This window comes from Zingiber officinale, chromosome 8A (assembly GCF_018446385.1).
Source record: "Zingiber officinale cultivar Zhangliang chromosome 8A, Zo_v1.1, whole genome shotgun sequence".
NCBI lineage: Eukaryota > Viridiplantae > Streptophyta > Magnoliopsida > Zingiberales > Zingiberaceae > Zingiber > Zingiber officinale.
Window position 1 is genome coordinate 20,966,635 of NC_056000.1, and position 71,808 is coordinate 21,038,442.

General features: G+C 40.0%; 4 protein-coding genes and 1 pseudogene across 8 annotated transcripts; 3 read left to right on the plus strand and 2 right to left on the minus strand.

Moving 5' to 3' along the window:
• Positions 1-16,685: 16,685 nt before the first annotated feature.
• LOC122007885 (WEB family protein At1g75720-like) lies at positions 16,686-17,591 on the plus strand. The gene is made up of 2 exons (XM_042563417.1): positions 16,686-16,962; positions 17,040-17,591. Exons 1-2 carry the CDS (start codon positions 16,822-16,824, stop codon positions 17,484-17,486), a joined length of 588 nt encoding a protein of 195 aa, XP_042419351.1. The 5' UTR covers positions 16,686-16,821; the 3' UTR covers positions 17,487-17,591.
• Positions 17,592-17,767: 176 nt separating this feature from the next.
• On the minus strand, positions 17,768-21,680 carry LOC122007884 (annotated as a pseudogene).
• A 2,136-nt stretch (positions 21,681-23,816) lies between these two features.
• Positions 23,817-50,925, minus strand: LOC122007888 (pentatricopeptide repeat-containing protein MRL1, chloroplastic-like). 4 transcript variants are annotated; one of them, XM_042563420.1, is made up of 20 exons: positions 50,423-50,925; positions 44,073-44,541; positions 43,721-43,952; positions 43,490-43,553; positions 43,258-43,402; positions 42,390-42,505; positions 40,174-40,302; positions 39,854-40,027; positions 39,600-39,764; positions 38,318-38,458; positions 37,752-37,851; positions 35,421-35,529; positions 35,261-35,352; positions 31,636-31,726; positions 29,322-29,360; positions 28,563-28,794; positions 28,384-28,476; positions 25,819-25,867; positions 24,983-25,076; positions 23,817-24,611 (listed from the first exon to the last, which is right to left on the minus strand). In XM_042563420.1, exons 1-20 carry the CDS (start codon positions 50,900-50,902, stop codon positions 24,371-24,373), a joined length of 3,255 nt encoding a protein of 1,084 aa, XP_042419354.1. In that variant the 5' UTR covers positions 50,903-50,925; the 3' UTR covers positions 23,817-24,370. The 4 variants fall into 4 exon arrangements, with proteins under 4 accessions (XP_042419354.1, XP_042419355.1, XP_042419353.1 ...); XM_042563423.1 differs by having other exon boundaries at positions 24,469-24,611; positions 24,941-25,076; XM_042563421.1 differs by lacking the exon at positions 29,322-29,360.
• Positions 50,926-51,450: 525 nt separating this feature from the next.
• LOC122007890 lies at positions 51,451-54,965 on the plus strand. Of its 2 annotated transcripts, none has more exons than XM_042563425.1 (2): positions 51,451-52,278; positions 52,361-52,667. In XM_042563425.1, exon 1 carries the CDS (start codon positions 51,697-51,699, stop codon positions 52,237-52,239), a length of 543 nt encoding a protein of 180 aa, XP_042419359.1. In that variant the 5' UTR covers positions 51,451-51,696; the 3' UTR covers positions 52,240-52,278; positions 52,361-52,667. The 2 variants fall into 2 exon arrangements, with proteins under 2 accessions (XP_042419359.1, XP_042419360.1); XM_042563426.1 differs by lacking the exon at positions 52,361-52,667 and adding an exon at positions 54,833-54,965 and having other exon boundaries at positions 51,507-52,278.
• Positions 54,871-57,491, plus strand: LOC122007889. Its single transcript, XM_042563424.1, has 5 exons — positions 54,871-55,008; positions 55,220-55,590; positions 55,661-55,728; positions 55,800-56,585; positions 56,662-57,491. Exons 2-5 carry the CDS (start codon positions 55,431-55,433, stop codon positions 57,199-57,201), a joined length of 1,554 nt encoding a protein of 517 aa, XP_042419358.1. The 5' UTR covers positions 54,871-55,008; positions 55,220-55,430; the 3' UTR covers positions 57,202-57,491.
• The last annotated feature ends 14,317 nt before the right edge of the window (positions 57,492-71,808 follow it).

The following is a 71,808-nucleotide window of genomic DNA, read 5'->3' on the forward strand; positions in this document are numbered from 1 at the left end:
GTTACCACCCCCTAGGACCTAGGGTTACCGCCCCCTAGGGTTTTTCTCCACCTAGGGTTACCGCCCCCTAGGACCTAAGGTTGCCGCCCCTTAGGGTTTTCCTCCACCTAGGGTTACCGCCCCCTAGGACCTAAGGTTGCCGCCCCTTAGGGTTTTCCTTCACCTAGGGTTACCACCCCCTAGGACCTAAGGTTGTCGCCCCTTAGGGTTTTCCTTCACCTAGGGTTACCACCCCCTAGGACCTAAGGTTGCCCCCCCTTAGGATTTTCCCTTACCTAACCGCAGTTAGGACTTATGCCTAAGTTCCACTTAGGACTTTCCTACAAACTTGTTCAACATATTAGAAACAAAACACCTTAACTTTGAACCCTTTGACATAATCAAAACATAGGTTCGATCGTCGGATGCTTCCCGCACCAACAATCTCCCCCTTTTTGATTATGACAATGTTCAAAGTTAAGTAACAAATAAGACAGTAAGTACTGAAACTTAAACAAAAACTTTATTATGCTTTCCCATTGATTATGTTTAAGTTTACTCTTTACTTAAATTTTCTCTCTCCCCCTTTGACATAGATCAAAAAGAAACCTAGGAAAAGAGAAAAATAGTCTATGTAACTTCCTCTCTCCCCCTTTGCTCTATGAATCGCCTTTTGCAAATATTGAATTATGAAGATATAGCTTAAGTGAAAAGGGACTTAGCTTAATTTTGAATAAAATAATACTTATTTTTGAAAGAGAACTTGTTAGTTTTTGCCTCCACCAAAAATAATCTAAAATTTTAATTTAGATTATTTATTCAGTTGGTCTTTAAGTCCAAGTATGAGTCAAGTTTAAATAGTAATCAAATTATCTAATTGGTGTTGATCAGGTATCAGAGCCCTAAAGTACAGGTAATCTTAATCTTAATATTTCCATTTCCTTTAGTTTGAGAGATACTTTTAGCTAAGATAAGGTTATTTTTGTCTTTAACAAGTGACTCAGCAAATTTTTGTGATATCACAAAAAATGATTAAGTACTTAGCTAAATTTGAAAATACTTAGCTATATATTGAGCTTAAAAATGATTGTCTTGAGAAAACTTCTTGCCAAATAGCTAAGTTTAGAGTATAATCTAACTAAGCTTAGTTAAAGAAGACTTGATTAAGTACTTAGCTTAAAGAGGTTTTACGTAAAGGCTTAGCTTTGAAAACATTCTAGAAGAGTTGTAATTTAACAGCCAGGTCATAAATAATTTTAATTTTAAAGTTAAGTTAAAAATAACCTGAATTTTTGAAGATAAGTAAAAATAGTTTTTAATTTTGAGGTCAAGTTAAAAATTTTAAAGAAAAACTAATTTTAAAACCGACTCAAAATCACTCCCCCTTAATTAATGCCTTAATAAATTTTTGAGTTCAGGAGTCCAAGCATGAGAGGTAAAAGAAATATTTTCCTATCTTTCCATCTCACTCATTCTAGATTAACAAGCATGTTTAGCATATGAGTGAGCGTGAGATGGAGTTGTCTTTGCAATTGATATAAAACATAAGTTTTGAATTTCAAATAATTTTGAAATGAAGTTTTAACAGATTTTAGGATGATTTTTGAAATTTAGTTTTGAAAAGATTTTTAAAGTAATTTTTGAAATTTAGTTTTGAAATTTTAAAATGATTTTGAAAAGATTTTGAAATTAAGTTTTGAAAAGATTTTAAAATGATTTTTGAAATTTAGTTTTGAAAAGATTTTAAAATGATTTTTGAAATTAAGTTTTGAAAGGATTTTAAAATAATTTTGAAATTAATTTTGAAGGATTTTTAAAATAATTTTTGAAATTTAGTTTTGAAAAGATTTTAAAATGATTTTTGAAACTAAGTTTTGAAAGGGTTTTAAAATAATTTTGAAATTAAGTTTTGAAAGGGTTTTAAAATAATTTTGAAATTAATTTTGAAAGATTTTTAAAATAATTTTGAAATGAATTTAAAAGATTTTTGAAATTAATTTTGAAAGATTTTTAAAATAATTTTTGAAATTTAGTTTTGAAAAGAATTTAAAATGATTTTGAAATTAATTTTGAAAGATTTTTCAAATAATGAAATTAAGTGTTATTTGAAAAAGTAATATTAATTATGAATCTATTTTTGAATTAATTATAGATACGAGTTTAATTCTGAATTTGAATTTTAAATTCCTTAGTCATCTCACCCGATCTAAATCTTCAATCAGGTAATCCTACGATTGTTGTGAGATGAATTGAGGTTCAATTTACAGGTTTAGTTTAACTTTGTGTTAGATTCAGGTTTAGCTTTGGGTTCAACAAGTAAGCATTCTTTGGATAAAAACTTCTGGGCTATGGTGAGTCACAAGGAACTCATTAAAGTAACCATGCCTTCGAGGTTTTCCAAATAGTCCTACCCATTGAACTTAATACTAAACCTTGGTCTAACTAGTTAGGATCCATTTAAGGGTAGCTTCGGTCAGTTCCACTTGGCCAAATGCACCAGGTCGAAGTCATATCTTCCTAGACATGCGATCCTTCCACTTGGTCAGACCGACTGGACTTTCCGCCTAGGGTTACCACCCCCTAGGACCTAGGGTTACCACCCCCTAGGGTTTTTCTCCACCTAGGGTTACCGCCCCCTAGGACCTAAGGTTGCCGCCCCTTAGGGTTTTCCTCCACCTAGGGTTACCGCCCCCTAGGACCTAAGGTTGCCGCCCCTTAGGGTTTTCCTTCACCTAGGGTTACCACCCCCTAGGACCTAAGGTTGCCGCCCCTTAGGGTTTTCCTTCACCTAGGGTTACCACCCCCTAGGACCTAAGGTTGCCCCCCCCCCCCCTTAGGATTTTCCCTTACCTAACCGCAGTTAGGACTTATGCCTAAGTTCCACTTAGGACTTTCCTGCAAACTTGTTCAACATATTAGAAACAAAACACCTTAACTTTGAACCCTTTGACATAATCAAAACATAGGTTCGATCGTCGGATGCTTCCCGCACCAACAAATAGGTTATTTAAGAAAAGGTTCGACACTTGTACAAAAAAAATTTTGTACAGTGGAACTGGTACGTTTTCCTAGAACTAACCAACAAGATCGTCGTTTTCGGCTTGTAGGGCAATGTTGAGGTTCGACTTCTCTATTGGTTTCTCTGCAAGTTGATACTCGTGAAGTTCGAAGGTAGAAAATAAGTTTTCTAAACTACTTACCTCAAAGTCCTTAGAGATGTAGTATGCATCTACTAAGGACGCCCACTCTGGAGTTCTTGGGAAGACGTTGAGCGCATACCAGATGGAATCTCGGTTTGTTACCATTTCGCCGAGATTTGTTAGTTGCGTTATTAACTCCTTGATCCTCGCTTGGAGTTGTGCAACCTTCTCGCCGTTGTTCATCCGAAGATTTGTTAGTTGTGTCCGGAGGATGTCGCGCCTTGCTAGCTTCGCTTCTGAGGTGCCCTCGTGGAGCTCCAGGAATTTATCCCAGAGGTCTTTGGCGAAGTCGTAGCTTCCGATCCGACTTACCTCCTGGGGCGACAGAACATTGAGCAGGTGAAATTCGGCCTTTCCGTTGGCCACGCAATCAGCCTGCTCCTTCTTCGTCCAGTTGCACTCTTCTTTATCTTTTGGCACTGCATATCCATACTTCATTATTAAAAGTATATCAAATTCAGTTTTAAAGAATACCTCCATTTTTCGCTTCCATGTAGCGAAATTTCCGTCGAACTTTGGGGGATAAATGTTCGCGCTGGTCATTGTCTTGATCTTTATGCTTCAAACAGCGGTTAGTCCTTCTGAGGTTGTTGGGCTCTGATACCACTTGTTGGTGCAGCGGGACCAGCAAGAGAGGGTGAATTGCCGGTAACTCAAAAAGTATACCCTCCTCAAAGAACTTTAACTCAAAATGAAAGTAACAAAAGTATTATAAATTAAATGACAGAAACAAAAAGAGAGACGACTCAGCTATTTGACTTGGTTTCAACCAAGACGGTTGTTAATACAAGGCGGTTGGAAAGTGCACTAGAAACGTCTCCTTCTTTGAAGGTGGAGAAGCCTTTTACACTTTGAGAGCACAGAAGTTGCTAAGAATAAAAGTACAGAGTTGTTGTTTCATTGCTTGCTCGAGGCCCCTTTATATAGGGGTTCCAGAGCTTATCAGATCACTTGATCTTCGGGATCAGGTTTTGACTCGAGAGGGATCGGTCAACCGATCCCCAGGTTCGGTCGACCGAACCTGATGAACTCTCCCAGCTTTTCGTCTGGATGTAGGCTCTGTGGATCGAGCTTAGGTTCGATTGACCGATCCTTGCGTTCGGTCGACCAATCAGCCAACGGTCTCCCTGAGCTGGCCCGATCAGCATGCTCGACTAGGTCTTCTGGTTTATCTTCGGTTCGATCGACCAATCAGAGGGTCCGGTCGATCGATCAGCCAACGGCTGGTTGCTGACGTGGCTGCAACGGCTGGCTACTGAAGATAGGGGTTCGGTCGACTGATCATGGCGTTCGGTCGACCGAACACTTGTCAAGTCAACTCCCGGTTGACTTGCTCTGGTTTGATTTGCTTGGGTCATTTCGGCCAACCGGAATAGGGTTCACCCGAACCCAATTCCCGGCCTTCTCCTCGAGCAGTCTTCCGTCCCGACTTTACGTCCCTCGAACGTCGTGCACGTTCTTCTCGCCCACCGATGTACTCTTCCGCAGCTCTCTCGTCCTTCGGGCGCACCGAGCCCATCGGCTCCCTTCCTGTGCCGTCCTTCTCGCTAGTTGCGTCTTTCACTCGACTTCTTGCGCTCCTAACCTCCTGCACACTTAGACACAGGGATCAGACAAACATGACATAATCTAAACTTGGTTGATCATATCAAAACAACCACAGGTTCAACAATGTCATCTCAAAATTTACCCAATATACACATTGTAGCAGCTAAGAAATCATAGCTGCTATAACTATAAGTTTAACTTTAAGAGATCATAACTTTTGATTCATATTAAACCATAGGACGTACAATATATCAAATTGATGATCTTTGAACAATGTTATGACCTCTCAAATTTATAAATTGTAGTTGTAGTAGCTATAATTTCGTAGCTGCTACAACGTGTTACTAATATTCCGAAGACCAGCAGTAATGTGTTACTCGTCTTCTAAAGATCAACAACAAAGTCTTCTATAAACTAGCAACCATTAACTAATTTCATCTCAATAGTGGCTGATAGACCTAGAAATGTCTGATTCACTCTAAATAAAGTCTTATGCACTTGGCTCATTCTCTTATTACAATCATGTCATCAAACACCATCACGATATACTTTATTAAGAGCAATGATTTTTTTTTTAACTCAATTCAAGTATGATAATTTTTTTCAACATGAAGACCAGCAATTATTGCTGATATAAATTTTGGGATACCATAACTTTTGATTGATACTGAATCACGAGATACACAATATATGAAATCGAAGCTTATTTAAAGATCTCCGATTTGATATATTGTGCATCTCATGGTTTAATCTATGTTAAAAGTTATGATCTCTTAAAATTTATCCAGTATACACGTTATAGCAGCTACAAAATCATAGTTGGTACAACTACAAGTTTAACTATAAGAGGTCATAACTTTTGATTCAGATTAAACCATGGAATGCATGATATATCAAATCGATGATCCTTGGGTGAGCTTCGAATTGATATATTGTGTGTTTCGTAGTTCAACTCGAATCAAAAGTTATGACCTCATAAATTTATAACTTGTAGTTATTGTAACTATGATTTTATAGTTGCTAAAACGTATTGCTGATCTTCAAAAGACTAACAACAATGCGTTTCTGATCTTCTAAAGATCAATAACACAGTCTTCTACATACTAGCAATAATCAACCAGTTTTATCCCAAAAATGGTTGATGGACCTAGAAATGTATGATTCACTCTAAATAAAGTGATATATGCTTGGCTCGTTCTCCTTATTACACTCATACTGCCAAACACCATCGTGATACACTATATTGAGAGTAATATTTTTTTAAAACTCGATTCAAGTATGATAAATTTTTTCAACACAAAGATTAGCAACAATATTGTTGCTAACTTAAATTTTGAGAGATTATAACTTTAGACTGAGATTGAATAACAAGACACACAATATATCAAATCAAAGCTTATTCAGAGATCTTCAATTTGATACATTATGTGTCAAGTGGTTCAATCTGTATCAAAAGTTATGATCTTTCAAATTTTAAGATCAACAACACGTTGTTGCTGGTTTCTTAATATCCACAACAAGAATAGTTGCTAGTCTTATGAAGACCAACAACATATTGTTGCTGACTTAAATTTTAAAAGATCATAACTATTTAACCATGAGATGCACAATATATCAAATCAAAGCTTATTCTAGTATCTTCAATTTAATATATTGTGTGCCCCTTATTTAATCCAAGTCAAAAGTTATGATCTTTAAAATTTTAAGTCAACAACACATTATTGTTGATTTTCTAAAGACTAGCAACACATTGTTTCTAGTTTCTTAAGATCAGCAACATATTATTACTGGTTTCTTAAGTTTAGAAACACGAAAACCAAGAGCAATGTTGTTACTAACTTAAAATTTAAGAGATTATAACTTTTGATTGGGATTGAACTATAAGATGCATAATATACTAAATCGAAGCTCATTTAGAGTACTTTGATTCGATATATTGTGCATCTCGTTGTAACGCCCCAAATTTTCTCAATTAGAGTCCTAAAAGTAATTTTAAAATATTTAAAAATGCTATAGAAATATTCTAGGGATTTTTAGAAATTTTTAGAGTATTTTTATGTAATTTTTGGAGGTCGTTTGGTATTTTTATTAAACGAAGGAAGTTTCGACAAAAAAATATCCAAGCCGAGAATAGAACCCGCGACCTTTGACTCGGTCAAAACACGACTGACCAGGTGGGCAAACAGATTTTTCTGTTTAGAAAAGGTAGCGAATTTATTTAAGATAGTTAACAGAATATTGGATTATAAAAGGGATAAGTTGATCTTGGATTTGTTTGTTTAGAAAAGGTAACGAATTTATTTAAGATAGTTAACAGAATATTATAAAAGGGATAAGTTGATGTTGGATTTGTTTGTTTAGAAAAAGTAGCAAATTTATTTAAGATAATTAACAGAACATTAGATTATAAAAGGGATAAGTTGATGTTGGATTTGTTTGTTTAGAAAAAGTAGCAAATTTATCTAAGATAATTAACAGAATATTAGATTATAAAAGGGGATAAGTTGATGCTCTGTTTTCCCGTGACTTAAACCATTCTCTCCTTCTCTTCTGCGTACGATGGCGGAGCTCGGGCAGAAAATGAAAGGGAGTTAGGGTATCATCTCCGGCGGCCGGCCAAGGTCCTAGATGCCCTTTTTGTTCGGTTGTGAGTCCAAGAATCAAGGTAAGTGCTTCTCACCTGCAATAGGAGTAGTTTCGGACCTTTGTTCTTCTTGAATTCGAAGCATAAGAAGTGCTTATAGTGCATATTTTTAATTAAGCCTATAGTGCAGATTTTAATTAACCTTATAATGCAGATTTTTATGTAGAGCTTATATTGCAGATTTTAATTATGCGCTTATAGTGCAGATTTTTAATTAAGCCTATAGTGCAAATTTTAATTAAGCTTATAATGCTGATTTTTATGTAGAGCTTATATTGCAGATTTTAATTAAGCGCTTATAGTGTAGATTTTTAATTAAGCCTATAGTACAAATTTTAATTAAGCTTATAGTGCAGATTTTTATGTAGGCTTATAGTGCAGATTTTAATTAAGCTTATAGTGCAGATTTTTTTTGTTTGCATAGTATGCAGAAATAGTGTAGCATAGACTGTAGAATCTTGATTAGAATAGTATGCAGAATTTTGATTAGCATAGTATGCAGATTTTTGTTTATGCATTTCAAAGTTAGAATTTGTTTAAACATTTCAGTTTTTAAAGAAGCATTCTTTTATTAGAGGTATTAACAAATATAAGAAAGATAAAGAAAAGAAAGAAAAAGGCCAAGGCCTTAAGTAGATCTCAAAGTCAAGACTTTAGGGATTTTGGCACACAAGGTGCTCGTTAAAATGCCGAGGCATTATATATTAGAAGTATTAAAAGATAACAAGTATTTTACTTTTATCAGTGGCACTGTACTGGACTCTCAGTAGTCCTTGGGCTGGGCTCCCATAGTCGGTCCCTAGGTTTAGATAACCTAGTATGCAGGACTCTCAGTAGTCCTTGGGCTGGGCTCCCATAGTCGGTCCCTAGGTTTAGATAACCTAGTATGCAGGACTCTCAGTAGTCCTTGGGCTGGGCTCCCATAGTCGGTCCCTAGGTTTAGATAACCTAGTAACCCTACTAGATTCGAGACCAGCTATCTCGTATCTAGTTAGGGATGCGCGCATAGCAAGTACAGTTGCCGGGCCCAAGAAGAAGTTGATTATTATTTTGAAGTATTATAAGTATAAGTTTTTGAACAAAAGAAATAAGTTTCACATAAGTATAAAAGTATAAAAGAATGAGCTTAGAACAAATGAATTAAGTTTCACTTTGTTTCAGAATCAGCAAGTTTAGTTCCCTTTTATGCTAGCATATTATTTAGATTAGCTTACTGTTCCTTGCTATTAGAAGAGCATGAGTAGCTTTACATGTTTCGCACTTCAGTATGTTTGTTTATTCACTAGTAGATGAGCATGAGTAGATTTCCTTTTGAGCATTCAGTTTTAGATTTCTGTATACATGCATATTTTGTGAGTTAGATAGCGCTTACTAAGCAAATTTTGCTTATAGTTGCATTTCCTCTTACTGCAGATAAAGGAAAGGAAAAGTTATAGCAAAGGAAGGCGACAAGGAGGTGCGGATGGATGTGTGATGCCTGGACTATAGAAGCCTTGGGACCTAGCATAAGGATTTATTAAGATTGCCATTTATTAAGAATGTATTAGATGAGTCATTTAGTTTTCCGCTGCTAGTTAATTGCATTTTTAGAGAGTTTATGTATTGATCTCATGTGAACAACTCTAATTAAGTAAAGTTAGTAGTCCAGTAGCGCTCCACCCTCATAGACTAGTAGCGAGGAGGGTGGGGTGTTACAGTTGGTATCAGAGCAGTTCCTATTCTCCAGCATCACACATCAGCACCATCTTTGCCGTCTTCAAGTAAGAAAGTATTTAAGTTTTTTTCTTCTATACTTTTCTTATTATTTGTAGTATAGAGTATTTGCTTAGAAATGTTTAAGTAAGATAGAAGTTCTTGATTTCTTTTGTTTACATATGTATATATGTCTAGAAAGCATAGGGACGATTTTAAGTTTCTCTACATAACTAGATGTCAAGAAGAGGACGTCCCCGTACCATTAGGACCGAGCACAGTAGAATGAAGAGTCCAGAATAGTTTCCAGGACCCGATATGGACACTACGAAGTTATAGTCATGCCATTTGGTGTAACCAATGCACCTGTGGTCTCCAGGGACCTTATTACAAGCCTTCCAAGGACCCCGAATGGGTACGATGCGATATGAATAATAGAGGACCGAGAAGTTAAGAGACTAAGGAACAAAGAGTACCATTAGTAAAGTCATTTAGAACCAGAAGCACGAGGAAGTTACTTAGGAGCGTGAGGACTGTATGAGACAGAGATATTCAGAATTATTCTAAGTTCGAGGACGAACTTTTTATAAGATGGGGAGAATTGTAACGCCCCAAATTTCCTCAATTAGAGTCCTAAAAGTAATTTTTAAAATATTTAAAAATGCTATAGAAATATTCTAGGGATTTTTAGAAATTTTTAGAGTATTTTTATGTAATTTTTGGAGGTCGTTTGGTATTTTTATTAAACGAAGGAAGTTTCGACAAAAAATGTCCAAGCCGAGAATAGAACCCGCGACCTTTGACTCGGTCAAAACACGACTGACCAGGTGGGCAAACAGATTTTTCTGTTTAGAAAAGGTAGCGAATTTATTTAAGATAGTTAACAGAATATTGGATTATAAAAGGGATAAGTTGATCTTGGATTTGTTTGTTTAGAAAAGGTAGCGAATTTATTTAAGATAGTTAACAGAATATTATAAAAGGGATAAGTTGATGTTGGATTTGTTTGTTTAGAAAAAGTAGCAAATTTATTTAAGATAATTAACAGAACATTAGATTATAAAAGGGATAAGTTGATGTTGGATTTGTTTGTTTAGAAAAAGTAGCAAATTTATCTAAGATAATTAACAGAATATTAGATTATAAAAGGGGATAAGTTGATGCTCTGTTTTCCCGTGACTTAAACCATTCTCTCCTTCTCTTCTGCGTACGATGGCGGAGCTCGGGCAGAAAATGAAAGGGAGTTAGGGTATCATCTCCGGCGGCCGGCCAAGGTCCTAGATGCCCTTTTTGTTCGGTTGTGAGTCCAAGAATCAAGGTAAGTGCTTCTCACCTGCAATAGGAGTAGTTTCGAACCTTTGTTCTTCTTGAATTCGAAGCATAAGAAGTGCTTATAGTGCATATTTTTAATTAAGCCTATAGTGCAGATTTTAATTAACCTTATAATGCAGATTTTTATGTAGAGCTTATATTGCAGATTTTAATTATGCGCTTATAGTGCAGATTTTTAATTAAGCCTATAGTGCAAATTTTAATTAAGCTTATAATGCTGATTTTTATGTAGAGCTTATATTGCAGATTTTAATTAAGCGCTTATAGTGTAGATTTTTAATTAAGCCTATAGTACAAATTTTAATTAAACTTATAGTGCAGATTTTTATGTAGGCTTATAGTGCAGATTTTAATTAAGCTTATAGTGCAGATTTTTTTTGTTTGCATAGTATGCAGAAATAGTGTAGCATAGACTGTAGAATCTTGATTAGAATAGTATGCAGAATTTTGATTAGCATAGTACGCAGATTTTTGTTTATGCATTTCAAAGTTAGAATTTGTTTAAACATTTCAGTTTTTAAAGAAGCATTCTTTTATTAGAGGTATTAACAAATATAAGAAAGATAAAGAAAAGAAAGAAAAAGGCCAAGGCCTTAAGTAGATCTCAAAGTCAAGACTTTAGGGATTTTGGCACACAAGATGCTCGTTAAAATGCCGAGGCATTATATATTAGAAGTATTAAAAGATAACAAGTATTTTACTTTTATCAGTGGCACTGTACTGGACTGTCCTTGGGCTGGGCTCCCATAGTCGGTCCCTAGGTTTAGATAACCTAGTATGCAGGACTCTCAGTAGTCCTTGGGCTGGGCTCCCATAGTCGGTCCCTAGGTTTAGATAACCTAGTATGCAGGACTCTCAGTAGTCCTTGGGCTGAGCTCCCATAGTCGGTCCCTAGGTTTAGATAACCTAGTAACCCTACTAGATTCGAGACCAGCTATCTCGTATCTAGTTAGGGATGCGCGCATAGCAAGTACAGTTGCCGGGCCCAAGAAGAAGTTGATTATTATTTTGAAGTATTATAAGTATAAGTTTTTGAACAAAAGAAATAAGTTTCACATAAGTATAAAAGTATAAAAGAATAAGCTTAGAACAAATGAATTAAGTTTCACTTTGTTTCAGAATCAGCAAGTTTAGTTCCCTTTTATGCTAGCATGTTATTTAGATTAGCTTACTGTTCCTTGCTATTAGAAGAGCATGAGTAGCTTTACATGTTTCGCACTTCAGTATGTTTGTTTATTCACTAGTAGATGAGCATGAGTAGATTTCCTTTTGAGCATTCAGTTTTAGATTTCTGTATACATGCATATTCATGTTTTTGTGAGTTAGATAACGCTTACTAAGCAAATTTTGCTTATAGTTGCATTTCCTCTTACTGCAGATAAAGGAAAGGAAAAGTTATAGCAAAGGAAGGCGACAAGGAGGTGCGGATGGATGTGTGATGCCTGGACTATAGAAGCCTTGGGACCTAGCATAAGGATTTATTAAGATTGTCATTTATTAAGAATGTATTAGATGAGTCATTTAGTTTTCCGCTGCTAGTTAATTGCATTTTTAGAGAGTTTATGTATTGATCTCATGTGAACAACTCTAATTAAGTAAAGTTAGTAGTCCAGTAGCGCTCCACCCTCATAGACTAGTAGCGAGGAGGGTGGGGTGTTACACTCGTGATTTAATCCGAGCCAAAAGTTAGTCTCTTAAAGTTTAAGTCAGCAATATGTTGTTGCTTGGCTTTTTAAGATCAACAATACGTTGTTGCTAATTTCATAAGATCAACAACACGAAGACAAGCAACAACGTTGTTGCTGACTTAAATTTTAAGAGACCATAATTTTTTACTGGGATAGAGTTACGGGACGCACAATACATCAAATCGAAGCACATTCAAAGACCTTTTATTTGATATATTATGCATCTCATGGTTCAATCTGATTTAAAATTGATAGTTTCTCAAAATTTAAGTTAGCAATGTGTTATTACTCACTAGAATTGAAGTTGGAAGCTCACTATAAATGGTATGACAATGATACTCACTATTTGACAAGACTCGCCTATGTTCGTCAAAATTAAAATTTTTATTTTTAGAATGTCTTAAGTCAATCAGTCACTTTTTGGAGCTGATGGACTTAGAGATATCCAAATGACTCCAAACAAACTTAATAAAAAATAATTGTCATACTATAAAAAACATCAATTTACAATTGTCATACCAAAAAATTACAACAATAATAGTAACAACAATTTTATTGAGTTTTACAATAACAATACACATTACAATAACACACAAGAAGAGTATAATAATTTAGACAAAACTACAATTAGCAGTATACATCAATAACAATTATGTAGACTATAATAATAATAATAAAATATTATGAATATTTCCTTTCAAGATCCATAACAAACCAGCATGCATGAGATTATATTGGCTAGGAAGAGCAAAGTTCTCTATATATATCATTCAATGAAAAATCAAGTTCTCTAATTTTTTTCAAGTATCCTAGATGATTCTCTGTAGTATGATACCTCAAGTGCTCCTCTTGGTATGCCTTTGCAGATTTAGTAGCCAAAGATTAATCTAAAAATATAGAAAGGCGATAAAAACATAAAGAAGTTAGAAATAGGTTGCTAGAAAAAATCATAATTAATATAAATAAAACTCAAAAAATAAAAAATAGAATGCTAATTCACATATAGAAAATTGATTATTTTCCTTGTTATGAATATTATAATAGATAAACTTTTTAAAAAAATATATAAATTTAATATAACACAAGTAGAATTTATTATTTACATGTTAAATTACTGATACTTCATTACTCATGAAGAACTAGTGACATGAGTTCATAGTGTAAATTTAGTATACATATGATTAAGTAAGCTTGATCAAATATATACATAGTCTTATTTTTTTTTCCTATAAAATAATCTAATTTCCCATGCATCCTCCATCTCCGTCTCAACGAGCTTCCTTCATTGTCGTCCACCTTGGCATTTCATTAAACAACTATCAGTGAAAAAAATCAAACCACTTTAAAACACACAAAGTTCACATCTTTAATTCGAAATCAAAGACTTACTTCATCTCCAGGGACACACCAACACTCTTGCGACCGGAATCATCCTCAGTGAATAATCGACGAAGTCAGTCTCATCCTCCAAAAGCACTCATTTAGGGGTGTTAAAAATGAACCCGACCCAACGACCCAACCCGAGTCGACCTGAAAAAAAAAATCAGGTTTGGGTTGGGCATTTTCGGGTTCGGCGCATTTTCGAGTTCGGGTTGGAGGGTTTTTGGGTCGGGTTCAGATTGACCCGGGTTTATCCAAATATAGGGTTTATTTAATTTTTTTTTTAGGGGGGGGGGGGTTTAAATCGAATTTTATTTTAAAAATTAAGATATTTTTATGTATATTAATATCAATGTTAGTGTGATAATGATGGAGTATTGGGATAAAAGTAAAAAATTATAGGAAAAATAGCTAAAAAAAAATCATTTTGAATTGGGTTTTCGGGTTATCTGAGTCACGTTTGGGTTCGGATTGGTCGGGTTCGGGTTCGGATTTAGGGGTTTCGAGTTGAATTCGAGTTCAGATTGGGTTAAAAAAAATCAACCCGACCTAACCCGACCCGACCCACCCGAATTGACACCCTTATGCTCATTTTCCTCCTCTTGTGACCGACTTCTCCATCTCATCAGTCTTTACCTCTAGCAATAACAAAAAACTCAAAAAAGATATCATATATGGAAAAAAATTTTAAAAAAAATCCAATGCAACAACATGAGGATCATGAAAAGAGAGTGAATGGAGTTGGGATGAAATGATGAGGAAAGATTACCCTCGGTGCCCCTTTTAAAATCGACAGAGTTGGCCACCATGAATCGGTCCAAAGCTCAGCCTTGATCTCAAACTGTCGCCAACTTATCATGTCTCTTTGTATTGTTGGGAGGAGGTGAAGGGACGATAACGGACAATTATCATCAATACTCCGACGATGAAGGGATATGTGATTTGATCAATTCTAAAATGGGTATGTTTTTTTGGATAATATGCAAAACCAGATACATGATTTGTTAAATAGTCGAATTTCATTTATCAGATCTAAATAAAAGGATTAAACTTTAATAAGTTTTTTAATAAATATGAAGTTGTCATCTTAGTGATCTCTCTAGGATGATCCTCACTCTTTGGAATGAGGTAAATCACAGAGGATATTTTCCCTAATACAACGACCCTTTGTATGGAGGAGGTTAGGCACCTAGCAAAGCATTTTGCACTCGCTGGAAATTAACCTCAAGACCTATCAACCCATACAGATATCAATTGTGCCAACCATTAGGGGCCACATTGGCAAACTAGGATTTTCAATTAGGAGAGACAAATTCAATAAATTAAAAAAATTAATACAATACAAAATCGAATTATCCAACTCTAAAAACTAGAAAATACTATAAAAAATAAATTGAAATTTTTAAAAATTCTACCCGCTGATTTTTCACAATCTAAAAACCTAAATTTCAAATTTCAGAGCAGAAAATAATTTTAAATTCAAAAATTAGACTATAGTCTTTGGTTTTAGTTGAAACAATGATTCGTCAATCCTTGAAGTTTATTTATGACTTAAAGTCAAAGGATTATTTGTAATCTCACTTTTCTATAACATTTAGACATATGAGATCTCCATTCTGATCTAAATAATCATCCTTACTAGCAATCTAATAAAATAAAATTTATACTTTACAACTCTCCTTCAATTAATAAAATAAGAAAGAAGAAAAGAACAACTTACTCCTTTTGTATTGTTGTGGTTGGATAAAAGGGAAAAAGAGCTACTTGTATAGGGTTACTTATTGGAAAAAATAAAAGGAAGACCTTTGCTTTTGAGAAAAACAAAGAAGAGAAGATGAAGAGGAAGCAGTAAAAGAGGAGAACTTTATCTTCTTTGTTAGCAACTTCGACTAGCTTCGATGAGTTCTACAATGACACAAAAAGAACAAGGCAAGACAAAACATGTTTATTCTTGCGGAGTCAACAAAATCCTAGAAAACATGAGAAAGAACGAAGATGAGAGGACTTCTCTTGTTGTTAGAAGACGACAGCAGTTGATGCTGTGTTTTTTGCTTGCTGTGGAAGAGAAAAAAGAACTCTTGTACTTGAGAAGAGGAAAAAATTATAGGTTTACTGTTGTTGACGAAAAAGAGAAGAAAGAAATGAGGAAAAGAGGAAGAAAAATAAAATTGAGAGATGGGTAAAGGCATAACAGGGACGTGACATGGCAAGGGCTATGCATGAGTAAGGGGAAAAGGAGAAAAAAAATTTAAAAAAAAAACAAAGAAAAGAGAAGGTTTCTTAAAAACACTTTAACTTATTTTAAATCGATTTGAACTCGTTTAAACATTAAACTTAGTTCAATCATAATTTAATCAAATTAACTTCAAATCAATCTCAGTGAACCAACGTAATTTTTATCTCTACATCTATCTATTATATTTAGTTCGAATTTGATCCGATTTTAATTGAATGTCAATCATTTCATATTCTACAATTGAATTTATGCATTTATTATTATATATTTTTTAAAAAAAATTATATTTATCCTTTCAAATCATGATATTTTATCATAAAAGTGGTAATAATAGATAGCTTGAGCTCAAAACTTTTTAAATATGATCAATTTTACTTTTTCAACGACAAGTGGTGAATTGGCCATCAAAGTGGCGATGAGGATGTGCTATTAATTTTTTAAAAAAAATCTAAGTGCGGTCTCCATGTGGCTACTCCACAGAGTCCATATAAAGAATTATAGATTTATAGTCAGTGAGTAAAATCACATTAAAAAAGCTTGTTTGTGTGTCTTTGATTTTCTTATTTCTTATATTTCTCTGCATAATAAGTTTTGTAGAAACAAAATCAAACTATTCATCCTCACCCCGTTATCCACCTCAAGAGTCTAGAGAGTAGAGAGGATTCATTCAAATTAATATTACTATTCAATTAATAATTCATTAATTCTAAATTTTAAATGTACAAACTTGATTGAGCAACAATTGAGAACAAACTAATATTTTGGATCTTTTCAGTTCTTTTATGGCCTTCATGCAGACTATCTATTCTCCCAATTCCCAGACTACAAAACCCCGCATAATTTCATGCTAGAAATTAAATCCTTGACCTTCAATTCTTCCACCACATTAATCTGCACAGCTGAGCTATCTCTTTCTCACCCCATTCCGTTCCATGCCATGTGATCGACGTATGATTGAATAACAGTGAAGTGGACGCGAAGTAACCAAGTTCATCCTTCCCTAACCAAATCTTCCACGACACCATTCCTCTCCCTCGCCATCCTCCTGCTCTGCTCATATAAATCAAACCTCCATTGCAGCCAACTCCACACGTCAATTGCGCCTCCTTAATTTGCAGCGCCATGGGCAGCAACAGTCAGGCCGGTGCCGCCGCCAGAGCGGAGGTCGATACCAGCGCCCCATTTAGGTCGGTGAAGGAAGCCATCCTGCTCTTCGGCGAAAAGGTTTTGGCCGGCGAGATCTACGCAAGCCGCCTTAATCAGGTACTTCGCGATTAATTTCTTTTGCACGCGACGTGCATCTGCAGTTGCAAATCAGTAACGCGACCATCCCCCAACAGTTTCGCGCCACGGCGAACAGAGGCGAGCACGAAGGCGCGCGTCTGAGCTGCGTAGTGACGGAATTAGAAGAGACCAGGCGTAAGTTAGCGAAGGCCAATGAAGAGCGTTCCACGTTGAAGTGTTGCCTCGCCTCGATTCAAGTGGAGCTGGAGATCACGAGGTTAGAGCTCGCGCAGCTCAAGGCGGAAGATGGGCACGAGAAGAGGATCAAGGACATTGGGGAAGTCGAGGTCGAGGCGGAGAGCACCAACAGCCGCGCGGTGGAGTTTCAGAAGAGGAGGCGGGTCGCGTTCGCGTATCCTCCGGCGGTTCGGGAGGAGCAAGCGCTGTTGCAGAGGCAAAGCTCGGTGATGCAGGAGGAGGAGAAGAAGAGCAAGAAGTGGCAGCAGCTGTTTCCTCTCATTGCTGGACTCTTTGCGAAGAAGAAGGAACAACAATGTGACTAGAGAGAGGGATTGTGTCCATTCTCTGCCGCTGCTGCTATTGCTGCTTCTGCTTCAAATATTGATTTATAAATCGGATGTGGATAAGGCAATAGTGTTCTCTGTTATCTGAACAACAAATTGGATTGATCAATCCATTCGTTTGAGTTGAGACTGATAAGTGCATTTCAATCGCAGTTGATCTTTTAAAAGTGAATCTGTATGACTATATCTATGCTTTTAGAAGTGAATCAGTTAAAGGATGACAATGAACAAGCACTCAAAATGATACCTTATATCAGCACTGACTCCAAACAGCCTAAATTTTGATTCCTTAAAAAGCATTCCTTTCTCACCACACGGATTACACATCCTTTTTGGGATTGACTGCAACCGAAGTTCCACCCCCCATATCTCCAGAGAATCTTACCATGAATGCTCGGGCATCCTCAGACCTACGAACAATCATTCCTCATAAAAAAAAATCAACAAAACACAACTCCATTCTCCACGCAGCAGTCTAAAAAAGATGTTACGAAAGTTATTTACAGAGATTATGAGATGGTCTGGAAATTGTCCCAGTGTAATGAATTCCCATTATCAATGAGAAATCAACCAATATCTCTAGCGTGCCGAATGGCCAGCAGTAGCAACTCGCTTTCTCAGCTTGGCACGAGTCACACGGATGGCTTCCTCAATTGGTGTTTCTTCAGGAGGAGCATTAGCATCTTCATTTGGTGTTTCCTTGTCACTGGCATTCATCGTTACAACTTCTGATGTTTCCTTCTCACCTTCTGTTGGTTGAAGGGCTGTAGTTTTCACATTAGGCTGACTCAATGAAGTTGATGCTTGGGCAGTAGCCTCTGTTGGAGGAACAGCTGCCTTTACTGATTCCTGACGCTGGTTCCTGCTGGGGCTGGAAGATACATCGTTAACTTGCTTAGCTTGGGCTGCTGGTTCATGGGCAGCTGTTGTTGATTTCACTCGACGGATCTGCGGCGTTGGTGCCTGTCGTTGTGGTAATTTCTCTGACTGTGACAGCTGCAAAACGGATAGCTAACTTTGGTTATGACTAGATGATTAATCGTTCAGGTGCAATTCAATCATTGCTTAATCCAACCAAACAGGAGGATAGTAAATTAATTTAAACTTGCATGTTAGTCAGATCCTTACATCATTCAAGCAACCACCTTTCACAAATTTTCAAAGCTCTGCCTTATTCCCCTCTCTTTTTTTGTTACCAAAATTGAAGGTATTTAGAATGACCAACAAAGTGCATTTTTAAAGTTTAGGATGTAACCAATTTAGTTAATCTTTAACAAGAACTTACTAATCCATTCAGAATCAAACATGTGAATCTTACATACCAATATTTTCCTGTGGAAGGAGACATACTAGAAACTGATAAAAATTAGTTTGCATCTTAAAGTGTCACAAGGCTCATCCTGGTCACCTAGTTGAGATGGGAAATTAATAGAGAATCCATTAACATTTTCACCTATGACTATATGAAGTCGAAGAAAAGTAACCTTGGTTCAATGTTAAAGTTGTTGTTGTGTGACCTTGTGGTGTTCAAATCGCGAAAACAACCTCTTATAATATAAGGCAAGGCTGCGTACAATTGATTCAATGTGGTCCGATCCTTCTCTAGGATCCCTTAGATTGGTGGGAGCTTCGTGTACCAGGCTGTTCTTTGATTCTATGCAGTCCAACATTATAGCAAAAAGTTCCAAGTGATCTGGAGTCATAGGAATAGTCACCAGAGGCTCAAGACAGCGGAATATTCAAAAAGAAGAATGAGATATTGGGGATCTCATCATAGTCTTTTATAGGTGTTCATATTATGTCCATGGAAAATTAAGACTCGTTGATCCTGGAGTCCAGAGGCAGTTAGGATTTATCAATCTGAATGTCTACCATTTTATTTGGACATTAGCATGTGTAGCTGATGTAACATAGTTTAGCTGTCAGTGTGTAATGCCCCTAAAGTGTTGAACTCTTGGTTGTTCTTAAATCCATCCAGATCCTCCCGCTGACCTGTCATTGGATGATATTATTTGTGCAAGTCAATAATTTCAACAGTTGAAGCTATGAGATGTGAAGCAGGCTTGTCCAATATTTTTGTGCTTATGCCAAGACTACCTTATCTATTAGTTACATGGTTGCCAAAGTGCCATGGAATCAATATCTTTATGGAAGATGTCTTGTAGCAGCATATTCTTTATAATTAGAGTTATTTTCAAATTTGAATTCCAGATTCTATGGGGCAAAAGACAATCTCCTTACTTTTTTCCATATTATTAAGTATGCCCTTATTTTAAAAAAAAAAGTGCCTAACACTTAGATCATAGCTATGGTTTTGTATCCAAGTTCAAGTAACATAGATTTATGCTTCTCACGTGCATTTAATTAGATGTACCTAGCCTTAATTAGCAACATGGCAAGATAGGAGGATACAAAGTTTGGATGAATGGATGGGTCCTTATTGAAAATAGAGGCCTACTACGTGCGATTTTTGCCCAACAATATTGTATATTTATATGAAGGAAGTCCCCATGCCATTCAAACAACTCTTTGGGTGGAACATGAATCTTACGGAGAACCCCTCCAAAAGATTTTGGATAGAGACCCTCTTTAGCCATATGATCCAATCAAATTTAATGCCAGCCATGGATGGTTAATTAACAAAGAGTGGCCATCGACATCAAGATTAGTCATTGCTCAGTCAACAATCACATTGAAGACCAACCATTTTATGGGCATCGTTGACACTACCAATAGAAGTTACCAACAATAAGTAAACTCTAGCAGAACGTTTCCAAAATAATTCATCAATGAGAAGTGAATAAGTAGAAGAAGAAAAAGATATCTAGCTTAGTACCTCAACAGGCCGAACTCTTGATGGTTGTGAGGCTGATTGCGAAGCTACATACTGTAGGATCTCAAAAATCCTAGTCTGACCATAGCTAGCAACCTTCTGCAAATGGATAATGACAAAATCTCCAGCCCTCGTTCTCAGCTCAAGCAAGTTGCGATCTATTTCATTTTCATGCTTTGACACATATGGTCGAAAGAAGGTTTCATAGATATATGTTGTTCCCTGCCCAGAAATGAATATTTACCTCAAGCAAGTTGTCCACCAAATATACATGTAAAATTGAATGTGTTAGGCTCTACCTTTGTTTTTGGACACCATAAGTAGATGAAAAAGGCCAACTTTGCTTCTCCATACATAGGTATCCTAAAAGAAAGGAGGAAAGACTGATCATGCAAAACCACAATACTGAGAAGCAAGTGTAGCAAAAGGATCAAAAAGAACAAATACCATGAAACGAAATTATCCATCAATCTTTCAAAGACCGTAAGAACAGCAACCAAAATCCTAAAAAAAATATCACAAATTTCACATTTAACTCATAAAAGATCCAAAAAATGCGGAGTTTATTATATACCCATGACAAGAACCGTGAACGCACCAGTACTGACACCAAAAAAGCAGCTGCTCTATGTCCGGCTTGTTTAACTCCACGGTCTTGAAGCATTCATAAGCCGGGTATGCATACCCGAGAACCAATCTGTACACAACAATTAGTCAAAACTCACCATTTTCCTCCCTCAAAGTAGATCATCACGAGAAAGGGGAAATCACAAACACCAAAACCTAATTACTCACGCGAGGCTTCTCGTGATGAGACTGCCGATCATGTTGAACTGGCGAAGAAGGAAGTAACGGGCACTCCCTCAGTCCTCTCGAGCAAACCCCTGCTGCAAGATCGAAGGGCAAGAATCATCTTTATCAAGCACAATGCCCAAAACAAGTCAATTCGAAGATCAAACATAAAGATTGGTGCTGAAACTAGCGAGAAAAAAGAAGTAGGTTTTAGAAAGAAAAAGATCAGCAAAAAACTGCGACGAGCAGAGATCTACAAAGCGGAAAGGATTAAAGGGAGAAGAAAAAAAAAAGTGAAATCAAAGAAAAAAGAAGGCACCGACGGATAAACGGCCCAATCCAGTCGAAAGAAGAGTCTCCAACCGATGCAGATGAAAGCGAGAGGGAGGAAGGGAGGGATGGACAGCGGAAGATGGCCAGAGGGGAAGGTGGACGGAAGCGGCCCAAGCTGCAACGCTCTATTACTCGGTCGCCTTCTCCCGACCTTGCGACGCTCCCAGCTTCGAGATTTTAACCACTCGATGACGGTGGTAACGACAATGATGGCTAGGCTAGGAATGGTTTTCAAATTACGGCTCGGGTTAACTTCCCTTCGTAAAGCGTAAAAAATGAATATTTCGGTCTTTATTTTTTTCACTCAGAAAACTACCAGCAGTGTAAACTAAGTTTGATTTGAAATATTTCTAAAATGTAAGACGTCAGTAAAATTTGTTAACGACTTTAAAATTATCAGAATTACTCCAAATTAAAATTTAACATAGATTTATCATATTTACTCATAAATACCTCCTAGAACTGCCCTTATTCATAATACGTCAAGATTTTAAAATTGTCAACAACATAAAATTATTAATGAATTTTAATGAAAACTCATTAATAATTTAGGAATCTTAAAATCATTTCAAACTAAAACTATTATGCATTTGAAAGTCTTGTGAGAGTATAATCCTCCTCTAGGGTATTTGAAAAAATTGGCTACCTCATTCAGTAAATATTTTCTCATAATTTCAATTTTATCTTAATAAATATATTTTATGATAAAATATTTTATTTTTTAAAATCCATTATGCTTTATATCAGCAAAAAAAAAAAAGTACGATGATGATAACAAAATATATAAAACATGACAGAGAGCGAAAGAAAATAGGTAGAAAATATTAGTAAAAAAATGATTATCATTAAAATAGGCAGATAGATTAAGTAGAGGATAAGCATTAAAGATAACGACTCTATATTGACATCTAGGTGTAAACTTAATAACATAGTAAATACCAAATAAATGTCATCTCATCTCATCTCTGAAAAATTATAAGGAAGTTTATATTTTAATGAGATGATATGCAACACTCACTAATGATTGATCTTTAGGAAATGTGTAACAGTGAACTGAAAACATCACGACAAGAAAATACTTTTTTAAAAAAGAAAAAGGAAACAGTGAACTGAAAAGCTAATGGATTAGGGGTGAGGGTTGGTGGAGAGAAGAAGAGTATAGGAAAAGAAAAGGGTCATTTTCATTTGTTAAAGCTTTTGTAATAATATTATCCCATTGATCCGACTTAAATCGATCTGAAAAATATCAAGATTCAAATTGCATTCGGAATGGAGAATTTCGGATTAGATTCAGATTGATCCGGATTCAATGGAGTTTAGGGTTTAATAGATTTTTTGAGATTAAATAAAATTTTATTTTAAAAATTAAAATATTTTTATATATACCAATATCAATAATAACGAGTATTAATTAAAAATAAAAAATTATAAGAAAAGTAATTTTAAAAATTCATTTCTAATTAGATTATTTAAATCGGGTTCAAATTCAGATGTAAGGATTTTCGATTGTAGTCGAGTTCGGAACATGTTTGAATTGAGATTATTTATAATATTTTCTTTAATGCAATCCGAAGTTATACAATTGAAACATTTGAAGGATCAAATGACAGCAAGGACTAATGAGGAGACACTGTGAGAGATGATTGACGGGACAGGCTGTAGCCCTGAAGATGACAGGCAAAATTAGTAGGGTGGTGCATTGGAGGATTCCTGTCGTGAGATAACGAAAATAACATCCAAATGATCGGCCAGACTCTATAAAAAAAAAAATTATCTATAAAATTTTTTTAAAAAAAATTACCGACCATGATAACGGCAATGCACGTTTATCATACTTTTTAAAAATCAAGTATCTACCTCCCTAAATTAGTTAATGAGGAAGAGACCCAACTAATAAAAACACTCTATAATTTACCAATAAATGAGTCTTAACCCTAACATGTTTAGAATCCACACTTAATAATCTAATCACTGTACCAAAATCTCGGGGATGCTAAGAGTATTTGTTACTTTTTTTTTATAGTTGCCCTCAAATGTCTAATTCTTCGAATCGATTAATTCTTAAGACGACCGATTCGATTCTATAAAAAATTTTCATCAATTATCAAAATAAATCGAGAGACGCTAATAATATACTATCCCGACGGTCCGCTTTCTCAAACCTGCTATCTATTGAAGAAAAAATTTCTTATAATTCACTGCAAGTGAACCTTGAGATTATTGGGATCCAAATTTAAAAGCCTAACCACTCCCTCATAACCCGGGACATAGTTGTTACCTCTTTGATCCAATTAGTGGTTATCGATTTAAGCAATTGAATTTCCTTTTTCTACCAAAATGCAATCATAAAATGCACCACAACTTTAACTTGTGCTTTCACAACAATACAGAGACTTACAATTAACATAAGACAACCGAACTTTTTACTGTCCCATTGCCATTGATAAACAATAACAAGAACCTTTAGCAGAATTATCTTTATTTCTTTGGCAACAAGAATTTAAAGCCCGATCCCAAATGCTCTCTAACATGTAAATCACCAGCTCTGTAAATATGTCGAACATGTTGTTAAACATCTTTGAATCCATCATGCTTCAAATTTGATGCCTCAAGCGTATAACTCTTGGATGTGCATGGAAGTCGAACAAACGACTTAAATCATGTGTCTTTCATTTTTCAATCGGCAAATGACACCTTCGCCTTAATAGATAGATAACAGAAGCTGACAACACTTTTTGACTGTTCAACCAATACTACACTTTGTATTGTTCTACCTCTGAAATGACAATAACCAAGTTGAAAGCATTACTTCTGCATCAGCGATCATAATGCAGGCTGGAAGATTTTCTAATTCATCTCGCCAAACCCAAATTTAAGTGCAGACACCACGAAAGGTGGAGCATGGTTATTCGAGCGACAAATTTTGGCTGATCCTGATATCTCGCTGCTGTTTAGCAATCCCTTTTGCTAGGCGTGCAGTTGTTGAAATCATATCTGCAGGTTTTCCTGGAAAAGATGAAGAAGTAACCTTTGGTTGAAACCACCTTCTCAAAGCAAGACCATTGATTCTAAGTTTGCCATATGATTCATCTCCTTGATAGGGAAGGCCCAATCTTCTCAACAACGAACCAACTGCCTGTCCGACCCTGCTTAACATGTAAACTCAGTTTCAAACCATATCCAAGTGAAAACAAATTAATGCATTTCACAACTTGAAACTGAACTTATAGATGCGGGTACAGTGTTAAGTCTGACATGAGTTGTTTTTCTATTTTATGATGAAACAAAAAAGGAAAGTACAAGATGCAATAATGGGATACAAGACACAGAACCACATGAATAAAATCGGGGGTGATTAACTTTTAGGCCTGAAATGACATTGATCCCGTATATCTACTGCTCTGAGCGTATGGATTAGTCATGCTTATAAAACTTCAAGATGATTGTTAAGAGTTTGAAAAGTTAAGAAAGCAACCATAATTAACTGAGGAAACTCATAATTTGACACATTCTTCACCTTCCAGCAAGGCGAATGGATCTCTCCTCTTTCAGAATTTCTATTTGGGTTTTTTCTGTAGGTAACAAAATAGTTATATTTGGAAGCCTTGCACCTGCAAAAACAAAAAAACAAACCAATAAATAGAAGAGAAGACTACAACTAAAGATAGATTAGAGCAAGGTAGGAACACAAATCAAAGCTGAATGAAAAATTCAACCTATTTGTGGCAAGGAAACCAACATGAATAAGTTTCATGTTTTTCCAGAGCCAGTAGTGGGGAGGACACCAAATTCATACAATCTTTAAGAAAATTTCATAATTTAATTTATTTTATTCTCTTTCATATCTCCTTACAGAAATTTGGATCCAATCATGTTCCAACAATTCATTTGAATAAATTGGCTCAAATTACCAATCTTCTCAAAACTACTCCATATTTTTCAAAATATTATTTTATGGCCATATATGTATTTGATTTCTTTTTGTTTATAATAAGGATTTCATTTTGTTTATAATAAGGTTATGTTAGATTAGTATATTGTTATACTAATGAAATTTCAAACATAAAACTGAAACCTGAGAAGAAAATATTGCGACATGCAAGTACAACAAGAAATTTGAATCAATTCACTACAGTGGACAACTATACTACCTGAGTCCTCACATCACTGAATTGCGATAATTAATGAAAATATTCTCACAAATAACATTAGCACAGTGGTTCTTATGTAAATCCTTCTGAAGTACAGAATTATGAACTCCACAAATTCTTAGAATCAACAGCTTAAAATTTAGAATTTTAGATCATAACTAATGATATAATAAACCAACCATCAATATAAAGGGAAAATTACCAGCTGCAAGACGATGCTTCAAACCTTTCAAAATCATCAAGAGATAAACCTGAAACGTTCGAAAAGATAAATTAAATTATTTGATAGTACACATAAACCGATATCAGGTAAAAAAAGTTTGTCTTTTACCATAATCCATAGCTTGTCTGAATTAGACTACTCCATTTAGAAATAACTATCACCGTTCAATAAAACTGAAATTATGTTGATGTTGTCTCATATAAGAGTGCATATGCCACTTAGGCTTTTTTACCCAAAGGACGGAAGCAAGAGGGAAAAGAGGAAAAGGATACAAGGGAAAAGGGGAAGAGTAGCTGGGATGGATGGAGGGAAAAAAAATATGTTTACTGGGTAAGGGGAAGAGGTAGATAGGAAATGGGTGAGAGGGAAAGAAATCACCATTTCACCTTCGACTCGTTTGCTATAACCCAAACTACTATCAGCATCACCGATGCATATCCATGCTGCCTACACCTCTTTGTTGGAACACACCTGCATTGCTCTTGCCCTAACTAGCATTACCTGTGTCTTCATGAGAATATACCTGCATCGTCGTCTGTACCCATGCTGTTTGTCACCTTTGTTGGTACCTGCCACACCGCCCTCACCCTGACACACACTTGTCAATGCTTCACTCACCTACATGCACATTTGCTTTCACTAGACCCCTTCAGCACTATTCCTGAAAGCAAATAAGTTTGTTTAAGTGAAATCTAGGATGCCAAAAAACATTCTGTAACCTCATGCCTACATAGGTAATCAGAGAAGGCCCTCAATCACCTCAAACACCACATGCTTTGACAAGACTTATTTTTGTCTAACCCTTTGGTTATGTTTACTCTTGTGGAAGGGAGAGAGGAAAGCACAAATTTCAAGGCCCTCCTCTCTATTTGCTTTGTCAAAATCTCAAGTGGAAGGATATCAAAAGTGATACCATAGATACATTTTGAAGTTAAATCACATCACCTGGTTTTACACAATGCAGGCTCTCTAAGATGGTTAGAAGAGAAACGTTCTCTTTAGCCTTCATCTCTATGAGCTTAAATGAAGTTGATGAAGGAGCTAGCAACAGGAACATGTGGAGTTGTTCAACAAGAGCTTATGAGGTTGACAAAGGATCGATGCAGAGGAGATTGACGAGGGCAAGGTCAAGTGTGATCTGGGTTGATAAGATCATTGAAGGAACAAATGATTAGCATGCATGCTATGAGTGATGGACAATTAAAACCAGTGCATTGTTGGGCAATAAGGATAAACAAGGTCTACAAGGGCAGTGGAATAAGTTTTAAAAGTTATGGATTTTATAAATGTTTGTTTTGGTTAATCCTCTTATATAGGTGGATGAGTTATTTAAGCCATTTATTTAAATTGATAGTTGTCCTGTTCGAAGTGTAGTAAAGTTTTGGTAGAAGTCTAATTTAATTTAGATTGTTTTATATTTTACAATTATTTATTCGTTTGGTTGATCCTTTCAGGCACAGGGTATTTCTTTGCTTGATTGTTTTTAATTTACTTATAATTTTAGGTTGGAGTTTTTAAAAGGACCTTAATCATCTAATGCCTAAGAATACCTCCCTTTATGAGTTCTTTGTTCAAGAGAAGTAATTTTTTTGTGTGTTATAGTTTATCCTCTGTGTCGCATTAGCTGGCATCAACTCTCTGTGTGGGTTTAAACTTTTCTAACTAAATTAATCCCCTAACAAATCAACAAAAATTCTCTTTAAGTAAATGGCACGGCCCTACCTCGAGAAAATAGTGTCATGCATCATAGATGTATAACTCTTGTGATAATGCTCATTGCAGAAACTACCCTAAATCAGCAAACTAGAGTTGAGTTGAATTAGCATGAATGCCATTGGACAAAAAAAATTATTTGACTTCTATGTGCAAATAAAATTTGGACAGATTTTTCCCAAATTAGAACATGAGCCTAAAAGAATTGAAAGGGCTCTTCAGGACCAAGAAAATTGCATCATCATTTGAATGTCTAAAAAATAATAGATTAATGAGAGTGATTAGTTCAATTCCAATGAGTTCAATATATTTCCATTTTTTAGGTTAGAATGTGATAGCACATCTCAAGTTTCCTGAAAAATGGACAAAAGAACATTTTTTACAAAAATCTATTAAAGAAAAAAGTGAAAGAACAGAAATTGACACTGATTCTTTTTTCACCATTTCTTTCAGAACAATATGTATCTAAAGGTGCATGTATGGCTCCTTAAAGGTAGAATTTTGTCCTAATCAACTGACTTTATCAAGATAGATTACTACTTTTAGGACAAGAGGTTCAAGAGATCTCAAATACTACTGTCGTGCCACTACTATGTCAGCACAATATAATTGATCCAATACAAATAAAAAAAAAAGGAACGAGATTTCTATTAGTTGCTAAATGAGGAAACAAATCCAGTGAATATGACCATCTCGAATGCCAGCCAATGCTCAAATAAGACAAAATTAAACCGTCAGAAACAAGTTAGAAAGAAGAAATATGGAAAGTAAATGGCAAATGTGGCTCGTGATCTTAAAAGAAATTATTTCCCCCATGCAAAACAATCTCACCTCAACAGTATGTATCTGCAATTTCCTTGCATCGACAATAAGTGGATTGTCTTTCATTGATACACGTGGAATTAGACCCAATGAAGTAGCCTCCTGAATTCAAAGGAGACTCAAATTGAGTTTTGTGCTGAATTCAGCTTAAAAATAGGGACAAAAAAATCTCTTTTCTGATGCCATACCTCGAGTATGGAAAAAGAACGAATATCATATTCTCCAAAACCATCCAGCAATGTGCTCACATTTGCAAATTTGGATGCATCAAAATGTGATCCAAGGTTCTCAATAAATTTATTCCTTAGTGAACAATCACGTGGAAACTGCAGACATCCAAGCACTTGTGAAAACACTTCAATTGTAGGAATAACCCCAGCTTGAATAGTTTCACGGTAGACCATTATTGCTAGTGAAGTCCTGCCAATATATTGATACGAACAAGACATTTTAATGATCTTTAATTATACCAAGCTTTGCGCTTGAATTTGACAAAAGAAGAATCCTTTTCTACATAGAAAAGATACAATGAGACAATTGGATCTTCTGATTTACTAACAAAGATAATAGAATTATCAGGTCTAGAGAAACAATTTACTAGGCCTACTTGATCCGTATTCAGATCAGATAGATGCATCCCTATTTTGGCAAAATGGATTACTTAAAGATAAACCGTCATTGGGTAAGTTGTAATATAACACGAAAAATAAGTTGGGAACCATGACTTTAGTCAGCAATCTAGTGGATCTAAATGTGCAAAGTCCATAGGAGAGCACCTGACCGTTTATTGGAGGATATGGTAGCAAGGGGTCACTTGCAGCCGGTTTTTATTTGCGTGAGGATGTTATAATGAGATAAACATCTAACAATCAGAACTTTGGAATGTTTAAAAATTATTACTCCATTGAAATACAATAAAATGAATAGCTAAGAAATGAGAAGATTACCAAGAACTTGAGTTGAAGCCTTCAACCTTGATCCAAGCCCTTAAAAACTTTGAGAAGTGTTAGCATTTGATTTGAGGAGTATAAAGAATTTTTTTATACAACCTATTGAAGTTCAAAGCTCCCTAAGATCTTTTATAATGAGCTCTATAATGGTCACATTTTGTTAGGCTCTAGTCGACTAGAAACACCCTCAAAATGGCCGATTGGCAAATATTATCGTTGGAAGCCAACAACTATATCTTCAGTTGATTAGATGTCCACCTCCAGTCAAATGCTCACCCTTTAGTTGACTATAAGGAGGTCACATCCAACTCACTATTGCTCAAACAAAAACATTTTGTTCATAGAACTCTTGTATTCAATTGAGTCCTTTATTGATTGATATGCTCTATTTGACTAAAATCACTAGTGATTCTATCAAATGCACAAAACTACTAAGCTTACTCCATGTCATTCAACCTTCCACGACTACGAGCCCTCCTTGTTCCAAGCTGCCCTAGAGTCCACTTCATAGTAAACCTTTGGTCCATTAAATGCACCAAGCTCCTTGAGCTTGCTCCATGACATCAAATCATCCATGCCTATGAGTCTACCTCATTTTGGGTCACAATGCCATCAGGCACAAGATCTCCATAATTGCATCTGCAACCACTCGACACTCTGGCGTAGAGTGTCGTACAAACTACTCCAAAGCTCTAACACTCATTCTGGGGCTCTAATCCATTAGGTACAAATGAACTCCACTACATTGAGTCAACCAATTCTGTGAATTCTATGTGCACTATTTTAAGTCTCCGCACACTTAATGCATATAATAATAACAAAGGTCAATCTATTTGAACCTTTTGCTAAATGAATCAAAACAAATCAAACCTAACGACTTGGAAGCATCATTTTCCCAACAAAGATATCACTAACAAGCATAGGGGATCAGCTGAAGGATAATTGTGACTAATGAATATACTAAGGTGTATAAAGGGAATTACTTTTTTACTTGTGGCTAAAATTATTTCAGCCCAACTATTTCTTACCTTGGTACCATTATTTAGTGGCCCTTCACGAGTTGAATATCAAGAATACTTTAATACTTTCTTCTGTAGTTACCTCATGAAAGAAGCATGTATAGAACAACATTCAAAGTGTCTTGCTAAGAAGATAGAGGTAGTATACAAATTGAAGTTATTGTATGCTATGAAGTAGTCCCCTAGAATATGCTTTAGTACAAAAGAAGAATATCTAACATGTGACTCTCTTTTTTTAAATTGAGACACAATAACTCATCAAAAAAAGCCAAATTCATGAAAAGTTTTTCCCCATTTTCTAATAATACAATCCCTTCTCACTGACCCTTCATGTCCTTAAGAGTCTCCTCGCGCAAGTTACCACTCAGCTACTCTATCACTAGCTCACTTCCACCTGATGCTCCTCCCTCGCAATAGTTTACAAGAGATGACTCATTGCCAGCCTACAAACCCACTTCAATCTCACAATAGCTTCTCCACCCTATACTAGGATAGATTCCATGTCATGTACTTTTTCCTCCCCACTTCTTCCTTCTTTGTTTCTCCTTCCTCTTATTTTTCCTTTGTCTATATCAAGGTGAGTTTTCATCATATTTTTTAGCATGTTTGAAAGAGTGTTAGAGACCGCTATGTGAATATTGTAAATATAAGGCATTTATTATAAAATCATATAGACAAATAATAAATATAGTTAAAGCCTTCCTCGGCAATAACCCTAATTTTCCTAATAACAAGATTCTTCGAGAGGTAACAATGATTGAAGATATTGATTGTATTGACTTTCACAATAAGGAACAAAATCTCTCAAAACCATCAATTAGTAGCCTACTCCCATTAAGAGAATCATCTTGGCATTTTTTTCACTTTCACAATTTTTTTTAAAAAAAAGTCCTTTTATCTTATCAATAAGTTTTTCCTTTATTCATTCACACTTAGAATATATGGACTGTCTAATGTTATTGGGTAGTAAGGAAATATTTAAAAAATACATCTTCCCTTAAATAGCATAACTAACCTTGTAAACTTCCCTAATGGATGAATGAGCCCACAGTAGGCTAACTTAAGCCAACTAAGTAAAATAAATAAATAAATAAAATGTATGCGAGAGATGAAGCTTTAGTGTAGTAGCTTTTCCCTCCCCCCAACATTCCACCCAAGTTCATTTCGATTGCAAAGAAGTTAAAGAAAATAACATTATAGATAATTCAAAAAAATGCCCACACCACTAGACATTATAAAATAATAACTAAATATTAATACGTGATTCGTGGAAAGTTAAAAAGGTCACTTACCATTTGCTATCAATTTGTGGTCTACCAGAGTTGAAATTCACAATGGGTTCACCAAGTGAATAAGCCTTCTTGAAACTGTACAAGCATAATCCTATAAAGAGTTGCAAGGGTCAATTAATTTGAAAATGATAAAATAGGCACTGGATGAGATCAAAGAAACTAAGAAACTATATGCTTTTTAGTTCTACATCCATGGTTTATATTGAACCTAGGGATCTAAATGTGATGTCATATAATAATACTAGGGGCTTAGCAGAGGACTACCTAGGATAATTGACCCTAACAATTCTTCCCACTACATCATATTAGAGTGAAATTGCTCCCATGCTTCACATTGATCTCCTCTTGCCAGGGGCATCGAGCCAAGTCATATCTCTAACTAGGATCACCTCTCGTCAGCAACTCAAGACATGACTTCCTCTTGACCTTCATCCTCTTACCAACAACGCCTAGCTACGATCTCCTCTTGATCCTCTCTCAGATCACCCACATGATCACTTGTCACATTCTAGATTCTCCTCCACGACCTCTGATGCCATTTCAAGTTGTTTTGTCTCTAAGTTTTGACCATAGAGTCCTGCCGAGAAGATCATTAAAGTCTCTATCTCATTGTCTTGCACGTCCTCTATCATCAAATACTTGCAAAGTTCAAACTTTAACCCATCAGAGCACTCTACCTAGCGGCCACATAAGCTCTCTTTCTTAGCCAGATCCTCTAGATAAAACCAAAACCACTTTATCTTTGTTGTTCCATATCACAAAGCACTAGTCCCTCACATGAGGACGTATGATCACCGTTCCACTAATGTAGGTCTTTAAAGGGTTACTGTGGTACAGTAACATGGGCCCTCTAGTTTTTTAAAGTTTTGTTTAATATATAATATAGAGCATCACCTCACCTTGTTTGTTCAATTCTCACGAGCTTCTCCAAATCAAAAATGTAAAATTCCTCAACTACCTCCTTGCTACTTCTTACCCCTAATCTTTTTAGGTTTGTTGACTCTATGACGATTACCACAAAGAAATTGAATGGAAAGAGTTATATTTTATGGAGCCAAGCAATTATAATTTGATCCAGAGGCCAAAGTCAACTAGAGCACCTTACCCCTCGAGCCAACAATTCCTAGGAGAACCATATGAGAGCAGAGTGTACGTCATTAATCCCAACCTGGTTAGCATCTTCTGATGTTTCTTCTCTAGCTACTAAGACTAGGTTATAGGCTAGAAACCGACATACTGATGAAACTATTTGAGCCTAAATGTGATTAATAATCTCTTTCAATGGCATGGAGACAAGAAAAGGCCTAAATGTTTCTTCTGATGAACCGTCATTAATCTCTTTCAATGACTCTTTCAAATGTTCCCGTTGTGAGAAACTTAGAGATGTCAAGGATGTCAACTAGACACTCTATCGTTTTCCAACCAGTCATTCTTTATAAATGCATCTGATTCCACTATTGTAGTTTTAATTTAATATTTACACCCTCAAATACCAAGTTATAGTTAGTGCTTCGTGATAGTCAATTACTTCTTTAGCTCATGATGCTACATCTATCGTTTGCTTATCTCATACGCCAATATTATCCAGGATTCTAGATTTGGAGGTCTGAGAGCACATTTTTGGTAACAGCGCTTTCTCAGCTCTTATGCACTAGCATAGGCTATCAATGCCAAATAACCAATGAGTCTCATTCACTTATTAGAAACAATGAGAATGTTTCTCTTTTGCCTTTCTTGTCTCTAGCCTCTCTATTTTATATACTTATTTCTATTAAGCTTATTATTAGTAGTAAATTAATTAAATCCTTATATTTTTCGTAGCATTTGATATGACTTCTATTTTCATTCGAGGTTTGAGGATCAGCAAGGTGTTTGACATATGACATGAGTCTCACAGACCATAGCACCTAGATGTGTCTTTATCGTTTGCTATTATGACGGCTCCATCACCTCTTAAGATGCAGAATTGTCTAGGTCACTCAACTCCTCAGATTTAAAAGCATGTGGCTACTAGTCTGTCTAGTGTTTATTTTGTTAAGTGTGAATCAAGCCAATTAGGGAAACATATTAGCTCTTTGTTCTCTAATTTGTTCGTAGCATGCATCAACACCTTATCTTTTAGTTCATTTTGATATCTCCAAGTTATGTCAATTCCGCTCTTGACGTTAAGTGCTTTATAGCTTCAATAAGGAGTATTCTCGATTGACATAGTGGCAATCAATGAAAGTCCATTCAATTTTTTTTAATATTATTTTCTTTGTATAAAAAGATTAAAACCAAACTTGATGTGCCTATTAAAGTTCTTGCCATCATACCTCATAAACATTTTCTAGAAACACTTCCGATTCTTGTCCTCTTCCATCCTATTCTATCTCTGATTTGGACCTTCCTATTGTTCTTTGCAACAATACTAGAAAGCTTCAACTTCACACCCACGTTTTGCTATTTACATTATGCCTCACTACCATCCAAATATTTACATTTTTATCCTCTTTGTCCTCATAGCTAACTCCTGTAGCAGTAAAATTATCGTATACAGCCTCTAGTCCAATGTATCATGAGAAAACATTGCCACCTTATTAGAAAGAAACAATTATCGAATGAAATTGTCTCCTTGTTTGTCAGTTCCAGTATTAACTAGCAGATTTACAAACCAAATCCTTTAAGAGACCCCAGAATTGAGTATGTTTGTAACAAGTCGGCTTTGTACGATATATTTGAATTATCTTGTATGGGAGTATTATGAACCTAGGGACCTACCTGTAATTTTTACTATGATGAAAAATATACCTTGGTAGAGTGGACTGAGTGTAGGGGAGTCTCGGTGCAACGGTAAAGTTGTTGCTTTGTGACCTAAAGGTCACGGGTTCGAATCCCGGAACCAGCCTCTTATAAAAAAGCAGGGTAAGACTACGTACAATGGATCCTTCTCCGGAACCCCGTATGGTGGGAGCTTCGTGTACTGGGCTGCCCTTTTAGAGTGGACTGAGTAGCGTAATTAACCCCAATAATTTTTTTCCCTTCAGTTTAAACCTTTCTATGATACCTGGAGTACTGACCAGCATATTGCAAAGACCAGAATATTCACAACAGCCCAACTAAAACTGTTCTGGTTCATAACAGCACTCTCCTAGCTCCTATACTTTTCAATTTTTCTAACTTCTCATATATGATCAAAGATTCTTTTTGTATCCTCACAAATTGCTGAACCTCTAAGCAGTACCAAAACATCATGCAAGAAATTTGATCATATCCAAGTAGCTAGAAAACCCATACTGAAACATATGTTGGAAATATATTTTGGAAGTAGTTAAGATTATATGAGTTTTTATGATAAAACTCATCTAGGCATTTGTTTTCTATAGTCATTTCAATTACTATAGATGCCTATCTATTTTCTCACATTCTCATATCAAAGAGGCAATTTGGGATGGCTGAGACCAAGTTTACAGTACTAATACCACATTGGTCCAACCAAGAACCATTACTGGGTATTAGACAGGTAACAATTTAGTCAAAACCAGAGCCAACTGAGGCAAGATTATCTCATATAATTGCATTGCAAAAACCAAAAAGTGAAGGTCATATAAAAGATGTTAATTGATCAACAAGTTCAAGACAGTACCAGTCAAACAACAGCACATGATAAGATTTGGTAGAATGTAATCCCTTTTAGCTTCTCCAAAGAGTGTAAATGCCAATTCTGCTTCACCATTTCTTCAAAGTGAAATAATCATTCTCAGAAAATTACCATCATATAGATAGAGCTAACTTCTGTTCATTACCTTTCACATGCAACTATTAACACAGAATATGTAATTTCATTTGGTTGTACCCCCATCTTTTTAATTTTGTCAAGAACTTCAACACACTTCAGTAATTGGTCAGCATCACCTGCACACATTCTATGGTTCTAAGCAAACCAAACTGTTGCATCATAGGTTATAAAATCAAGACTGGGAATGAGAATTGACAAAGTACACCCGGTAAAGGTTCTGACAATATGTTGGTTGATGCATAATTTTATAAGCAATGTGTGTGTTTCTCTTTCGATTGTTGAGTTCAGTTCATCTTTTAAAGAGATATAAAATTGATATCCATAAAATGTCAAAAAAAAATATTGCTATAAATACAAACCAAAAAACTAGTTCATCAAAATTAATACTTGATTGGGTAGGAGTTTCAGTGATCACTACTCAAGCAGACAAAAAGAATTTAGTTCAACCATGACCGTTTGACCAGTCTTGAATCAAAGAGGGTTGCCCCCTTTCCCGTACTGGATGCTGATCACAGTGTAATTTGACCCATCACGGAGAACTTTAGTCATGCAAGTACATGAGTAAACTCATCTAACATGAGGACATGCCATACCAATGTTCAAGGCACACTTATGTCTAAGAGGATTCAATTTCAAGTAGTCTGATACTTAAAGATTTAGTAAAAGCTGGAGCAGTTTTCTCATGACCTTCAAAATATCCAAAATGCTCTTTCATCTAATGAATCCTATGATGAACAAACACGTTTTTACAAGATTAAAACTTAACTACACCCAAATAAAAAATATCCCTACATTAATCTATCCACGCCCCTCACAAAAGTTACCATCCTACCACCACTTCTACAGCCCTCTTGTGCCCAACAACTGATCCTGCCTGTGTTCTCTGATTGACATTAACCTTTTTCTGAATGGAGAAGCAATGCACTAACGCTCTGCTTGTACCCAAAAGCCTGTGGTTCTTGCCACCCCTTCCTGCACCAAGTGATCATCTACTTGCACTGATCTAGTTCAACCAGTCCCAGCAAGCCCTTTCTGGCTGAAGTAGCTCTCTGCCCACCAGCCCATCTCTGCTTTTAGAGTCAACACCGATCCCTACCTCCATTTATTGAGTCAATACCAGTCCCTGCCTGTGTTTCTCCTCAACACCACCCTCAAAGCAGTGACATTTGACCTAGCTCCATACCACCTCTACCGTCACCTGACAACCACCCTCCCTTTCTTTCCCCAACCCACTGCTGCCCCTGCCTATGCTTGAGGGTCAACCAGAAAGCAAGAGGCCCTTCATCTCTTTTTCTTCTCCTTCACATTGTAGAAATTTATAGATCTTCTAGTTCATTTTGATTACTTCATGTATGAATCCAACTCCATTTAGCATGAAACAGTAGAAGTGTAGCAAATAGTCTAACAGATGTGCACCATAATCTCCACTTAAAGATTAATTACAATTTAGGAGTAATAAATTTATCATTCTATTTACTTGCTTTTAGAACATTTTGCTTGCAGGAATCATCTTTGACTAGAATATAAGTATCTCTTGTTGACTTGTTAGTAGAGAAATCAGTTGCAGATTACCCACAATTGATCTCCCTAAAATTGTCTCAATTCTCAGAATAGGGTAAAATATGGATTTCTTTAGCTATAAAATGATAGAGTTCTGCATTGCTAGTCAACAATTAGCTTTCTTGTTTGTCCTAGTTGTTGTTAAATGGTTGAGACAAATATGCAATTGGACCAGTTAATCTTGTTCAGCCCAAGAATTAGCTTGGTTGTGTCAATGCTTGGGTGGATTTGCAATACTAGCAATTGAACAACTAGTCGCATCAATACCCAGTGACCCAGTGCTCATGTGATTTAATCTTTAATTCAGTTTTCACAATTATGCTTGTCTCAAACCATAGATTCACCCTCACCTTCTCTACACTAAATCTCCCTTGTTGGCGAACAGACATGTGACTCATATCATTTGTTATCACATAAATTGCTCTTGAGATATTTTGTTACGAGGCTAACTTAGGCATGTGAGTAGGATATCGTCCTTCCTTATGAGCTAGCTTAGGCATCAGAATTAGATCCCATTGGGCCAATTTCTAGTGTTTTTGTTCTTCTTTACAAGTGCGAAGTCCCAAGTGAAGGGTGTTCAACCTGAACCATCCACTCACCTGAACCCTTTTTTTTTCTGATCCAGTTTAGATCTTCTCTAGAGGACTTGGGTATCCAATCCTATGGACCTCATCTCCGACTATACTTGTACAATAAAGGAATGGCCCAAGCTTTTCAAGTCATGCACAAAATAGAAAGAACTAGCACCAAACAAGTTCATGTCCAAGAAGTGACTTACATAAGGATGTGATCAAAGCATTTAGCAAAGAAACTGTTGGAAGTAATCTTAATGTCTTTATTTCCTCATATAATTCGAGAGCTTTATTCCAATTTTTAGCCTGGGAAAAGAGAGAATGATTTACATCAATAAAAATGATAAAATACGACTAAAATAGCCAAACATGCTAATAGTTATTGTTAACTTTTACTACTGTTGTAAAAATAGTGTGCATTCCAATTCTTAACATAGTGAATACTGAACCTATTCAACGGGAACAAGGAGAAAGCTCAAAATGGCAATGGCACCAATAGTAAATCACTACAATGAAATACATTGTGGTTAAACCTAATGATTACAATTTGTGGTCTTACAGTTCATTTAATGTGCATTTCATTCACACTTTCAGATTGTAGTTAGAGAACAAAAAGGGAAGTATTCAAATCTTCAAAATTGACAACAAATAAATTTGCTAAGAAAATTATAAAATGAAACATTAATTGTTTAAAAAAAGGAAAAGGCTTGTTAGTGTACTTTAGTACATTGAGTTCATTAAAACGATATGTGTGTTAAATTCACAGGCATACATTGCAACAAGCTCCCATCAAAGAGCTATATGACATTGTCCCAACTTTTATTCCATCAGCCTTTGCATCTTGCAAGATTTTGAAGGCAGCATCTACCTTCCCCGCATGCCCAGCAACATCAATTAGAGTGCTAAGGAACATCTGCATGGCACACTATGGATAATAAGAAACAAATATTCCTCCCCACTGATTCAAGGTAATAAGTGATCGGCAAAATTGGTATAAGCAAGTTAAATATGCAAATTAACAATTCGTGATTAACAAATATATAATTGCATAATGAAACAAATTCATGTTTTAGAGGGAAAAAAAAAGATGAATACACCTTCTTCTTTTTTCCTTAAGCCCATGTATGAACTATGAATTGTACCAAATGTCAATGCTCTAGCGATGCACCATTCTGGAATGATAAATATCAAGATAAACTATATTCCGTAAACAGATGGTGCTTCTAATAGTTCCATCACACAATTGAAAGAACAAGGGAAAGTTGATGGTTTGAACTTTGAAGTTAATACTTAATACCCAACTAATTAACATTATTTAGCACGTGCAAGATTTTCAACCCAAAAAAAAAAAAAGTCAATGATCATTGAACCATCATTGTGTCAGATGCCACATGTCTGCATGGTTCCATATGCTAGGAATTTTCACTGCATGTTTTATTTTTCATTTCTAGTGTCAAATCGACACACTTGATTTTTTTCATTTATTATATCAAATTGGCATGTTTTCTTTCGATTAATATAGCAAGTAACCAAGTAATGTAGGATATATACCTTCCTTCCTGAACCAGTCTTTCGAAGAAAATATATCAAAGAACCAATAGCATATCGCTTGGATCATGCAGTATTTTTCACTTGACTACTGTATAACCTTAAATCTGTCCAAACTTAGCCAATTTTAGAATTTGTCCAAAGTGGTTTAGATCAGCATGGGTGAAGTAAAGTTGTACATAATTTGGAAAAATAATTTTAAAATTACCGTATCTCTTCATTACTAAATATTCTCTAAGATAATGTAAAACTAGATGTGGACAATTAGAGATGTGCTAAATATGGGCATTTGGCAGAGGCTTGGTTCATATTATAGATAACTATTCTAAAGAACAAAGAGACATTCAGAGGGCTATTGTCCTGCATCATAGTTGGGAATATGTATACAATTTGAACATTTCCATCTCAAAGCATCCTTCTTTGAAGATAAAGAGATATGGCCAAATAAAGAGAATATCAATTCACATTTGAAAATGGGAGCTACTTGCTTGGTGAATGAAAAGTACCTCATCAGGTCTCACACCATTTCTTTTCATATCATCATAAATTCCAAGACCAAATTCCAAATCACCTATCTGACTACAACTTCTGACAGCAATAGTATAAACTTCTGGAGTGCCTGTTATGTTATACTCTTGAAGCATTTTATATACTTCACGAGTTCGATCAACCTTACAAGGTCCATTAGTTAGAGACTCATAGGCAAAATAGACAGTAGTAGTTAGGACTTAGGAAAACCACATAAAAAAATGGCACATACCTGATCAGCTTTAGTGCATGCCTTGATCAGAGCACCAATAGTAACATGATCAGGATCTATTGGTTTGGGCTCAGCTCTCATTTCTGATAAAACATCAAAGGCACGATCAACTGCTCCTGACTCACCACATGCAGTTATCAGGGCATTAAATACAACTCGATCAGGCTGCACTTTCTACTGGCAAATAAAAACCCTGTTAAGTATATGAACAATAATCATAGGAAAAGATTAACAAGTATTGAAATTTTTTTGAAAGTATTCAAATTAAGAACAAAATTACCGATAGAGCAGAGCTAGAGATGAAATGTTTATCACCATACCTTAGATCTCATAATCCCATAGGCCCCAAAAGCTTTAGCCACTTGTCCTGCCCTTGCACAACCATCAATAAGTGCCCCATATGTGTTGACATTAGGCTCTATTCCAGAATTTACCATTTCATGGAAAACCTATGCCAAAAAATCTTTGAGATTTTGCATAAATCATTAAAAATTAAAGCAATCATACTGAGTATTTTTTTTATACTGCTTCGCATTAGAACTTTAATTGACTCTAATTGGAATGCTAAACAAATTCATGGATAGGGTGGTATAGATCATTGGCCTACTTGCATACAAGACCAGTTTTGATCATATCAATGTGGATAAAAATCAGATGAGACTGCAGAGAGATGCTCACAATAGCAAAGTGAGATAATACTTTCAATCCTATGATTTCCGTTTAAATATAGTGGTTTAATTATATCTTATAGAAATTACCTTTGTGTCAATTTTAAAATCAATGCAAGCATACACCAGGTTGTTGAAGCAAAGGTGTTCCATGTCCATGGATTGTCTTAAAGAAGTGTTAAACACCTATAATCCCAAATGAAGAGTATCAAGATGTATTGAGCTCCACTCCGCTATATCATGGTACCGACGTGGGGTAATGCCTCTAGATGCTCCAAAGAGCTGTGCTGACACAAAGGTACTCCATGCCCATGGAATGTGTCCAACAGAGCTCCACATTCATAGTCACACATGGGAATGTGTAGAAATCCTTTGAGAGCTTATGCAATTGAGGTGCCTCCTATTTAGCAAGTATGGGATTAACTGAGTTCTCCCTCAAGGTTTCTCTAAGGAAAAGCATTGTTGTGACCTGTGGCCAATATAATATAACAAATCTAAATTTCCACATTCATTTCTTAATTTTATCACAAGCTAAGGTTCTTCTGAAATTAAGATAGTCACTTCACAAGAGACAAAGGAAGAAGTGAGAGAAAACAAGATAGTGACCGTCCCAACTATTTGAGATTGGCTAACCCATTCATAACACAAGAGAGCATGTTAGATTAAAGTAATTATTAATAGACTAACTAATTATGTCTCTACTCTCTAAGTTGAAAATCTCAAGTCATGCTATCTGATAAACACAATACAGTTTTGATACTATATCATGTCGTGTTAATATGGTTTTAATACTTATTTAATAGAATTATTAATAATAGAAAAATTAATTTTAGTTAGCATAAGTTATAATTTTTAATTATTTTATTTAGTTAATAATTAATTAGATTGTTATTACATGTTTGTTCTTATGTTTATATTTGTTGATTAATTTGATCACCTTAGTTCTTAAAATTAAAAATGTTTTCAATAACTTATGTTTTAATTTTTGGCTTTACTATCTTATAAATTGTATAGTTCTTTTATTTCATAATAATTTACGCTTATAATCTATTCAATTTTTGCAAGTAGAATGTTGGAATGAATAACGAAAAAAACATGAGCTTCTCAAGTCCAATAGCTTCTCTCACTCAATCTCTCTTCTCTCTCTTTACATTGCTCCCGATGTCAATGCCAAGCACTTTGCGTGCTGCTTGACGAGCAGAACAGTGAATTTCTTCCCATGCAGGCACTTTATACTTTGCTGCCTACTGCATCATTCTTTCCCACTAGTAAAATTCACCTCTAGCAAGTAGAGTTAAAGATGTGTGATTTGATCTCCATTACAATTAACCAAATGAGTAAGGAGAAAACTCAAATAATATTTTACTTGCAGCCATTATGGTCGTTGAATGCTACACAGGATGATTATGTATAGAAATTAAAAAAAGAAATGAATCTGCACACAAAACTATAAACCCTTACGGAAAGCAGCCACTAACAGTGAAAGCACTTTACATTTACATTAAACCAAAAACTAATTACTAATTAAATCTATACTGCATCACACTACTTTAATAGGTGCGGCCTCCAAGTTAAATCAGAAGAATCGAAAAAGTAGATGAAGCATACTATCCATTCAAAAATAATTATAGATGTGTCTTCATTTTGCAATGATGCTAAGAATTTCTTAAGCTTAATTAATAATTGTCTCCAAAATATTCCATCCCTTTAGTATATCTAGGAGATTAAAAGTAACCATTGTTTTAATAACTACAGAAACAACATGTCAAACAATTACAAATAAACCATCTAAAACCAAAACCTTTTATAGAAAATCTAGAAAATTGTAATTTTATTGACGTGTTGATGAATATAGAAGAAATCCATACTTCAAACATAGCATCAACTTTTCCACTTTTCGCACAGGTTGATATCAGTGTAGTGTAAAGTTTACAATCCGGTTTAAGTGCAGCCTCCTTGATCAGAAGCATAACTTGGACAGCTCCTAAAAGAAAACAGAGCCTACTCATTATAACTTGCAAACGATAAGAAGTACCATTTGTACTTTTCTCTAAGAGGGTGTTTGGCTGAGCTTATAAGCTCTCTAAAACCGCTTATAAGCTGTTTTGGAGCTTATAAGCTCTTCAAATTTGTTTGGTAAATTTTTTTTCAAATAGCTTATAAGCTGTCAAAATAAGTTGTATTGGAGCTTATAAGCTGTTTTTAAAAAAGTATGGAAGACCCTACTTTTTTAAAAAAGATCTTATTTTAATAATTTATTTCTCTAAAATATCCTTAAATAATTTCATAAATCCCCATCTTATCCTCCATAAATTTTTATAAGTCTAATATCTTTTTATCTCCGTCAACTTTTCTTCGAACGTTGTGTTATCTTCTCCGTCAACACCTCTTTCTAATTTTCTCTCCCCCGGTGCAGAAATTCACCCAAAACCCTCTATTAATAAAAATCTCAAAACCCTCTATTAATAGTATTATACCTTTTTTGGTAATTTTATTAATAAAAAGATCTTATAATACCAAACACATCAATATCTTTAAGTTGATTGTAATAAGTTCACCCAAACACTTTAACAACTTATTTTTAAAATAAGACCTAACAACTTATAAGCTCCTAAAACAACTTATAAGATGTACGAGCTTATAAGCTGTTTTTAATAAGTTTAGCCAAACACCCTCTAAGTACCATTTTTTATGTCTTCTTTAGAACAGGCCAAATTCATAGCTCTAACAAATTACCTTCATAGTCTTGTGAGTTAGCACAGACAGATAAAAGCGTATTAAAAGTGCTCATCATCGGGTTTTGGATTAACTTGCAAAACTGAAAAGCTTCTTTAACAGCCTTCTGACTCTTACAAGCATTTAGAAAACTCATATGATGGACCTGAAAAGATAAGGAACAGCAATCAGTATTTTGAAACTTGAACCAATTAAACAAAAGAACTACATAATACTGCCAGTTTTCAATGACCTTGTTCATATCCAACAATCCCATTCTTTCTGTGTTCTCCAACAAGTCAATGCATTCTTTGAGCCTGATAAGACAAATGTCTTTTGATTAATTTGATTGGAGGATAAAATAGACTTGGAAGTTCCCATTGCTATAATGAGTTTTTTCCTCCATTATGCCAGAGAATAAGAAGAGGATCTACTTCGAAACATATATCCATAAAATCAGACGATAATGTAAAGTAGATGATACCTGCCAGCTCTCAAGAGATGATTGTAGGTTCTTAACCATTGTGAAAAACCATTTGTACTTTTCTCTAAGTTCCCATTCAACTGAGGGAACCTAGACAAGAGTGAATCATTCCTTTCACGCCTCAGTTTTTTTGTCATATCTTGAGTATGTCCATTCATTTTGTTCAGTACTTTTTCTTCTCTTTCTGAAGCATCCTTAAAGCGTGCACGAGGTGATTGTATTTTTGTATTGTCTGAATAAAATGCATTATTCACTTGCAAATTGTAAGAAGACATTTCGCATGATGCAGGAACATAGATATTAGCAAAGACTACTTGAGTAAATAGAACTATGGATCCATCTTAAAGTTTACCTGTAAAATAATAGCTTTTTGCAAGGACATTCTGAACCTTCAGGTCATATGAAGACTGACCATGTAAACTATTGTTAGGGAGAAGAATAAATTGAAGTGGCTCTGCGATCAAGCTTCTAAAGCGTGATATTGATCTTAAGTCAAGCTCTTCCTCTTTGCCACAAACAGAAGTTTCTTGGCAATTAACCCCAGAAGGGGAGGAATTATTACAGCTGGTGGATACAGTGTGACAAGGACCAATACCTTTTTTGACAGCATTATGCTGCTTCCTGTCTGAAATAGTAGAGTGCATACCTTTCTCTAGATGCAATTCCTGAGGCATCTCAAAAGTTTTATTTTTTCCCTCATATACAAATTGATTATGTCGACTGATTATAAACTCTCTTGAAGCATCTGCTTTTCTCCTAATAGCAGCATCATCCTTGCAGGGTTTGAAGAAGAAAGTATCACAAACTTTTAGACCTGAAAACTGACAATTTAGCACAAAAGCTAAGAGTTAGCTTATCAACAATTTTCAGCATCTTCGCACGATGATACTTTCTTGAAAAAAACTAATCAAATATTAAAATCAGCAAAACCTAATGTCATTCTGACACTAACAAGTATTTAAATGGCTAGCATGCAAAATACTACATGGAATATGTAATCCCCTCTTCAATAATCACCCAAGTTGATTCTAGGATAATTCGATTAGTGAGAAATGAATCCAACCAATAGCATGACTGGATGGGCAGGACAAACCATTTCTCCATTACTACTAATAATGGCTGTGTGCATTCCAGTGAATTTCCAGAGGTATGCTTAAAGGTGGGAGATTGTGGTGACTCTGCCTACATTGCCATAAGTTTGGAGTTCAATTAGCAATTTAGAGTTAGGAAAGTGTATTTGAGTTACAATGAACAACTTCATCGGGAAAAAAAATCCTTTGATAGTGACTACTCCGTGGCATAATTCATACAATTTTTTATGCAATTTTAGGCTTGGGTAGTGACCGAATCCAATCATGTGGATGCATATAAAATGAAAATTTATATCCTACATAGAAAAGGTTAAGTGACACCGGGCAGGATAGCGATTATCTTGCGGGATGACGAAAAGGGGAGTTTGAAGAAATGGCAAGAAGAGATATCCGATGTCCGCCAAATCTTTCCAAAAAAAAAGGAAATTTTTATTTAATATTCGAGGATTATCCTCAAACAGCTAAACATATGTTCTTATAGACTCTAGACCTTAAGACACAAATAAAGGAAAGAGATCCCAATATATCGACTATAATTCCTAACTTGTAAAAAAAGGAAAGAAATTCTAAAAGAAAGGAAAAAATTATTAATAACTCACAATCCTAAAATTCTTAAATGGACTCAAATCCAAAAAAAAAATACAAAATATAGAAATTGTCAAAAATACCTTAAATATAAAAAGGTGAAAATTATCAAAAATAATAAAAAAAAACCTCGGTTCCTTCTGCATCAATTGCCCTAGGTTAAAAAAACTCGTCGCGGAGTTTAGAATAGTTTCAGGTGGTAACCCAAGGAAGATTATCACACCAAATCGGCAATTGTTTGTTGCGGATAGATGTGAGCTTCCTTTTGGGTGATAAGAGTGTATGCAATTTCATCTTTATCAACTTCATAAAAAACCATCACATTTGGATGATGAAACTAGGAAATGATCTTAGCTTCTCCATCTATTGCCTTCTTCATGTATCTACACAATTTGAACTCTTGCACAATCGTATCTTCAACAACATTAGATTTCCCATATTCAGACTTTCAAAATGCATGTTGAGATTAGGATTTTTGCATCTTTGTCACTTGTTTAGAACCCTTTAGATACTGATGGCTACCAGAACTGTACTTGCTACAGCTTCATTTTGGGCATGCCAATTGTTAGTAATAAAATTCATAGGTTGTAATGAATAATTTATTGTTTCTGACTCCCTTTGAATCAGAACTGGTTCAAATACACTGTCTTGATTGATTGTAACTTTCCCTTTCTCATGCTTGTTCTTCCATAAATCCATAAAGGACGAGCAGACTTCCTTTAAACATGAGGCACCGAAATTTTCAGAAAAAGATTTCAAATCTTGGAAAGGGTCCATGTCAAAACCAGCAGCTGCAGCAACTTGGTATCCATCATCACCAATGATGCCTTCATTCAGATCAAAGTCAATTTACTAGCAGAGTCTGATGCAGACATAACAACAGATGAGGTTTGTGTAGGTGATGAGACATAATCTTTTGGCACCTTCTATAGCCTCAGATAACAAAGAATCTGCAGAGTTTAATACATGTGCAGTTTCTTGGGACATACAACTCGATGGCTCTACCTGTTTGGCTAATCCCATTGAAGTCTCATGAGATTCTTCCGTCTTATTATCATTGATGGCTCCAACAGTGCAGTTGGAGATGGTTGGTTCTCTTACTGATTCATCAGTGTTAGACAGAATAGGGTTGTTATTCGCATCATTACCATTCAACTCCATGTCACGACATTCATGTTATCGGCCATACAATTTCTGGACTTATAGTGATTTTCAGGAAACAGAACATAAGGAGTGTCAGATGAAATAACCACTTTACTCCCTTGCAAACGTTGTTTCAGGTCATATGAAATACCAATCTCAACCATCTCTTTAGCTGAAGTATGTGATTGACATTCACCAACAACTAGCTTTTCTGATTCTTCACAACCTGAAGCAGCATTCTCAAGTTGACATCCATCATTGGGAGGAACTTCAGAGGAACAAGTATTGTTATTAATGATTTGACGAGTGTAATCATCAGGCTTGCTTTTGTCAGCTGATAAGCTTCTTTCTATAAGCTTGGAATCTATGTGATGCTCTAGCACTTCTCTTTCTATCAATTTTTCCTCAAGCTGAGGGGTTTCACTGATATCATGTTTCAACACATCAGATAACATGAGAAAGTTCCATCTTTTTCATCCTGGCCCTCTTCGTCAAACTCTTCTTCATCTTAATACTCTTCTGGGTCAAATTCTTCCTCCAAATTATCTTTGAATCCGTGCAGGTCATTTTGGGCATTGAAATTATCATCTTCTATGGCGAATCATAATCGTCCTTGGAAGGAAGTTTGAGTGTAACCAAAAGGAAGAAAGTGACATTTCATCTTCTTTCTCATCTTTTCCCAATCCGTGATATTGGCCTTACCTTGTCGGTCTCGTGAGTGTCGCAAGTACTCCCACCATGACGATGCTAGACCTCTGAGTTTGAAGGCAACCAATTTCACCTTCATCCAATCTGGAACTTGCTTATAGTCAAAGAACCACTCCACTTTGTTGATCCAATCAACAAAATTCTCTGTGCGTATCAGAAAATTCGGGTAGATCAACTCAAAATCCGAGGTGTTATGTTGATCCTCTCGACCATGTACCTCGCGATCTTCAAGATTTTACATTGTCACAGCTATACGCTGTGTTAACTCTGCAACTTGCCTTGTAAACCCTCAATCCTCAACCATTTTTCACGGTGCTCAGCTTTCTCAATCGGAAGTTGTTTGTTATTGCGACCACGACCACTTAACATTGAATAAGATTGCGATTATTCTACGGTTTGACGAGAAGAGGGGTTTAAGGAGAAGGCAAGAAGAGATATCCGCTATCCTCCAAATCTTTCCAAAAACAAAATATTTAATATTCGAGGATTATCCTCAAATAGATAAACACACATGTTTATATAGACTCTGATACTTAAGACATAAATAAAGGAAAGAAATTCTAATATATAGACTACAATTTCTAGCTTGTAAAAAAAGGAAAGAAATTCTAAAAGAAAGGAAAACATTATTGATCCGGTGATAAGGACGGAGGATCCTCGTTGGCGGAGGGTCAACGGCACGTGGAGGTCAAAAGTCAAGAAAGTCAACTCAGAGACCTGCCGACCGACCGGGCACCGAATGCCGACCGGCCGTGAATACCCCGGACCGAATGAGAGACAACCCGACTAGGGGGCAGGTTTCCGATGCTCAAGGTAAAAAGGTTTCAAGGGTCGAGCGGGTTGTCCGTTCGGCCGGCGCGCAAGGCAACACAAACAGGGGCAGTCTCATCCGAGCATATGACCGATGCATAAGTGATATGTCTGCCGAGCGGCCGATCCGCTCGACCCTGGAACAGACAGGGAACGCAAGAGGACAAAGAAGACAGAGAATAACATCATCCTCAAGACACCTGCCGCCGACAAGCAGCAGAGTTGGCGACTGAGCCGTACACAGAATCATACAACGGAAGCTTTCACCGTCACATCTGGGATATGCTCGGACGATTGCGGAATGGCGCCAGAGGTACTTTTCTGACACAGACTTGTTAAGGTATGTTTGGGGAAGCGTGCACGTATCGGGAAATGTGCCCATGCTTCCTCGAGGTCCTATATAAAGACCCCAGACGTCGATGAAGGTATGCACACATTTCTACTATAGCCTCGTTACTCTGCCTCTCTCGTTGCCTGACTTGAGCGTCGGAGGGTCATCGCCGGGAAACCCCTCCCGGCTCGGCTTCCTTGCAGGTTCATCGGAGGGCTACACCACCAGTCAGAGACAGCGGAGCGTGCCACGTCCCCAGCGTCCATCGACTCAGCGCTCGGACAGGATCGATTATTAATAGACTCGCAATCCTAAAATTCCTAAACAGACTTAAATCCAAACAAAAATAGAAAACAGAAATTGTCAACAATACCTAAAATAACAAAAATACCTTAAATATCAAAAATTACCAAAAATAATAAAAAAATCCTTGGTTCCTCTTGCATCATTAAGGTTGACTAAATTGGTGGTACCGCTATAGTGGTTAATGCGGTGAGTATTAGAAGCCCCCACATGTACTAGGAAGGTCAATAGTCATACTGAGATGGGGTTTGGTCAACGGGAAACCACTTCTACTGGGAGGTTGAAGACGAGAAGCCCCACCATTTGGCTCAGCTGACCCAAGACCAGAAGCTCCACCATTTGGCTCAGCTAGGCCAATCCCTCCAACTCAACCACTTCTACTCGAACGGCGATGGCCCCGAGACGAGAAGCTCCACCATTCAACTCAGTCGAGCCAATCTCTCCAGCTCAATCACTTCTACTCAAACGACAATGGCTCCCAGATGAGAAGCTCCACCCTTCAGCTTGGCTGACCTAAGACAAGAAGCTCCACCATTCGGCTCGATCACCTCGACTCATCTTGCTGAACTTAGCCTTGTTGTACCATGCATTCAGTACCAAGAGCATAATCCACATAGGAGGTGGGGTGTACAGAACATGGGATGACACGACTTGCAAAACATGGGATGACGTGACTAGTAGGATATGGTGTGACACGACTCATAGACCATGGCCATGTGACACCTTCTTTACTTGTACAGAGTGTCCCATTGATCAAGGTACAAAAAGCAAGCGCCAATAGGGGAATAAATATAAAAGGTGATTCATCTCACAAAGGAGGTATGCATACCAAAAATCGCCCCTACATTTTACTTTCTAATTGACTATTCTTTCACCTTCATTCTCTTCTTCAACCCCATCGGCGACTTGACTTGAGGGAGTGGTTGCCTTGGCCTCCATTCTCTCTCTCTCTCTCTCTCTCTCTCTTTCTCTCTCTCTCAAGCTTTGTAGGAGTCCCTAACAGTCCAACCTTCCCTTGGTGTTCGGCGACTTCGACTTCGTCAACATAGAGTTGTCCGGTGGCTCATTTGTCGACGGTCTCAGACAAGAATAGCCGTCATCAGAGAAAATGAGATGGGATTCATGATTATGCATTGAGGGAAGCATATGAAGACAATCCCTAGAAATGGGATTTAGAAAAATGAAATTTCCGTCTACAACTAAAAGTTCTGCAAAACTTTTACTTAATTACAAGCTGAGAAAAACAAGCCAAGGTCATGTAGTTAAAAGAAACTCCAGATAGCCAGGGAAATACTAAACTGATCTTTCCTATTTCAGTGAACAGAAAGCCTGATCTTTTCCATCTCTAACCCACATGTTATTTAACAATTTCTGAAGTTAACTATTTTAAGTTAATGACGAGCTGACCAAGAATGTTTGAGTTCATTGGCAAAAGGAAACAGTTGGAACCAGGAAAAGCATTAAGTTCATTTTTTTCGAATATCAGTCACAGGATTGATCTTTTCCCTCCTCAAACCCGCATGTCAATTATATATCATGCGTGCAGTACTTCCGAAGTGCAAGCATTCATGTCTACCATGCATAAAAAATGCTAGCCATCAAAAACGAATGCACAGGAGTTAAAAAAAAAAAAAAAAAAACGAACGACTATACATCAAACCAAATCATCAAAAACTGAAAGGGACATCTTGAATATGAAAAAAGGAACATAAAAGGAAAGAAATCACCCACGTGAAGGGATTCGCTCCTCTTCTTCGTGTGCATTAACTGGGAAGCAGTGAAAGCCGCGGCCACTGCGGCAACTGCAATAACGGATTCTTCGTATGAAAAATCATCGTAGAGGCATCTGGAGGGATGGATCTTTAACTCTGATTTCTTGCTCCTCTTGAGGGGTCGGAGGCCGGAGGAAGGCCGAGAATGGCTGCCACGTCTAAGAAACTCCAGCCGGTTGGAGATCGAGTGGGGGAAGGGGAGGGGAACGTAGAAGATGGGGGTGTGGGGCTTGGCGGAGAACGCGACCTCCATACCGAGAGGAGAAGGAGAACGAATGGGAAGGGCGGGGCGCGCGTGAGATAGAGAGAGAGAGAGATGAGGAGGGTCGAGGCGGGTGGAGTGGGAATGAGGACGGAGCGGATATATCAAGAATCGAATCCGCCAAGAGAAAGAGATGCGATGAATCGTGTGGACCACAAAGATATTTTCGTTACCCATGCCCTCGTATGCTTCCCGAACTATCGATAATTCATACTTGCCCTAGTATTAGTTGATTTTTTTTTTTTGATTCTTCTTTAATTTTATCCCCTGTGGCACAATGATATAAGAGACAGAACGGATAAATCTAATAGCGTTCTTCGATTTTCGGATTGGACATCGTCAAACGTATGCGGAGTTAGAACTTCTACGGTAACTAAGAGCATCCACATTAATATCACTGTATGAACCATTTACGTCTATGCACTATTAATTTTTGAAGAAGGTATTCTTCTATTTTTGAATAATTTACTTATCATAATGTAAACTAAAATAAATGAGTGAGAAGTCCCCACTCCCCCCTATTGATCATTTAACCACTTACGAAATAGTAACCACGTACACAATGACATTATGAAAAAATGATTAATTATAATGGTCTAAAGACGATCAAATTGTAAAGAAAAATCATTGTAAAATGTAATTGAACATTATAAAATGAAATTATTATTTTATTTGCAATTTTGTTAAATTTGTGTGACTATTATAACAAAATACTCTAAGAACATCATTATTTTGATAATAAATTAAGATAAATATGGGGATGATATTAGAGGGCGTAACAATGCAAGTTCCTACTGGTACTCTCTTTCCCTTTCTCAGGTCCCGCGTGATTCTGTCGGTCGCCTCTTAATCGACCACTCCACTTGTCCATGGCTTCCTAAGCAGATCATCGCCTTATTTTAAACTTTTCTTTTCCGTTTTTCGCTTCCCGATTTGTCCGTAGATCGGAGTAGGGGTGTTACAAGTCCGCCATGAGTAGGGGCGGCGACGGAGGGGACTATGGAGGAACTACTACCAGCATCCACGTGACGGCCCTCGATGGCCTGGTGAACGTGAACTCTCTCTTCACCGTCGCCGTCTTCGTGGGGCTCTCCATCGCCTCCCCTGGCCAGCACAGCCTGGAGGGGCGGTCGGAGTGCGATCCCGGCCTCGACGTCGCCCGCAACCTCCTCATCTTCGAGGTCGTATCCTTCAGCTTCTTCCTCTTCTCTAGCCTCGTCGCGCAGGGGCTCAAGCTCGCCATCAACCTCCTCAACAGCAACGACATCGACGAGGCCTTCCGCGCCCACATCAGCGCCCGCGTCCTCCGCTTCGGCATGCTCGCCTCCGCCGTCGGATCCGTCTTGGGCTGCATCTTCCTCGTCCTCTCCATGGTCCAGGTCATCCAGATTCGCCTCGGCTTGCTTTCCTGCGGGAGCCAGTCCGCCGTCCGCTCCGTCGCCGTCCTCGTCACCCTCGTCTCCACCGCCCTCGCCGTCTACATCGCCACCATCTTCTATGCCTTCACCCACTGAAACCCCCAAAATCACCCTCTCCAATGGGAAATCCGTAAGGTACGCTACCTCCCTTTGATCTGAAAATTTCCAATTCAATCGTTCGTTTTCTCGCCCTAATTACGAACAAATTTGGATGAAGACATGAACTTTAGGGCTTGAACTAGGACGAACTGTAGGGTTCCCTTTCCCAATTACATTAGAGCATGTATCAATCTCGAAGCTGTGATGCTTGAATCATTCAACAGCATGGTGTTAAGGACCTAAGGTCGACCAAATTCTGAAAGCACTAGTACGAGGCAAGTAACCTGACTAGTCAATTCCTTATGATAGAAGAGGAACAAAATAAAAGGATTAGGATTGGCCTAATAATGACGAATATTTTAGAGGCAAGTGTTTGAGTGTGTACACATTGTATTCTAGATTTATGGAAAGATTATTTATTTCTCCTTGCTCGCCTTCTTTTACCATTATTAAAAGATTATTCATTTTTAAAATTTATTATGAGATTTAAAAATAAAACAGTTTACTATAAATGATAAAGCATTTTGTGCTTGCTCAATGATTGTGAATTAATGCCATAAAGCATGTCAGGGAAAATTAGATAAGCATGTTATGTCCCCGCCAAAAGAAAAAAAAAGTTTTTTTTTAAAGATAAAATAATGAATTTAATGCCTTTAGTAGACAACATAATTTGAGCAAAAGTTAAAATTATTTTTTAAAACCATCTAATACGCGTCTCATTTTAATTATTTTTATATAAAAAGACGATCCACCCCTTCACTAATTCACATACAATTTTACCTAAAACCCGCTAGTATTACAATGTAAATTCAATCAAGTTCGTCTACTATTTATGTTATAGTAGTTATAATTTTATAGTTATTATAATACAGATGTAATCTTATTTGCCTATTATTTACATTATAGCTGTTACAATTTTATAATAGTTATCTAATATCCATATTATAACCGTTATAAAATAGTGACTACTATAACATGTATAATAGTTATGTTTTATAATTACTACCTTATATCTCTAATTCTTAAATTATACTTTAAGAGAGGAATATAGATAGAAGATAATAATAAAATAGTGTTATACAGACACACTTTTAATAAAAAAAATAGATTTGAAAAAAAATGAGCTTTTCATTTTTTGCTGATATAATTTCCATGTACTAATATTAAATTCATTTTAATAAATATAACACTGTTTTATTTTTAGTTTTAAAAAGAAAGCACTTAATTTGAATCTTTAGCAGACAGTATTTATCTCTCGTGCAGGTTGGTCTAGGGATGGCAACGGGGCGGGGGTGGATTTGTCATTTCTATCCTCGTCCTGTTCTATTTTTTTGGGTTCAGAGATTCCCTGAATCCGAACCCACGGGTTCAGGGATTCTCCATCCCCGTCCCATTTCTAAATTTAATTTATATTATTATTATTATTATTATTATTATTTAATAATAATTATTATTAATAATATTTTCAAAAATTTTAATATTAATATTAACACTATTATTAATATTTTTTAAAAAATCATATTATTATTTATTAATATTAATAATAATAATATTCGGGGCGGGTTCGGGGATGGGGATAGTATTCCCATACCCGTCCCAAGCCCGTCCCATCTCCGAAAAATCAGGGATCCCCATCCCAATTTCGGGTTTTTCCCGTGGGGTCCCAAACCCACGGGGAAAATTGTCATCCCTAGTTGATCCGACCTTTTTAAGAAGCGAAAGAACTGGAACTTCTTTCCAAGTAATCACTCACTGTAGCAAAAGACGAATACGTTCGTCCCTAGCGTTTCCGTCACTCCACGTAATCACTCATGATCCATCTTTTGATGAACTTCTTGTATGGGTGTGCTGTAATTTTTTGAAAACCGGATCGATTGTTGAACTGGTGAGATGATCAGGTCGAAATTTTTAAAGTTTAACCAGTCGAACCGATGATTCAATCTCGATATATATATATATATATATATATATATCATGTTTCAATAATTAAAAATCATGCTTTAATCCTTGATTGAACCAGTGATTTTGACCGGTTTTAAACGGTTTGGATCGATTTTGATTGATTTTTTTTTATTTTTTAGCTTTAATGGTTGATCGAACTAGATTAAGAGCCAGTTCACGGTTCAACCAATCGGACCGGCCGATCTAGTCCGGTTTTCTCAACACTGGTGTGCTGAGTTGTAAATTATTTTAAATATTTTTTTCTATAATTTAAGGTCCTTTCTTGTCTCAAATTACTTATTATTTTTCAATTCCAAAATTTAGCATTCTCATTTTGTTAAATAAATTTTCTCCCTACGTTGATCGGATCCAGAGAAACATATAAAATACTACTATTAGTTATTCAAATCTACCTTACTACTATTAGCATTTTCATTTAGACACAGAGCCCGAAGTCATTCAAATCTACTTGCTACAATTAGTCGTTTGTTAATTCACCAGCACTTAAAGCTAATTAATTGCGTCGAAATATTTAATCGGACAGTACTCGTACTGTTCTTTTATGCGCAAACACTATTCGATTTGACTTGCAGTTGCCGCCTAAATAAAATTTCATGTATATTTTAATGTGTATATCTATATATAGCAGGTATGCGGGTGAATAATCCATTTGAGTACAGGAAGAATGAGGAAAAAAGATGAATGCCCTCGCAGTTGCCTACGCCAGCGTGGGGTCCGTTTTGTCGTCCTATCCATAACGATTTAACGAATCGCGCGATTCCAGAGCTGTCACCACACCACCGCCATCGCCAGCCCCATCCACCCGTACGTACGCCCGTCCCAGTTCCCATCCGACCCGGTCCACTTTGAAATTTCAAATCGCCCATTACTTACTTACTACTATCCAACAAGAACCCAGCATTAACTAATCCGCATTATTGGCTGCGATCCGACACATGGCCTGCCTCCGCCCTTTTCAAACATTTATTTATTTTAGTATTAACCGCGTGACACAGTAATAAATTATTCTGTGCAGGTTAATGGTAATTAATGTGGCTCCAGACCGCACGGCCCAGTCGCATCGCCACCCACCCACGGGATCGATTCCGGTTCAGTCCTCGCGTTTGAAAAGGACCGCCGACCGCCCCTGTTTAGTCGATCATCCGTCGCCTCCTCTGTCAGTTGCGTGTTGATTATTAATCGGTGAACCAGAAAGAGATCGGCTGAGCTTTGGAGGTCGAGTCGAGATGGGAAGAAAGGCTTCGTCTAAAGCTGCTCCGGGTTGCATGGGCGGGGTGCTTCACTACTTGCACTTCCACCACTTGCTCTTCGCCGGCGACGCCTCCTGCTGCACGGCGCCCTTCGCATCTCCTCCTCCTTCCTCTCTTCCGCTGCGTCAACCCAAAGGTGAATGTATTTATTTGATTCTTGTAGGAGTGAGTAAGGTTGCTGATCCGTCGTGGTTTGTGTGTGTCAGGATTGGAGGCTCCTAGGAACAGCTTGGAGCTGGATGAGAAGAAATCGGACGAGTTTAAAGAGATTCCGGTGAGTTCATTTAAAGAGAATATCTGCATTTCGATCTGTCGATCTAATTTAGTATTGCTTGCTTTGATCAGGTTGGAATTGAGATTGTTGCGTCGAAGGATGAGGAGAAGAAGAGGACATCGTCGCGAGGTGAGGCTGCGCCGAGGACTCCTGGCCTGGTGGCCCGGCTAATGGGGCTGGAGACTTCTCCGCCGGAGAAGCCGCTGGCGCGCAAGTGCCCGTGGGAGAGTGAGAACAAGGGTATTAAAGCTGCCGTCGTTGGCGGTCATAACAGGGGAAGACCTCGGCGGCCGCCTCTCCAGACCTTGAGCTGCAACGTCGACCTCGGCACCCGCTCCCTGCCGGAGTCGCCGCGCGCATCGACGTCGGCGAGAGCCGTCGACGCCGACCGAAGACTTTCTTTGCAGATCAACAGGCTCTGCCAAGCCACATACTTTGACCACTCGAAGTCGCCCAAAAACAAAGGTCACAACTTGGGGAAGCTATATCGAGACGAGAACAAGAGCCCGAGAAACCACCACCATTCTCGCGAAATGGTGAAGCGAGTAGTGAAGGAGATCAAGCTCAACGAAACAAAAGCCAGTGCGTCGCTTACCGAGAAAAAACCAACTCCGGCCGCCGGGGAACACCACCCCAAGATTGAGCCAAGCAAGCCAAAAGTTGCAGTGAATGTGGTCCTGAACAAGTGCAACAAAGCCGATTCCGAGCGATTCACGGGGCGGATCAAGAAGCAGCATTCCAAATCTGGATCGCTTTCCACTCTGGCGGACCTGTTCCAGTCTTCTAATCTCCCTGATACCAACGATTCCAAGGCCCAGCCATTACCTTCCTCTGCTGTTCCGACATCAAATAACAGAGTAATTTTCGTGTTTTCTAATTGGGATTCAGTTAACATATTGTTCTTTTCCTAATTAGTTTTTGTCGTGTTGGTAGTCACGTCCACCAGCCGGCGAAAAGTGTTGCCGGAGCTGCGAGTTGAAGGATAAGAATCCGAGTTTCAGATACGAAAAGTCTATTTTTGATCACGCAATGAATTCGGCAGGCGAGAAATGGAGATGCTACTCCGGTTCCAGCCCGGTGGATCCGCTCATCTTCCACCGGCTCGAACTCGAGTTCCCCTACCTCCTCCGCCACCGGCGCCCGTTCGCCGCCGAAGAGGAGGACCAGAGCCGGCGCCTCCTCGGGCCGTTACGCCATCGCTGGAACAGGAAACCCCACTTCCACCTCGTGCAGGAGATCCTCGCCGGCGACGCGTCGGCCAGCGAGGGCGAAGTGCTGGATGGGACCGAAGCGCGGGAGGTGGCGTGGGAGGTGGGACTGGAGATCCTCGACGGGCTCCTCGCCGAGACGGCCGGCGAGCTCGGCGAGGCTAGTTACGGAATCTGCATCGGCGAGCAGACCCACGTCACCTCACGTGCTCCGGTACCAGCGGCGCAGCGAGGAGGGGGCCGTGGGGGGCCCACGGTGTTGTAGGAGAAGTAGACACGAACTGGAGTCGTCATCATCTTTAAAGTCTCCGTCTCTGGGCGCATCCCCCGGAGCAGAGCAGGAGGCTTGGCGTTTGTAGTTTCTTGCTTTCCGCGCGGGATTCTTCTATCGAGAAGATCGTGAACGGAGCAAGCTTTTGTCGGTAATTCTTTTTGCAATCGACGAGGCCTGAGCCTGAGCAGGGAGGGAGGGGGAGGAGAACAGGAGGAATGTATACGTACAGTGGAAATTGTTGTACTGGCTCCCGTAAATTTGAAGAAGTTTGTGGTGTCTTTATTTCCCGCCCCGTGTGCCAACTTATATGGATAGAACTAGGAAGACTCCTTCACCATCTGTCCGTCCGTCTAAGGTGACGTTCCCCAATAGTACACTGCCCATCTGGGAAGTTGCCTTGTGCACCGGCCTCTAGGATTTTAAAGTCCGTCACAAATTAAATAAAATTTAGGATAAAAATCACAAGAGCATTTTTTGTTTTTTTGTTTAAATATGAAGAACACCCCACGAGTCCTATAAAGTAGTATAGCAATCAAGTATATACTGATGCGGGGATATCAGAAGTTTTCATGTAGGCGAAAGGTCAATTGTCAGATGGAGGTTAGAGGTCAGAGTTTTAACTGGGCTGACAAAAAGATACGACGTTGAGACTATTTGATACGGTGGAGATACAATAATGTGATTTTTTTTTTATTATGATATAACATCTAATTAATAAAAAAAATATCTCCTTAAAAGGAGTCTGTTCCGCAAGCATAGCAAATACACGCACATACTTGCGTTTCTTCTACTACGATTTATCTTCTCCCTCTTCTCTCACGAACACTGACTTTAGTATTGAAGTAACTGAACCAAAAACCCTTTGCCTTCCTTATAATGCTCTATTTTCTCATTCTTTCTCCGCCTTACAAGTATTGCTAATTGAAGATCTTCCATCTCCGACTTCTTTTCTTGATTCCTCCTTGAATTCAGTGACCTAATCAATACCGGAGATAGCTCACTGGTGGCCCATCTTCTGGCACTCTTAGGCAAGATATCTACTGTTTGATACTATTATCACATATTATACGCATTAAATCCTAAATTGTGTTGGATCGTGGGGTGGGAGGAGGGTTGAACATTGCGCTTCTTTTTCTAAAGCCAAAGTCATGGAGGAAATAATAGAGAAAAACACACACAAAGATCGAGTATTTTTTTAAATTTGTTCGTAATCCAGTGATTACTATCCAAGACCAACTATCCTTGATCGTTTTCTAATGCATAATCTTACTAAAGTTCTCATCTCCCTTAAATGTAAATGCAAGTGATAAAAAGAATATATCGACAATGTAGATATAGAAATTAGACGTAGGTTATCAGAGAGTTTCTTAGCATCGTAGTAGCGGAACTTGTACAATCTAAGTAGCAAGAGAGTAATGGATCGAAAAGGAATTGATACTCAATTTTAGGTCCCAAGACTTCTTTTATAGTCTTCATCCAATCAACTAATCTCCTCTTCTTTCCTTGTTTGCTTCAATATGATCTAATATATCTTGCTAATTTCACTTTTCCGGTCGACTGAAACTTGTCCAGGTGATTAATTCCTAAGGATTTTCTTTACTAGGTGATTTGATCATGAACCTGTCCGAGAGTCGAGTCGACAGACGCTGGGAGCGTGGCGCTCTATGCTACCCTCGGATGACCTCCAAGGTGACGTGAACCTCCGGCGAGCCTGCAACAAAGCCGAGCTGGAAAGGGGTTCCCGGCGACGACCCTCCGACGCTCAAGTCAGGCAACGGTGAGATGAAGTAGAAGCAGAGTAACGAGACTGTGGCTACAGTGAAGAATATCGCATACCTCCGTCGAAATTTGGGAGGCCTTATATAGGCTCCCGGGGAGGCGCGTGCACGCTTCTCGAGACGTGCACACTTCCCAAATGATACCTCGGAATGGTCGTGTCAGAAAAGTGTGTCTAACGTCATACCGCAACCGTCCGGACATATCTCTGACATAACAGTGGAAACTTCCCCCATACGATTCTCTGTTCGGTCCAGCCACCGACCATGCTGTCCATCGGCGGCACCTGGCTCGAGAAGGATATCGCCAGCTATTTGCCGCCTCTGCCCTCTTTTATGCCTTTTGTTTGTTTCTGAGCCGAGAGGGAGGGCCGCTCGGCCACGCCGGCGGTCGGGCGTAAAGGCGTGCCAGACTGAGCGGGAAGGCCCCTCGGGCACATACTCGTACGGGAATGTGTCCTTAGTTAATCTGCAGCTCAGCCGAGCGGACGGGCCTCTCGGCGCAGCAACTCCTCTATACGGGCAAATCATGAGCGTCGGAATCCCGACCCATGGTCGAGCTATCTTCGCGCCGGCCCTAGTGCTATCCTGGCCGAGCGGCCCTGGGACCTCTCCAATCGGCAAGACCCTTAGGTTGACCCTCTTGACTTTGACCCCCACGTGTCGTTGACCACTGCCCCTGGGGGTCCCCTTATGTTTACCACCGGATCACGTGCCTCCCCTTCATGTCTAGTCGAAGGAGGTCGCAAGTCCGATTGACTGGACTATTAGCCTGGTGGTGTGACAGTCGCTCTACTACTGACGAAAATGTCTCTCCGCTCGAGCACCATGGAGGTGAACACTGCCGCTCGGCAGCCTATCCTCTCGAACTTCAAAAGTTTTTGTTTGCCACTGATTGCCTCGCCGATCCAATGGCGGTCAATGCTGATGTCTTTAGGATCCCCTCGGAATTCATGCAAATCCACGCCATTAAGGCTGAGCACGCGGCCACGGCTACGTAATGGGCTCATTAATTGCGATCCTATGAGCGGGCGATGCGTGGCGAAGCTGCCGTCATCGCATGATCGGACGATGTGACCTCTGACTTTTTGAAATTTGGCAGTGAGATCTGATCCTCGAGTCTTGTGACCTGAATCCAACAGCTCAGGGGAATTGAGCCTCGTCTGTATAAAGCCTTTATCACCTTCCTCCACCGCTTATCTTCGTGCTCGTGCGTCCGAAGGCCTTCGTCTGCGTTCGGTACTCCGGTGAACCCGTTCCTCAACATTCCGGCAACTCCTCTTCTTCTTCGATCACCTCTTTCCCTGTAAGGCTTCTCCGCCCCTTGGCTCTTTGTTCTTTAATTCGTGTTTTTCTTTACACTCTAGCAGTGTTTGTGCCCCTCAAGCACTGTTCCGATCATCTCCTCCATCGACCCCTCTGTTTCTCTTTGGCTTTTGCCTTTCCTACTGTTCCGGCGATGACTAGTCCTTCTCAGCCTTCAGAACTTGCTCCTGGCCCATGGTACATTACCATGGAGTCACAGTTCGACGCGAGTGACGCGGAGAGTCTGACCCATGCCCTCGACCTTCCTTCTGATTTCGAATTGGTTTTGGCTTTGCCTTCCAACCGGTCACACATGCCGCCGAGCGGCACGATCTACTTCTTCCGAGAGTAGTTTGTGGTCAGGCTGCGGTTTCCTATCCACCCCTTCATCATCGAAGTCTGTAACTTCTTTCGTATTTCGCTCGCCCAACTCGTCCCTAATTCCTTTCGCCTCTTGGGTGGGATCGTGGTGTTATTCAAAATCCACGACATACCTCTTCGTCCTGAGGTTTTTACTACTTTTATTATCCCAAGCAGTCTGAGCTGGGCACTTATTTGTTCCAGTCTTGGATCGACTTAGTCTTTTTCGATAAGATGTCTTCCTCTAATAAACACCGAAAAGATTACTTCTTCTTCCTGTGACTCCCCGAACTGCCTCCCTTCCGAACAAAGTGGCAGGTCGGGCTTCCTACTCCTCCCGTGCTGAAGAGATATAAGACCCGACCAGATTATCTCCAAGCAGCAAATATGCTGGCCGGCCTGAAGCTCGATATCAACAAGCTGCTACCAGAGGGGTGATGTACATGTTTGGCTTGAGTTCGATCCGAACGAAGCTCCTGAGCAGCTTTGGTAAGGAATTTACTTGTGTCTTTATTTTGAGTCTAACTGATTTTCTTCCTTTTCTTTCGCAGCGAACATCGTGATGGAGTCCGTGCTATTCGGCATCCTGAAGAAGAAAACCACCGCGGTCGAGGCGGCCGCGGCCAAAGAAATAGAGCGACTTAACATTGCTTCGGTCGGCTCACATGAGGGTGAGAGCGAGGCGAATGTTGGGGAGTCCGCCGCTCAGACCACTCCTGTGGAGGTGGTGGGAGAAGCAACTTCAAGCCGACAGCCTGCCGCTCGGGGCGACGACTCTGAGCTGGAGGATGATCTTCCCCTTTCCGGACGAAAGCGACGCAGGATGGGGACACCTATGCTTTCAACCACTTCAGCAGTGCAAGCGTCCAAACAGACTGGCGCGCTCTCCCCCAAAGAAAATGCTCCATCTATCGAGGCCCTCTCCTCCGATCGGACTCCCTCCCGGCTGGATCTGCCAGCTAACCCCATCGCGGCACAACCGGTCAGTTCTTTGCCTCCAGCGCGTCAAAGGATTCGCCGCTCGGGCATACTTTCTGCGCCTTTCGACCAGCCATCTGGTCCCTCAGCGTCCGCTCATACAATGCCAGGCGGGCGCCACACAATAAAGGTCGTTCTGCACCTTCCAACAGAGGCCTACATGGCAGAATCTGAGCGGCCTACGACCCCTGAACACGTTATCACCATCAGAGGACCGCTCGCCAAAGTATGGGAGGACGCCCGCGCCCGTGTCGCCGCAATGCCCCCAGTCTGCTGGCCAATAGCTACATGCAGCACGCCACCGGTGTAAGTTTTCTGTCCATACTCATTCGCGTGTCTTTTACGATCGGCACTGAACAACTCTTTATTTGTTAGAACTGGGTGGAAAGCGTGGCCATCGCCGGTCGTATGACAATGTTAGAGGAAGAGCTGAAGAAGCTCAAAATTTCTAGCGGGTCGTCCTCCTCTCAGGCACCATCATTCGCTGAGCTACAGAAGGAGCTGGCCAAGACTAAGGAGCTACTAGAGGCCGAGCGGAAGAAAACGGCCGATCAGGCATGCCTGCTAGGCCAGTTTGAGAAGCAGGTCAAAACCTTTGACCAAGAGATAGAACTGGCGACCACTCAGAAGAATCGCGCCATCGCCGATCTGGACGCGAAGAATGTTGAGGCTCGAGCCCTGGAGCAGCAGGTGAAGGAATTAACTGACCTGTTGGATGGCGAGCAAAAAGGCCGCTTGGCGGAGGTGGCGGCTCTCAAGGACGAAATGAAGGCCCTACAGGAGGCCCTCGAGGCCTCGCACGCTGCCCTCAAAGAGTACCAGGAGGCCGAGCCGAGCCGCTTTGCTATAATGAGGCAGAGCTACATCCGCTCGGATGAATTCATTCAGAAGGTCTGCAATCGGCTCATCCTCGCGTTCGAGGTGGCCATCACTGCCACGGGGGATCATCTGAAGGCCAAGGGTCACCTCCCGGAGTCCTTTATCATCCCCGTCCGGGAGCACGCTGCACTTCTTACCACCATACCAAAACATGTTTTTAACTATCTCGAGTGAAGTGTCTTTGTAATTCTGCCGCTTGGTCAGAAAACCTTATTTTGAATGGAACTTTGCTTTTTTACTCTGTTAGCTTGTTTTCCCTGGTCGGCGCAAATAACTGTGTGACTCGAGCGGGTGTCGTGCTAAAGGGTCGCTGTTTCCTTCCTTTGGGATTTATGATCGCCACTCGACGGTCTTCAGGCCGGGGGGTTTATAGTCGCCTGTTCAACTCTAGAGTTTAGCGTCGCCGCTCGACGGTCTTCAGGCCGAGGGGTTTATAGTCGCCGGTTCGACTCTAGAGCTTAACGTCATCGCTCGACGGTTTGATGGAGCCTGGTCGTTCAGCGCATACTTTGTTTTTTGATTTCATTCCTGCATTCAAAGGGAGCCGAAGAACGGAAAGTATATATAATGAACTACATTCGCGCACCTTTCACCCAGCTCGGTAAGGCTGGAGATGGTTAGCGCTCTATGGTCGTTCTAGCTGCCGTCCGTCTTCATCTTCAAGGTAATAGGCGCCCGATCGGAGCTTTTGATGATCTTGAAGGGCCCTGGCCAGGGAGCCTCCTGCTTGCTTACGTCGCCGATCGGCTTCACCTTCTTCCATAATAGGTCGCCGACCTGGAACGCTCTGGGAACTACTCGTATGTTGTAATTCTGCCTCATTCTTTGCTGGTAACGACTGCTTTGGCTCGCGCCTCGTCTATCAAGTCCAGCTCCAGTTGCCTCCGCTCGGCGTTATCCGCGTCGTATTATTGCACCCGATCGGATTCGATTTCGACCTCCACAGGAAAGGAGTGACCCCCGTTCCCTCCTTACGGGTCGTGCGGATCGTCCATAATACGCCTGGGAGCTCGTCCACCCAGCTGCCTCCGACATGGTCAAGCCGAACTCGAATAATCCGAAGGATTTCCCGATTAGCGACTTCGGCTTGTTCGTTGCTTTGTGGGTAAGCCACGAAGGTGAAGTGCTGCTGAATGTCGTACTCCTCACACCATTCTCTGAGATGCTGCCCGGTAAACTGTCGTCCAATGTCGGACACGAGCCGACGTGGGATGCCGAACCGACATATTATGTGTTGCCAGATGAACTTCTTGACCATCTGCTCGGTTATTTTTGTTAGTGGCTCGGTCTCGATCCATTTGGAGAAATAGTCCACCGCCATGAGTAAAAACTTCTGCTACCCGGTCGCCATAGAGAACGGTCCCACAATGCCCATGCTCCACTGGTCGAACGGGCAGGATACTGTAGACGCTTTCATTTCCTCCGTTGGCCGATAGGAAAAATTGTGATATTTTTAACAGGAAAGGTAGATGGTGACGGTCCGAGCGGCATCTTCCTGGAGGGTCGGCCAAAAGTAGCAGACTAGCAGAATCTTCCTCGCCAACGAGCGACCGCCCGGATGCCCTCTGCAGGATCATTGATGCACTTCTTGTAAAATGTACTTCGCATCTTCCGAGCTGACACATTTTAGCAGCGGTCTGGAAAAAACCTTTTTGTAAAGCTGATTCCCGATGAGGGTGAACCGACCAGCTCTCTTCCTCAGCAACTGAGCTTCTTCCCGATCGGACGGCATAGCTCCCGATCGTAAAAATTCCACTATGGTCGTCCTCCAGTCGCTTGAAAACACGAGACCCTCCATCCTGTCTGATCCGGTGGTAAGGACGGGAGACCCTCATTGGCGGAGGGTCAAAGACACGTGGAGATCAATGGGCAAGAAGGTCAACCCCGAGGTCGCGCCGAACGGAAGGATGGCGTGCCGAGCGGAGTATCGGCCCAACTACGCGTAAAGCCGATTGGACATTCAGCCAGGAGCTTCCCGGGTCGGATTGAAGACAACTCGACCATAGGCGGGTTTCCGATGCTCAAAAGACCGCAGGTGCCGAGCGGATAAGCCGCTCGGCAGAGCCATAGGCCGATATGGCACCCTCATCCGAGCACACGAGCGAGCTTCCCCCGAGAAGCTCTGAGCCGAGCGGATAGGCCGCTCGGTCGATCCACATACCAAGAACAGACGAGCGTTAGGAGACAAGAAGGTTCGAGAAGGATAGCATGGTCGGAGGCCGAAACAGACATAGTATCGTACGGTGGAAGTGTCCACTGTCCCATCAGAGACATGCTTGGACTGTTGCGGTATGGTGTCAGGCAGGCTTTTCTGACAGACTCATTCTGAGGTATGGGGGGAGACACGTGCGCGCCTCGAGAAACACGCCCGCGCCTACCCAGGGGTCCTATATAAGGACCCCCAGGTTTCGATGCCAAGGGGGATTTTTTTTCTTCATCTATTTTCTTCTTCTGCTTCTTTTTCTCAAACCACTGCTTGTTTCTTCTTCTTACACGTTGCCTGATTTGAGCGTCGGAGGGTCGTCGCCGGGAAACTCCTCCCGGCCTGACTTCTTTGCAGGTAGCGGCGGAGATCCACATCACCAGCCGGAGACAACGGAGAGCGCCACATTCCAGCGTCCATCCACTCATCACTCGGACAGGATCAAATTGGCGCCGTCTGTGGGAACGCACCTGAATCCGAGTAGAGAAGATGGAAGAAGTTGGAAGACCTCATACCGTGATGCTCTCTCAGGAGGAGCTCGACGCTCTAATTGAGGCCAGAGCAGCTAAGCTCGTGGAGCAGCAGAAACAAAAGGCGCAAGCCGAGCGCCTAGAGTAACAGGCGACGTCAGCATCAGTAGGCCGAGCGGCAGCAGAGTTCCGACCGGAGAATATCTCAACATGGGGCCGAGATAAAGATCCGGTCGGCATTCAAGGGGAAGCACCACTTGCCCCGATCCCTTTTCACCGAGCCCTTTTCCGTACAACCCCGGAATTAATGCCAGCTAACCCTTATCAAGGATCTTCATCTGACGAGGCACCCAAGCGAGATCATAGAAAAGGCAAGGCGCCCCGAACGGACGCCTCACCCGAGCGCATCAATCGCCAGTTTTCAAAGGTCATCCTGCAAGACCCTCTACCAAAGCATTATGTTCCACCAGTGATCGGGGAATATAACGGAACCACCGACCCGGACGACCATCTGGGTAAGTTCGACAACACAGCTATCCTACATCAATACACAGATGGAGTAAAGTGTCGGGTGTTTCTCACTACCCTTTCGGGATCGGCGCAACGATGGTTTCGGAGGCTGCCGGACGGATCCATTTCAAGCTTCAAGGAGTTCCGCACGACCTTTCTCCACCATCTCGCAAGCAGTCGACGCTACCAGAAGAGCAATGTCAGTCTGTTCGCCATCAAACAAGAGCCCAGAGAATCGCTCCGAGCTTACATCTAGCGATTCAACCAGGTGACCATGGATATTCCAACGGCCACCTCAGAAACAATGATGAATGCGTTCACGCAAGGCCTCGTGGATGGTGACTTCTTCCGCTCACTGGTTCGGAAGCCACCCCGAGACTATGATCATATGCTGCACCGGGCCAATGAGTACATCAATGTGGAGGAAGCCCAGGCGGCCAGAAGAAAGGAAGCTCTAACTGAGCGACTAGCACCTGCCGAGCGGAAGCCGCCTACTAGCTACCAGCCGCCTAGAGGACCGCGAGCTGAAGCAGCCCGCCCTCATCAACATGCAAGGTCACATGTCATCCAAGAGGTAGCTGCCGAGCGGCCCAAGACAAAAAAGAAGCTATGGACCCCCAGGTTTTTTCTCCTTCCATCGGACCGACACGCATAACACCCGGGATTGCCGAAGTCTTCCCCTTATCGCCTACCCCGCTCCCCGGAGTGGTCGTCGTCGATCGTCATCACCCGATAGGCGACAGCGACTCCATGAAGCCGGTCGGCGGTCATCTAGATAGTCACCCGAGCGGTATCATCCTCAGAAGCACAAAAACAATCCTCGGGGATCTAAGGAGCGGCCGAGGCCATTCGATCAGGAGGAAGAAAATAGAAACAACATATCCCGGGGCGAAATCAACATCATCGCTGGTGGACCGACCGAGGGTGACTCCAACAGAGCAAGGAAGGCGAATGTCAGGCAGCTCAAGATCCATGCGATCGGGTGCAGTCAAGAACGGGCGAGCGGGCCAGAAATCAGCTTCGGGCCCAGGGACCTCGAGGGAGTCGAAGTCCCACATGACGACGCCCTCATCATCAAAGCGGTAATAGCTAATTACACTATTCATCACATTTTCATTGATACAGGCAGTTCAGTCAACATCATATTCAAAAAGGCTTTTGACCAACTGCAAATTGATCGAGCTGAGCTGATGCCCATGAACACCCCGCTCTACGGGTTTACGGGAAACGAAGTTTTACCGGTCGGTCAGGTCCGACTAGCCATTTCGCTAGGAGAAGAGCCGCTCAGGAGGACGAGGACCTCCAACTTCATCGTGGTCGACTCTCCCTCGGCTTACAATGTTATCCTGGGAAGACCAGCGCTCAGTGAGTTCCGAGCGGCCGTCTCCACCTTCTACCAAAAAATTAAATTCCCTGTCGAAGACCAAGTGGGAGAAGTGCAAGGCGATCAGTTGGCGGCTCGGCAATGCTACGTCGAAATGGTCCGAGCCGAACCAAAGTCCGCACGGAAGATGCCGCGGATCGAGATAAACGCTATAACAGATAAACCACCCTCTTTGGTTTATGAAGAAAAAGATGAGGTACAGATCCACCCTTCCCGACCGGAGGCCACTACATTCATAGCGTCTGATCTGGAGGCAAGCCAAAAGGAGAAATTAATCAGATGTCTCCAGAAAAACTGTGATGTCCTCGTGTGGTCGACGCACGAGCTGCAGGGAATTTCGCCAAGCATCACGCAGCATGAACTGCACGTCCGGCCAGATGCGCGGCCAGTGAAGTAGAGGAAGAGAGACTTCAGCGCTGAGCAAAACGTCATCATCCGAGCGGAAGTGGAGAAACTCTTGGAGGTCGGCCACATACGGGAAGTGCAGTTCCCGAGCTAGCTGGCGAACGTAGTGCTAGTCTCCAAGCCGGGCAACAAGTGGAGAGTCTGCATCGACTTCTGAAATCTAAATAAGGCCTGCCCAAAGGACTTCTACCCCCTGCCCCGGATTGATCAACTGGTGGACTCCACGGTCGGGTGCGAACTGATATGCATGCTAGATGCTTATCAGGGTTATCACCAAGTGCCGCTCGCCAGAGAAGACCAAAAGAAAGTCAGTTTCGTCACGACAGATGGCACGTACTGTTATAAAGTGATGTCGTTCGGGTTGAAGAATGCAGGAGCAACATACCAGCGGCTGATGAACAAAGTATTTCGTGAGTAGATCGGGCGCAACTTGGAAGTCTACGTCGACGATATACTCATCAAGTCAACCCGAGCAGCAGATCTTCTCAAGGACATGGAAGAAACCTTTCAAACGTTGAGGAAGTATGGAGTCAAGCTGAACCCTCAGAAATGCTTGTTCGGAGCAAAAGGAGGACGTTTTTTGGGTTACATCGTGACTGAGCGGGGTATAGAGGCGAACCCTAGCAAAGTGAAAGCAGTACAAGATATGTCGCCCCCTAAATATCTTAGGGAGGTACAGCGCATGACCGGTCGGATAACGACATTATCAAGATTCATCTCTAAGACTGCCGACCGGAGCCTGCCTTTCTTCAGAATTCTGCGAAAAGCTACCAAGTTCCAATGGGATGAGGATTGCGATCGGGCATTCGAAGAGCTGAAGGCATATTTGAATTCTCTACCAGTGTTAGCCAAACCGGCTGTAGGTGAGCCGCTCTGTATTTACTTATCTTCAACTGAGCATGTCGTGGGCTCGGCATTGGTACGGTCGAGCAGCGAAGAACAACCTGTATACTTCTTGAGCCATATTTTAAAAGATGCTGAATCTCGCTACACCGGGCTCGAGAAGCTGGCTTTGGCTTTGGTCCTAGCCGCTCGGAGACTTCGTCCTTATTTCCTGGCGCACACAACCATCGTCAGGACCAATAGCCCATTGGGAAGAGTGCTGCTGAACCTAGAAGCGTCCGAACGGCTCATCAAGTGGACAACGGAGTTGAGTGATTTTGACATTCAATATCAACCCCGGTCGGCAATCAAGGCCCAATCCTTAGCGGATTTCGTGACGGAGGTACAAAATCCCAAGCCCGAAGCTTTGTGGAAAGTGTTTGTGGACGGATCGTCCACTCAGCGAGGGAGTGGGATTGGTATCCTATTGATTTCCCCTCAAGGTGAGCGGATGCACCTTTCTGTCCGGTTGGACTTCCGGGCGACAAATAATGAAGCGGAAAACGAGGCCCTTATAGCCGACTTGCAGGCCGCCCGACATGTGGGAGCCGGTCGGGTAACAATATATTCAGACTCCCAACTCGCCGCTCAGCAACTCTCCGGGGCCTTCGAAATAAATAACGCGAGGCTGAAGCTTTATGCCGAGGCCTTCGAAAGGCTTAAGCACCACTTCAGGGAAGTCATCATCCAGAAGATACCCCGAGCGGAAAACCAGTCGGCAAATGAGTTAGCTAAGCTCGCAAGTTCAATATCACCGATCGTCATCCAATAACCCATAGAGCAGGTATCCTTGGTGTCGCATATCGACCGAATGGAGGGTCTCACCTTCCCGAGCGACTGGAGGACACCGATAATGGAATTCTTGAGCTCGGGGACCACACCGTCCGATCGGGAGGGAGCCCATTTGTTAAGGAGGAGAGCCGGCCGGTTCACACTCGTGGGAGGTCAACTCTATAAAAAGGCTTTCTCCCGTCCGCTCCTGAGATGTGTGAGCTTGAAAGACGCGGAATACATCCTCCAGGAAGTGCACCAAGGATCGTGCGGAGGACATCCGGGCGGGCGATCACTCGCTAGGAAAGTCCTGCTGGCCGGGTACTTCTAGCCAACCCTATAAGAAGACGCCGCTCGGACTGTCGCAACATGCATTTCTTGTTAGAAGTTTCACTGCTTCTCTCATCGGCTGGCAGACGAAATGAAAGCGTCTGCGGTATCCTGCCCATTCGACCAATGGGGTATGGATATTGTAGGTCCCTTCCCCATGGCGACCGGGCAGCGGAGATTCCTGCTAGTGGCAGTCGACTACTTCTCCAAGTGGGTCGAGGCCGAACCACTTGCGAAGATAACCGAGCAGATGGTCAAGAAATTCATATGGCAACACATTCTCTGCCGGTTCGGCATTCCGCGTCGACTCATTTCTGATAACGGACGGCAGTTCGTGGGAAAGCAGCTCGGAAAGTGGTGCGAGGGCTACGGCATCGAGCAGCACTTCACGTCCGTGGCGTACCCCAAAGCAATGGTCAAGCCGAAGTAGCCAACCGGGAGATTCTTCGCATTCTTCGGGCTCGGCTCAACCATATGGGAGGAAGCTGAGTGGACGAGCTGCCAGGCGTCCTATGGGTCATCCGCATGACCCCCTAAAGAGGGAACGGGGGTAACACCGTTCCACTTGGTATATGGGGGTGAAGCGGTTGTCCCCGTGGAAGTCGGTGTGGAGTTCGTTCGAATACAGAACTACGACGAGGGCAACGCCGAGTGAAGGCAGCTGGAATTGGACCTGATCGACGAGGAGCGAGCCAAAGCCAATGTCCGACTGATGGCATACAGGCAAAGGATGAAGCAGAACTACAACCGCCGTGTGATCCCGAGTGCATTCCAGGTCGGCGATCTTGTGTGGAAAAAATTGAAGCCAGTCGAAGATGTGGGCAAGCTCAAAGCTCCCTGGTCAGGACCCTTCAGAGTCGTCGAAAAGCTCCGCTCGGGTGCCTATTATCTGGAGGATGAAGACGGACGGCAACTGGATCGACCATGGAGCGCGAACCACCTCCAGCCTTACCGGACGGGGTGAAAGGTGTGTCAATGTAATGTATGCTGTATACTTTCCATTCGGCTGTATACCTGAAATGCAGGAGTAAAAAATCAGAAAATTAGCGCAAGTATAGGGCATCGTCAGCCGAATCGGAAGACCGTCGAGCTCCGACGTTAAATATCGAGAGTCGGACCGGCGACTATAAACCCTCCGGTCGGAAGACCGTCAAGCTCCGACGTTAAATATTGAGAGTCGGACCGGCGACTATAAACCCTCCGGTCGGAAGACCGTCGAACTCCGACGTTAAATATCGAGAGTCGGACCGGCGACTATAAACCCTCCGGCCGGAAGACCGTCGAGCTCCGACGTTAAATATCGAGAGTCGGACCGGCGACTATAAACCCTCCGGTTGAAAGACCGTCGAGCTCCGACGTTAAATATCGAGAGTTGGACCAGCGACTATAAACCCTCCGGCCGGAAGACCGTCGAGCTCCGACGTTAAATATCGAGAGTCGGACCGGCGATTATAAACCCTCCGGTCGGAAGACCGTCGAGCTTCGACGTTAAATATCGAGAGTCGAACCGGCGACTATAAACCCTCTGACCGGAAGACCGTCGAGCTCCGACGTTAAACCCTAGAGTCGGACCGGCGACTATAAACCCCTGGCCGGTCGGCACATTATAAGCACAGCAGCGAGACGCTAGCATGCTCCAAAGTGGCGGAACAGTTCATAGAAACAAACAGAAATTCCACGGAGTGGGAGGTTGTTTAACCGATCGGCGAGGTTAAAACATCCCGGGAGGAAGAAAAAGGTCGATAGGCCGGTCGGCGTAAGCACAAGGAAGTTAGACGAAAGACGTATAAAGTGGCATTGTAGTCCCATTTGAAAGTCCGTCGACCAGGGAAAAGTTACAGATACAACAGTTCAGAGATAGCCGAGCGGGAAAATTACAGAAAGTACTTATTCAAGATAATTGAAAACATGCTTTGGGATGGTGGTAAGAAGTGTCGCATGCTCCGAAGCAGGGATGACAACGGACTCGGGGAGCTAACCCTTGGACTTCAGATAGTCCGCCGTGGCAGTGATGGCCAACTCGAAGGAGATGACAAGCCGGTCGCACACCTTCTCCACAAATTCCGCTGAGCGGACATATTTTTGCCTCAGGGTGGTGACGCGGTCTGGCTCCGCTTCTTGGTATTCTTTGAAGGCGGCACGGGAAGCGTCGAGAGCCTCTTGCAAGGCCTTCAGATCGTCCTTGAGCTTTGCCGCCTCATCCGAGCGGATTTTCCGCTCTCCATCCAGCAGCTCGGCCAATTCCTTCACTCGTTGCTCCAGATCCCTCGCCTCCACATTCTTTTTATCCAAATCGGCGATGACAATATTCTTCCGAGTGGTTGCCAGCTCAATCTTGCGATCGTA

Bases quoted from the DNA above. Each gene is read 5' to 3' on its own strand.
- LOC122007885 (XM_042563417.1), top strand. From the start codon at position 16,822: ATGGGCAGCAACAGTCAGGCCGGTGCCGCCGCCAGAGCGGAGGTCGAT. The intron at 16,963-17,039 runs GTACTTCGCGAT...ATCCCCCAACAG, and splicing joins ACGCAAGCCGCCTTAATCAG to TTTCGCGCCACGGCGAACAG.
- LOC122007889 (XM_042563424.1), top strand. From the start codon at position 55,431: ATGGGAAGAAAGGCTTCGTCTAAAGCTGCTCCGGGTTGCATGGGCGGG. The intron at 55,591-55,660 runs GTGAATGTATTT...TGTGTGTGTCAG, and splicing joins TCCGCTGCGTCAACCCAAAG to GATTGGAGGCTCCTAGGAAC. The intron at 55,729-55,799 runs GTGAGTTCATTT...TGCTTTGATCAG, and splicing joins ACGAGTTTAAAGAGATTCCG to GTTGGAATTGAGATTGTTGC.
- LOC122007890 (XM_042563425.1), top strand. From the start codon at position 51,697: ATGAGTAGGGGCGGCGACGGAGGGGACTATGGAGGAACTACTACCAGC.
- LOC122007888 (XM_042563419.1), bottom strand. From the start codon at position 50,902: ATGGGTAACGAAAATATCTTTGTGGTCCACACGATTCATCGCATCTCT. The intron at 42,506-43,257 runs GTAATTTGTTAG...GTTTTCTTTTAG, and splicing joins TAACTCACAAGACTATGAAG to GAGCTGTCCAAGTTATGCTT. The intron at 28,795-31,635 runs GTAAGTGACCTT...ATATATTGGCAG, and splicing joins CCACAAATTGATAGCAAATG to GACTTCACTAGCAATAATGG.